The sequence below is a fragment of the Manihot esculenta genome, chromosome 8, assembly GCF_001659605.2.
Source record: "Manihot esculenta cultivar AM560-2 chromosome 8, M.esculenta_v8, whole genome shotgun sequence".
NCBI classification, from domain to species: domain Eukaryota; kingdom Viridiplantae; phylum Streptophyta; class Magnoliopsida; order Malpighiales; family Euphorbiaceae; genus Manihot; species Manihot esculenta.
In genome coordinates this window covers 33,675,368-33,747,456 of record NC_035168.2, presented here as the reverse complement: position 1 = coordinate 33,747,456, position 72,089 = coordinate 33,675,368, and the positions used below count along the sequence as shown (strand labels likewise).

Below are 72,089 nucleotides of genomic sequence, written 5' to 3'. Positions count from 1 at the left end.
TGAGCAACCATGTCTTCTGGCCATCCCTTAATTTGATAGACCCTCGGGTGATAAGCACAATTTGCAAGGTGATTGAATCCATCAAGCAGTCAAACTCATTCACTATCTGGACAGAGGAGGATCTTTTTGGGGCTTCTAAAAGACAAGTTCTTTGTAACGACCCGAAAATCGGACCGCTACCGGCGCTAGGATCCGGGTCGACTTAAGGCCGCCGGGACCCGTAGCAAGCCTGACATATAACCTGTAAACCTGTTTAATCCCATACATGATCAAGAAATACATAAAAATTTAAAACCTTTCTTTCAAACATCCAACTCAACCTGAACATATACTGTACATAGTCATAATCATGATCCTGATCCCTCTGTGGGATCTCAACAATGCCTCAATGGCAATTACATCATGAGATGAGTTGGCTTTCATAACATTATAAAACATTTTGATCATGTAATAAAAGGGATACCTCAATACATAATGTCAAGCACAATATCTAATCCTCAATATCATTACACATAACATAACTATCATAATACAACTGTCATGTCCACAAACTAACTATTACATACACTCTTCATATCTCTGGCTAACCTCCTGGTCTACCCTGTACCTGCACATCTGGGGTTAGGGGAGAGGGGTGAGCTACAAAGCCCAGTGAGCAGAATAGTGAAAACAGATATTTAAAATCTCATGCCATTATGTAATGCAACACATCACAACAAATCACAACTCGGATGGTATTGTCACCAATAGTCCTCTACATAGTCCAACTGTGCCGGGACGTAGAATGGGTACAACCGGTCTTTCTCTTAACATAACATATCATACAGTCCAACTGTGCCAGGGACGTAGAATGGGTACAACCTGGACTTCCTCTTACATCGTGCCAGGGACGTAGAATGGGTACAACCTGGACTTCCATACCATATCTCATGCCGTAGCATCATCATATCATATGAGGACTAAAGGGTCATCCAATAACCAGTCCACATCAACATCATAAATGCAATGCAACATATTCGTGAATACTAATGCAAGCAACCTACTATATCTCATGGCATTCATGATGCATGGATCATGCTCAAAATTCATATTTCATTTATTTTTAAAACTTAGAGTTTATTCCACTCACCTCTGGCTAGCTCTGACAAACTCTGTAGCAGCTGGCTCACTGCTGGGGTCCTCGGTTCCTCGGGTCCGAACCTACACAGGTGGACTCCAATGAGGGACCAAACATACATAAACATAACTCTAATATACTCCCCAAAAACCCCCTATAACATCATGAAATCATCACATGAAAACATGCAAGAAATGGCTGAACAGGGCACTTTCGGCGGCACCTTCGGCGGTCGAAACTCCCAGACAGAGGCGAAACTCATGCATGTTCGGCGGCACCTTCGGCGGCCGAAAGTCCCAGACAGAGACGAAAGTCTCTTTTCGGGGGCAACTTCGGCAGCCGAAAGGCCTGCCTCCCCAGCCATGTTCGGCGGCTGAAAGCTCCTTCGGCTGCCGAACCTGGTTTCTGCCAAAGGGCAGAAACTTGGCTCCTTTATGCACATTTGCCTCCTAACTCTCAAATCATGCATAAACTTGTTCTAAAACATGCATAAACACCATATATCACACCTAGGGGTCTCAAACTATCAAATACCCCAACTACAACACTTCAAACACACAAAATCTACACACATTGTTCATCAAAACATCAAAACCCATAAACTCATCAATATGCCTAAACATGCATCTCTACTCATAAAACGACTTACAACTTACTTAAAACATATAAGGAGCTTAAGATCGGCTCTTACCTCTTGAAGATCGAGAGGGAGACGACCTAAACTTGGAGATCCACGAAAATGAGCTCCTGAGTTCCCAAAGCTCCAAAACTTGTTTCAAAAGTTCAAAACCTTCAATGCAAGCTTAAAACTCAAGAAAAATGGTGGGGATTTGAAGGAAGAACACTAGATTTGGAAGAGGGAGGTCGGAAGCTAGCTGTGGCCGAAAATGGGAGAAAGCTCGCCCATTTCGGCTAAGTGCCCCTTTTATAGTGGCTGGCCAGACCACGTTCGGGGGCCGAACTTGCCTCCGCATGCATGCCATGTTCGGCGGCCGAACTTGACTTTCGGCGGCCGAACCTGAACTTCCCTCGCTCATGCTTTCGGGGGCCTAACGTGCCTCCAAAACACATGTATGTTCGGCGGCCGAACTTGACTTTCGGCGGCCGAACCTGAGTTTTCCTCCAAAGACTTTTCATGCAAAAACTCCTTAAATTTTCATACTTAAAACCATGAAATACTTTAAAACATTTTATGAAAACATGTTTCTACCCTACTAGAGGCTTTCGACATCCGAGATTCCACCGGACGGTAGGAATTCCGATACCGGAGTCTAGCCGGGTATTACATTCTCCCCCCCTTAAGAACATTCGTCCCCGAATGTACCTCAACTAGCACACATAGCATGGCATAAAACATAACATACATACATACATAGCACATAAACACAAAGAGATCTAACCTTAAAAGAGATGAGGGTACTGCTGGAGCATAGACTCCCGTGTCTCCCAAGTGCACTCTTCCATATTGTGGTGGTTCCATAGGACTTTCACCATCGGGATTTCCTTGTTTCTTAACTTTCTGATCTGGGTGTCTAGGATCCGTACTGGCTGTTCAACATAAGTGAGATCCTCTTGGACCTCCACATCAGGCTCACTAAGAACCTTGCTTGGATCTGACACAAATTTCCTCAACATAGAAACATGGAAAACCGGATGGATTCTTTCCATTGAAGCAGGTAGATCCAGCTTGTACGACACATTCCCAATCCTTTGCAAGATTTCAAAGGGTCCGATGTATCGTGGGGCTAGTTTACCTTTCTTCCCGAAGCGAACCACTCCCTTCATTGGAGACACCTTAAGCAATACCAGATCCCCCTCCTGAAACTCTAACTGTCTCCTGCGGACGTCTGCATAGCTCTTCTGTCTGCTGGCAGCAGTCTTGATCCTCTCTCTGATTATGGGTACCACCCTGCTGGTGATCTCTACTAGTTCAGGCCCTGCTAAGGCCTTTTCTCCAACTTCCTCCCAGCAAACAGGTGATCTGCACTTCCTTCCATACAAAGCTTCATATGGAGCCATCCCGATGCTAGCATGATGGCTGTTATTGTAGGCAAACTCCACCAAGGGTAGATGCTGCCTCCAAGAACCGCCAAAGTCCAGCACACACATTCTGAGCATATCTTCAATAGTCTGGATGGTCCTTTCTGACTGTCCATCAGTCTGGGGGTGGAAGGCAGTACTGAAATCCAACCTAGTACCCATGGCATTCTGCAGACTCCGCCAAAATCTGGAGGTGAACTGGGGCCCTCTATCTGACACTATTGAAACAGGAACCCCATGCAGCCTGACGATCTCATCCACATATACCTGCGCTAACTTGTCCACAGAGTAGCCACTCCTGACAGGAATGAAGTGAGCAGATTTGGTGAGTCTGTCCACAATCACCCATATGGAGTCCACTCTGTTGGACGCCGCCGGTAACCCCACTACGAAGTCCATAGCTATATTCTCCCATTTCCATTCTGGAATAGGTAGCGGGTTAAGCATTCCAGCCGGCTTCTGATGTTCCAGCTTTACCCTCTGACATACTTCGCAGGCGGACACAAACTGTGCCACTTCTTTCTTCATCGCTGGCCACCAATAAACTTTCTTCAAATCTTGATACATCTTGGTGGCTCTGGGGTGAATGCTGTATCTTGCATTATGAGCCTCTCTCATAATGTCTCCTTTTAGCCCAATGTCATCTGGTACACATAGTCTGCTCCCATAGCGGAGGATCCCCTTGCTGTCGAATCTGAACTCACTATCATTGCCTGACTGAACAGTCCTGGCAATCTTCACTAACTCCGGGTCCTCATGCTGTTTCTGAGCCACCTGCTCCAGAAACACGGGTGCCACTCTCATTTGGGCCACCAAGGCACCTGTACCAGATAACTCCATCTGTAGACCTTCCTCAATAAGCTTATAGAACTCCTTCACCACTGGCCTCCTCTCTGCCGATATGTGGGATAAACTGCCTAGTGACTTCCGGCTTAGGGCGTCTGCCACGACATTCGCCTTACCCGGATGATACTGAATCTTGCAATCGTAGTCACTCAGCAGTTCCACCCATCTCCTCTGTCTCAAATTCAAATCTCTTTGACTCAGGATGTACTGCAGGCTCTTATGATCTGTGAAGATCTCACATTTTACCCCATAGAGCTAGTGCCTCCACATCTTGAGTGCAAAGATTACTGCTGCCATCTCCAGGTCATGTGTGGGGTAATTCAACTCATGCTTCTTTAGCTGCCTAGAAGCATAAGCGATCACCCTCTCCTTCTGCATTAGTACACAACCCAATCCCACACGGGACGCATCACAAAAGACTGTAAAGTTCTCATCACTAGATGACAGAGCTAAAACTGGTGCTGAAGTCAACCTCTTCTTAAGCTCTTCAAAACTCTCCTCGCACTGGTCGGTCCACAGAAACTTCTGATTCTTCCTGGTTAGTCTGGTCAGAGGAGCTGCTATCCCTGAGAAGTTCTGAACGAACCTCCTGTAGTAACCTGCCAAACCCAAGAAACTCCTAATCTCTGTCACTGAAGTGGGTCTAGGCCAGTTAGCCACAGTTTCTGTCTTCTTGGGGTCCACCTCAATCCCATTCTCTGACACTACATGCCCCAAGAACGAAATGCTCCTCAGCCAAAACTCACACTTAGAGAACTTGGCATACAAGCCATGTTCCCTTAAGGTCTGCAAGACCAACCGCAGATGATGGGCATGCTCCTCTGCATTCCTGGAATACACTAAGATATCATCTATGAAGACAATAACAAAGTGATCCAGGTATTGACTAAACACTCTGTTCATGAGATCCATGAATGCTGCAGGGGCGTTGGTTAACCCGAGCGGCATCACAAGGAACTCAAAATGCCCATATTTGGTCCTGAAAGTTGTCTTCGGCACATCTTCATCTCTTATCCTTAGCTGATGGTACCCCGATCTCAGATCTATTTTGGAGAAACAGCTCGCTCCTGCTAGCTGGTCGAATAGATCATCGATCCTTGGCAAAGGGTACCTATTCTTGGTAGTGACTTTGTTCAACTGCCTGTAGTCGATACAAAGTCTGAGGGATCCATCCTTCTTCCTCACAAACAAGACCGGAGCACCCCAAGGTGAGGTACTCTGTCGAATGAAACCCTTTTCTACCAGCTCTTGCAATTGCTCTTTCAATTCTTTCAACTCAGCTGGAGCCATCCTGTAGGGAGGGATAGAGATCGGTCTAGTTCCAGGCACCAACTCTATCTCGAACTCTATCTCTCTAGCAGGTGGTAAACCTGGAAGCTCATCAGGAAAGACATCCTGAAACTCTCTGACAACTGGCACCGAGGCCGGCTCCCTGACCTGACTGTCTAGCTCTCTCACATGAGCTAAGTACCCCTGACATCCCTTCCTAAGCAACCTACGAGCCTGAAGAGCTGATATCAGACCTCTAGGTGTGCCCCTCTTGTCTCCTCTGAAGACGACCTCTGACCCGTTCTGATCTCTGAACCTGACTACCTTGTCCCTGCAGTCCAAGGTAGCACCATGGGTAGATAGCCAATCCATCCCTAGAATGACGTCAAAGTCTGTCAAATCTAGAACCACAAGGTCGGCGGAGAGGCATCTTCCCTCAATAAAAACTGGACTGTACTGGCAGACTGACACTGCCACTGACGGGTCACACTTGGGTCCACTGACCCATAGGGGACACTCTAACCCAGAGACTACCAGACCCAACCTCTCAACGGCTCTCGGAGCAATAAATGAATGAGATGCACCCGGGTCCATTAATGCATACACATCAGAACACCCAATGACGAGATTACCTGACACCACGGTGTTGGATGTGTTAGCCTCCTGCTGAGTCATGGTGAAGATCCTGGCTGGAGCTGATGGACCTTCACCTCGGGAACCAGAAGAAGAGGCTGCCCCTCTCCCTCTACCTCTGCCACTGCCCTGAGTCGTGGCTGGAACTGCTGGCTGTGCCACACTACCAGAAGCTGTCTGCTGGGGCTGGCCCATAAAAGGTGCTCTAGGACAATCCCGAGCCATGTGTCCCTCCTGTCCACATCTGAAACATGTATTAGTCCCAGCTCGACATACTCCCCTGTGTGGTCTTCCACATCTCTAACATTCTGTACCATCTGAGCCTGAGCTCGAGCCACCGCCAAATCCCAGACCGGATTTCAACTTGTTCCAAAACTTATTCTTCTTCGACTTCCTGGTGGTGTTATCCCACCTCTTCTTACCTGAGCTCTGAGAAGAGAACCCTGGTCCTCCTCTGCCTGGGGTCTTAACCCCTGAAGACTGGGTCACTGACTGCTTCACTGACCCCTCAACTATAGCACTCGCTTCCATTCTTCGAGCCATATCCACCACAGTGTGGAAACTTTCTCTCTCAGCTGACTGAACCAACGAGGAGTACCTGGAATGCAGCTTCATAACATATTTCTTGGCTTTCTTCGTATCTGTATCTAGAGCTTGCCCTGAAAAAGGCAATAGCTCCAAGAATTTATCCGTGAACTCCTCTACACCCATATGCTCTGACTGCCTTAGTTGCTCAAACTCAATCATCTTCAGTTCTCTAGAACTGTCTGGAAAAGCCCATCCAGCGAACTCATTCGCAAATTCTTCCCATGTCATACCGTCTAGTCTCGGGTCCACATAACATTTGAACCATTCCCGTGCCTTCTTGCACTTTAAAGTGAACCCTGCCATCTGAATGGCCCTGCTGTCACTTGCCCCTAGCTCATCAGTTATTGTCTTCACCACTCTCAGATACTCAAAGGGGTCATCCCCTGACTTGTATTTGGGAGCATCCAGCTTGAGGTAATCTGTCATCTTTACCTTGCTCCCATCAGCTGAGCTAGGTCTAGGAGGTTGAGTAACTGGGGCTGCTGGTTCTGTAGGTGGTGGAGGTGGAGGTGCAGCATTCCCCGAGGTGGGGTTTGCCGGGTTTGGATAGAAAGGTGAGGGTGGATAAGCTGGGTACTGTGTGTAAGGCGGATAGAAAGGTGGATAGGGCATGTAGGTAGGGTAGGGGTTAAAGCTGGAGTAATCCGATGTACCTCCCATCGGATACCCTGAACCCTGTGGGAAGGGTGGATAATGGGGTGGAAAACCATACCCCGAGGCCTGAACGCCTCCCTGAGATTCCCCTGTCCCTTCTTCCTGCATGCTCACATCCAGGTTCCCATCCCTCCTCTGATCCTCTTTCATAACTTCCCTCACATCTGAAGAACTTCCTCCTCTATCAGTCCCCCTTCTGCTAGCATCAAAAGACCTTCTAGGGTCCCTTGACACTCTTTCTCTGTTGGCTCTACAAGACATTGCTCTAGGCAATGTGGGAGGACGGGCGCTCGTGCCCTCATCCTCAGGTGGCACTTCAGTCAATCTTGCCGATCGACGAGTTCCCCTCATCCTATTTTTCTGAAAAACAGTACACATCAAGCAAGCATTAGCATCATATGGTTCATGTGGGCACACATGAACCCTCATCACATAAACATATCATAGCATATCATAACATCAATGCACATGTATAGAATCATGGCATTTCACATCATCATACAAGACAGGACTCCACATCCTATCCTAGTGGACATGACCTCCTATTGTGCTTGACCTTCTATAACCTCTATGAGCCCGACACTCTAGGTCCGATCCTATGAACCTAGGGCTCTGATACCATTCTGTAACGACCCAAAAATCGGACCGCTACCGGCGCTAGGATCCGGGTCGACTTAAGGCCGCCAGGACCCGTAGCAAGCCTGACATATAACCTGTAAACCTGTTTAATCCCATACATGATCAAGAAATACATAAAAATTTAAAACCTTTCTTTCAAACATCCAACTCAACCTGAACATATACTGTACATAGTCATAATCATGATCCTGATCCCTCTGTGGGATCTCAACAATGCCTCAATGGCAATTACATCATGAGATGAGTTGGCTTTCATAACATTATAAAACATTTTGATCATGTAATAAAAGGGATACCTCAATACATAATGTCAAGCACAATATCTAATCCTCAATATCATTACACATAACATTACTATCATAATACAACTGTCATGTCCACAAACTAACTATTACATACACTCTTCATATCTCTGGCTAACCTCCTGGTCTACCCTGTACCTGCACATCTGGGGTTAGGGGAGAGGGGTGAGCTACAAAGCCCAGTGACCAGAATAGTGAAAACAGATATTTAAAATCTCATGCCATTATGTAATGCAACACATCACAACAAATCACAACTCGGATGGTATTGTCACCAATAGTCCTCTACATAGTCCAACTGTGCCGGGACGTAGAATGGGTACAACCGGTCTTTCTCTTAACATAACATATCATACAGTCCAACTGTGCCAGGGACGTAGAATGGGTACAACCTGGACTTCCTCTTACATCGTGCCAGGGACGTAGAATGGGTACAACCTGGACTTCCATACCATATCTCATGCCGTAGCATCATCATATCATATGAGGACTAAAGGGTCATCCAATAACCAGTCCACATCAACATCATAAATGCAATGCAACATATTCGTGAATACTAATGCAAGCAACCTACTATATCTCATGGCATTCATGATGCATGGATCATGCTCAAAATTCATATTTCATTTATTTTTAAAACTTAGAGTTTATTCCACTCACCTCTGGCTAGCTCTGACAAACTCTGTAGTAGCTGGCTCACTGCTGGGGTCCTCGGTTCCTCGGGTCCGAACCTACACAGGTGGACTCCAATGAGGGACCAAACATACATAAACATAACTCTAATATACTCCCCAAAAACCCCCTATAACATCATGAAATCATCACATGAAAACATGCAAGAAATGGCTGAACAGAGCACTTTCGGCGGCACCTTCGGCGGCCGAAACTCCCAGACAGAGGCGAAACTCATGCATGTTCGGCGGCACCTTCGGCGGCCGAAAGTCCCAGACAGAGACGAAAGTCTCTTTTCGGGGGCAACTTCGGCAGCCGAAAGGCCTGCCTCCCCAGCCATGTTCGGCGGCCGAAAGCTCCTTCGGCTGCCGAACCTGGTTTCTGCCAAAGGGCAGAAACTTGGCTCCTTTATGCACATTTGCCTCCTAACTCTCAAATCATGCATAAACTTGTTCTAAAACATGCATAAACACCATATATCACACCTAGGGGTCTCAAACTATCAAATACCCCAACTACAACACTTCAAACACACAAAATCTACACACATTGTTCATCAAAACATCAAAACCCATAAACTCATCAATATGCCTAAACATGCATCTCTACTCATAAAACGACTTACAACTTACTTAAAACATATAAGGAGCTTAAGATCGGCTCTTACCTCTTGAAGATCGAGAGGGAGACGACCTAAACTTGGAGATCCACGAAAATGAGTTCCTGAGTTCCCAAAGCTCCAAAACTTGTTTCAAAAGTTCAAAACCTTCAATGCAAGCTTAAAACTCAAGAAAAATGGTGGGGATTTGAAGGAAGAACACTAGATTTGGAAGAGGGAGGTCGGAAGCTAGCTGTGGCCGAAAATGGGAGAAAGCTCGCCCATTTCGGCTAAGTGCCCCTTTTATAGTGGCTGGCCAGACCACGTTCGGGGGCCGAACTTGCCTCCGCATGCATGCCATGTTCGGCGGCCGAACTTGACTTTCGGCGGCCGAACCTGAACTTCCCTCGCTCATGCTTTCGGGGGCCTAACGTGCCTCCAAAACACATGTATGTTCGGCGGCCGAACTTGACTTTCGGCGGCCGAACCTGGGTTTTCCTCCAAAGACTTTTCATGCAAAAATTCCTTAAATTTTGATACTTAAAACCATGAAATACTTTAAAACATTTTATGAAAACATGTTTCTACCCTACTAGAGGCTTCCGACATCCGAGATTCCACCGGACGGTAGGAATTCCGATACCGGAGTCTAGCCGGGTATTACATTCTTCTCATAAATTTTCCTACTCTTTCTTTTGCTTTTTGAGTTTTCTGGTCATTTTCTGACATATTTGTTTGTTTTTGCAGCTTTTGGGTGCCTTGTCGAGAGGCTGCATTCCGAGATGTTAAGAAAGCTAAAGAAGAGGAGGTTGCTCAAGTAACTATTGCCTTAAAAAGCCAATATGAGGGGGAGATGAACCAACTGAAAGGGCTTCTTCGAGATAACCAAGCCCAGGGTGAGAATATACCTCTTTTGGAAATGCAAATTATTGAGGAGAGGTCCATCGCAGAAGCCCAGCTCGCTTAAGAGAAGGCTTCTGTGGGCAAGAGATAGTGAAGCCTTTTAGCCCGATCTGCCCAACTCGAGGGGGAGATGCAGAAGTTGTCTAAGGAGCTGGGGGAGGTCAAGTTGGATTTGAGTAAGGTTCAAGGGGACCTGAGTGCTTTTGAAGCTGTGAGGAGACAGCTTGAGGGTGAGGTCCGCGATCTTTCTGCACGATGCAAGGACTATGCGAAGCAAATTATGGATGCTAGGGAGAATGCTGAGTCGATTGTTCGAAGCCAGGTCAATATATATCTTAAGTCAAATGAGTTTAAGGGCAAGGTCTTTGAACACTCCATTCGCTTTTATGCGACGGACTTTAATGATGGCCTTTTAAAAGCTCGTGAGTCTCCGGCTGCTCCTCTTAGTGTTGTCCTAGCTATAGAATATGACTCCGATGGTGAAGAAGTGCAGTACGGCCATGACCACCGCGCTCTTCCCAAAGTGCGTCCTCCTCCTCCTCATAGGGCATTGGCCTGCTTGGCGGCTGAGTTCAATCAAGGTGCTAGTCAAGTTGGTGATTGTCCACCTGCGCTCGAGGCTATAAATGTCCCTACAGATCCTCCTTCAACAAGTGATATTATAGTGGTTTTGATTTTCGCGGATGCTGATGTTCCAGAGAATTGATAGAGCATAATTTAGACCATTTTATCATGATGATATTGATGTTAATTTACACTTTCTCTGCCTAATTTTGTGATTTTGACCTTATTCTGCAGAAAATGGTGTAAAGAGACAATTTGGTGAAAATGCTCCTAAAACTGCCTAAAATTGAGCAAAGGAGAGCAAGCATGCCAAGTGCAACTTGAAAGGAGCCAAATAAGGAAAGCAATTTGAAATTCAAATTTCAAATCCTTAAGAGAATTCAAAATCCAAAATCAAGATTCAGCTCATTAAGGAAAGTGCTAAATAAGAAAAGTGCTAAATAAGGAAAGTTGCAAACAAGGAAAGTGCAGAGCAGTTTGAAATTCAAATCTTCAAGAATCCCTTTTCCTTATTTAAGAAGCCAAATCTTTAGAAGATGCACATTCAAATTTAAAATTCAAATTCAGCTTGTCAAAGAAGCCAAAGAAGACACACATGCCACCTCAAGTCTTGCACATTCAAAATTCAAAATTCAAAAGGAGGTTCCACCTCATTAATGCAAGGATATGGGCAGCACTTGGGCAGCCAAGAATTCAACTTGGACAGCAAGTAAGGACCTAGGACAACACTTTCAACTATAAAAAGACACATAAGGAGCCTCTCCATGCTTTTTCTACACCCCGTTGGACACACCTACGGGATTGCAAGTGGCCACATCTCTTCTTCATTTCTTTCTTTATTTTTGGTTTTTGTTTCAACCATGAGTGGCTAAAACCTTTATTTCTAGTTGAAGATTGGTTGATACTTTAGTTGTTTTATGGATTGAGAGATCTGAACACACATTGTTTAACATTTTTTTTATTCAATATTTATGCAATTTCATGCTTGATTCCATTATTGCTTTGTTATTTTGATCAATATGGCCAATTGATTCTTGATTGCAAAGTAATATATTGTTAGTTTGAATAGTTTTAAGTCCGTAATTGCTTGAATTGTTCAAACACAAGAACACTTGATGTAAAAACTAAGAAAATTGCATGATCTAGTGATACCACCATGCGTTTGGGTAGCTAGAATTAGTTCTCTCTATTTTTTAATGCAATTGATAGTTGTTTTGATTCCTAAGGCCCAATGACGTTCCTTGACAACTTGTCGATTAGTAATTAATTAGAGGATGTTCCCTAATTGGTTTATGCTTAAGGAGAGACATGGTGGTGAGAAGCGTCTTCAATCTCCATAACTAATTTATTGAATCAATCAAAAGAACCTAAGTATCAATGATCAATCCCAACAACTGAAGTGGATCCAATTCTTCAACTAGATCTTTTCTCATATTTGAATTCTTTTATTTTATGGTTTGCTTTACTTTATTGCTTTTAGTAGTAGTTTAATTGCATCAATCTCAAAACTCCCTTTTTACTTTACTTGCAGTTTATTTTATTTCGCTTTCATTTTATTCCGCTTTCAGTTTATTCACTTTCAGTTTATTTTCTTGGTCTTGATAAGGAAGATAGGTAAGTTTTCAATTCCCTGTGGATTCGATCCTTTCACCACTATCTGCAGTTGTAAGATTGTTGATAACCAGAAAGGTTATTTTTGACCGGCTTCGACAACCACAGTAAAAAATTGGTGCCATTGCCAGGGAGTTGATTTAACTTATTTGTTTTTCTTTCATGAACAGATCTGAAGTCAAGAAACTGATTCATGGCTGAGGTAAGTACATCTACTATTTCCTCTAAGCTTTTTGAACTGACATCTATTGTGAAAAGTTATGTCATAGGTCGAGCTCAATAAGCTCAACAACTTCAACAATCCCAGCTATGTGGGATTTGCGCACATATAGGACACCCAACTGATCAATATCCTATACTTTATGAGGATGACCAACCAGTGCACGCATTTGGAGGATTCAATAGTCAACCTAGACATACATTTGGAGGATTCTATGAACAGGCAAGACATGATCCATACTATAGCACATACAATCCAAATTGGGGAGACCATCCGCACTTCAGCTATGCTAGGGACAATAACTACCAAAATTATCAAGGAAATCAAGTCCAACTAGCACCTCCAAACTCCAACCAGCACCTTGAGAAAATGATAGAGACATTGGCAATTTTTGTGCAAAGCCTCCAACAGCAGATAGGACAAATGGCCACCTCATTAAGTGCAACCATGTTAAGAAGTGAAGAAGAGCTTCAAGATGCCAAGGTTGATGATGAAAGTTCGCAAGTACAAGAACAAGCTGCTGAAGAAACACAGCCAGAAAACTGTTTGTCCAAACAAACTGGTCAAACAAAACCTATTGATAGTTTAGATATCATTGATTGTTTGAACCAAGAAGTTTTTGATATAAATCAATATGAAATGCTAAATAATGATTTTTGCAGGGTGGCTAGCCAAAAAGATGAAGAGAGCCAGAAAGAGCCAGAACTGAAAGAAACAGTCTGCAGTGTTCAGCAAATGGACTGTGTCCAAGCGTAGAAAGGAAAGGGACCCATCGCACCTCTTCAAATCAGTTCGCAGAAAAACCTTGCGCAGACAAAGGACATTCCAACCGAACCACCTCAGCTTGAACCGCAAGAAAGTCCTACGATACACCCCTTTCAGACAGGTCCTGCGCAGAAGGAAGAAGCTGAATCCAGTTCACCCATTCATCCAACGCAAACAGCCCATGCGCACAAGGAACAAGTGGAAGTCCAATCGCCCAAACCAAAGGAGCATGCGGATCAATGCCTGCCCAAACCACCGGATAAGGTAGAATTTGTTTTGCCTGAATTCAGTACCAAATTGCAGCCACCTATGGAAAAATATGAATTGAAGTCGAAGTGCTCAAAAACGCAAACATAAGGGCTAGAGGCACACATCATCTGAAAGAGGAGAGACTAATCATGTTACTTCATGAGTACATAAAAGAAATAGGATGGGTTATGACCAAATCAAAAGGAGTGCTACACTTTTTACTTAATGCAGTTGGGACCCTTTTTCCTCCCCCAATTACTTGAGCCTTAATCAAGTGGAGAAGATCTAGCCCGTGACCTTAAATAAAGGCGCACCACACAAACCACACTAGGGGAGTACTCAGTTCCTTTGAACTTTAATTTTTCCATACATTGAGGACAATGCATGAATTAGGTGTGGGGGTGCATATCTCTGAACTTTCATTTTTAGTCATTTTTGCTTTTAGTTTTAGTTTGAATAACCACAGTTTGATTTTTTTTTTATTTTTGTTATTTTTGCTTTCAATAACACACACATGTAGCCACAGTTTTCTTTTTGATTTGCTTTACTCAAATTCATAGGCTATGTTGGATGAGCTTTCTTTCCATGACCCCATTGATGTGATGACTCTTTAAACTTAAGTTGAATCAATTGCAGTGAGTTGTATTCATGTTTGGAAATTGCCTTTTGAATTGAATCTTTGAGCTTGCCATGGTGAAAAATATATATTGCTCATTAGAGAGAATGAATTGAAAGATGTGTGAATGAACTTAACATGACTTGTTTTAGCAATTGGTGATGGTTTGCCCAAATCCATTGAGATAGGAAATTCGGCAATGGCTTAGACTTCATGAGCACAAATTGAAAACTGTTCCAATGGTTGAAAGACTATGAACAGAGCTAGTAGCCACTTGGACAGGTGACCAACTGAAAATATAAACCTTCACATCAAAAGGTTGGTGACTTTTTCAAGCAAGATTTAAGTGCAAAAGGCTGAATGTAGTACTTCAAGGTAAGGGCAAATCACTCTGAAAGCTAGAAAGAGTCTTAATTGAACAAATAATATGTGCATGTGTAATCTCTCTCTTAAAGAAAACAAATACTAGCCATGGTAGGTGAAGGGAGACAAGGAAAGAAGGTGAATAACCTTGATGCATACATTCTTCACTACAATGATTCAAAGTAAGTATCTAGAGTAAGAGCTTAAGTGGAAATAAAGGATCAAGTAGCAAAGAGAGCTTGTTTAACTATGTTTATTTGCTTGAGGACAAGCAAAAAGCTAGGTATGGGGTATTTGATAGAGCATAATTTAGACCATTTTATCATGATGATATTGATGTTAATTTACACTTTCTCTGCCTAATTTTGTGATTGTGATCTTATTTTGCAGAAAATGGTGTAAAGAGACAATTTGGTGAAAATGCCCCTAAAACAGCCTAAAATGGAGCAAATGAGAGCAAGCATGCCAAGTGCAACTTGAAAGGAGCCAAATAAGGAAAGCAATTTGAAATTCAAATTTCAAATCCTTAAGAGAATTCAAAATCCAAAATCAAGATTCAGCTCATTAAGGAAAGTGCTAAATAAGGAAAGTTGCAAACAAGGAAAGTGCAGAGCAGTTTGAAATTCAAATCTTCAAGAATTCCTTTTCCTTATTTAAGAAGCTAAATCTTTAGAAGATGCATATTCAAATTTGAAATTCAAATTCAACTTGTCAAAGAAGACACACATGCCACCTCAAGTCTTGCACATTCAAAATTCAAAATTCAAATGGAGGCTCCACCTCATTAATGCAAGGATATGGGCAGTACTTGGGCAGCAAAGAATTCAACTTGGACAGCAAGTAAGGACCTAGGGTAATACTTTCAACTATAAAAAGACACATAAGGAGTCTCCCCATGCTTTTTCTATATCCCCTTGGACACACCTACGGGATTGCAAGTGGCCACATCTCTTCTTCATCTCTTTCTTTATTTTTGGCTTTTATTTCAGCCATGAGTGGCTGAAACCTTTATTTATAGTTGAAGATTAGTTGATACTTTAGTTGTTTTATGGATTGGGAGATCTGAACACACATTGTTTAACTTTTGTTTATTCAATATTTATGCAATTTCATGCTTGGTTCCATTATTGCTTTGTTATTTTGATCAATATGGCCAATTGATTCTTGATTGCAAAGTGATATATTGTTAGTTTGAATAGTTTTAAGTCCGTAATTGCTTGGATTGTTTAAACACAAGAACACTTGGTGTAAAAACTAAGAAAATTGCATGATCTAGCGATATCACCATGCGTTTGGGTAGCTAGAATTAGGTCTCTTTATTTCTTAATGTAATTGACAGTTGTTTTGATGCCTAAGGCCCAAGGACGTTCCTTGGCAACTTGTCGATTAGTAATTAATTAGAGGACGTTCCCTAATTGGTTTATGCTTAAGGAGAGACATGGTGGTGAGAAGCGTCTTCCATCTCCATAACTAATTTATTGAATCAATCAAAAGAACCTAAGTATCGATGATCAATCCCAACAACTGAAGTGGATCCAATTATTCAACTAGATCTTTTCTCATATTTGAATTCCTTTATTTTATGGTTTGCTTTACTTTATTGCTTTCAGTAGTAGTTTAATTGCATCAATCTCAAAACCCCCCTTTTACTTTACTTGCAGTTTATTTTATTCCGCTTTCAGTTTATTTCGCTTTCAGTTTATTCGCTTTCAATTTATTTTCTTGGTCTTGATAAGGAACATAGATAAGTTTTCAATTTCTTGTGGATTCGATCCTTTCACCACTATCTACAGTTGTAAGATTGTTGATAATCAGAAAGGTTATTTTTTACCGGCTTTGACAATCGCGAGTCAAGAATACTTTCGAAGTTGAGCCTGACTTGGCTGGAGAACTTGCCTCCTCTAGGGAGACTTGATGACCTTCTCCTTTTCCAAGAGTTTCTGCTTGTAAACATGTTGCTAGCTTGTTCTTTTGTGTTTTGGTTTCTTTGTAATATATTATTTTTATTTAAATGGAAAATTTCTGCTTTTGGTTGCAATTTTATTTTTGCTTCTCGGCTTAGATTCTAGTGGGGCATATTCAGCCTTGTTTTTTGTTGATATAAAATCTTAATGTTTTGTTATATGGGCAGGACATTTACAATTTGTCTTAACTTTGGCCTGCCAAAATAATTATACTTTAAGATTTATGTGAACAAAAGAAATAATAAATAAATTACTGAAAAAGGAAAAACTATTGTAAGCTATTTTTTTGCAAAAATCCTCAAAGGTTAGGATACACCTCGCCTTTTTATTTTATATTGTCACTCCATACCTCTTTTGAGGAGGATTTTGTGAACTTTTCCAGATGTGGCTTCATTTTTGTCTTCAAAGGTCCCCCGGGTACTTTAACCCTAAATTCGCTTCTAGGCTCTTGTGTCCTTAGTTTTCTTCTGAGCATTTTTCTCTTTTGTACCTTCTAGGCTCTTAGCCTTGAGTTCACTCCTGGGTTTTCTTGTCCTTAGTTTTGTTCCGAGCATTTTGCTCTTTCGCGCATTTCGGGCTCTTAGCCTTGAGTTCGCTTATAAGATTTTTGCTCTTAGCATTCTTTCATGTATTTTGCTCTTTTGCGCCTTCCTGCTACTTAGCCTTGAGATCACTTCTAGATTTTTTGCCCTTAGTCTTTCGAGTATTTTGCTCTTTCGCACCTTTCGGGCACTAAGCCTTGAGTTCACTTTCAGATATCTTGCCCTTAATCTTCTTTCTCAGCATTTTACTCTTTCGCGCCTTTCGGGCACTTAGCTTGAGTTTGCTTTTGCGTTTTTTTCCCTTAGTCATCTTTCTAAGCATTTTGCTATTTCGCACCTTCTGGGCACTTAGCTTTTGAGTTCGCTTCCGAGTTTTTTGCCTTTAGTCTGCTTCCGAGCATTTTGCTCTTTTGCGCCTTTCGAGTCCTAAGTTCGCATCTGGACTTTTTGCTCTTAGGGCAATTGAGCAACTCAAGCAAACCGCCCTACCTTACTACAACATAGGGACAAAAGGGAGAAGGTTGTGAAGTTGGCCTCATTATCCACACCTTCGGTTTGATGAATGGAGGACCGACCAACCCAGGTTTTCATGAGCGTTGGCAAGTTCTGGAGTACCTGTCAAGGGCGTTAGCGCATATCCTGGGGTGATCATCACCACTTGTACCTCACATCTCGACATAGTGGAATGTGTAACCTGCATGCTGTCTCATTCAATTACATTTGTTCCTGTCATCTATAGCCTAACAGAAGACAATAGCAAGGGACAACCCGCCCATACAGTCAGCGGGGAGGATGGCACTACTGGAAAAGACCATCTGGCGAAAACACTGCAGGTACGAAGCGTGATAGGCCTACAATAGGGAGGCATAGGAAGGAAAGGGAGCCCGGATGGTGGAAGAGCCAAGGGAGGCCAAGTCATTTGACGGAAATGGAAGGCTTTTCCCTTATTATAGAAGGCTCTATGAAGTAAAAGGAAGCGCATGAATTCTTAGAAAAAGAGAGAGTGGCCTATATAAAAATTGAATAAAGTTAATTCAATGAATAGAGATAGAGTCCACCATACGACGGATAGCGCTGCCTACACGCGAATTAGCTTCCGAAGTCGAGCAGTCTCAATTTTACTAAAGGATTTGCGAATGAATGTTGTGCTGAGCCACTTTGAATAGCGTGAGCCGCATACAAGGAGACCCGCACATACAGTTTTTATGAGATCTGGTCAAAAGACTGATCGACACTCACCCAACTAGAAGGATTAAGAAATTAATAGAGTACAAAATTTATCTTTAAGCTTTACCTTATTCTGATCGTTCAGAGAGCAATTGTAGAGTCATTGAATGAAGTCCTCCCTTTCTTTCGAAGATGCTAACTTGCAGCGAGGCAAAGATGATTAAGCGACATATGAAATATGGTGACGACAATAATATATTGTAGAAGGAGATAACAGGTGGAGCCAACTATTCACTAAGACTAAGATTATTAATTATTTTTATTAATTTGGATAAATAAATTTTAAACGAGAAGAAAAATAATAAGAAAAGTTTTCACGCTTTCTTAAAATAAAAAAGTAAAATTTTGGTAATTTGCTTACCTTCGATTAATTAAGATCCAAAAAGAGGCCTTAATTTATGAGAAAAAAAAAAAAGTAAAAAAGCAAGCAAGCAAGCAAAGGAAGGCTCACCGCATAGGTCCAATCATAAACAGTAGAATCTTAATGCCATTAGCTGGGCACTCATTGTACCATAAGGCATGAGGATTTTGAAATAATTACTCTTTATTTTATTATTTTTCTTATTGTCAGCTGTTTGCAGCTTGCAGGTTTTGTGGCTTCATGTGCAAAGAACCACCACCTCCCCTTAATTTTTTTTTTATTTTTTATTTTTCCTTTTCTAATCAAAATTCCTGCATGCTCATCGTTGAATATCCTTCCCTCAGTCCACCCATGACATACAAAGTGATGTAAACTGCCTTCATTCTATTATTTAACACAGTCCTGACTCTTTGAAATCAGACATATATATGTACTCTATTATTTTATCACTTATTTATTGCATTAATTGATTCTACAGCTTAAACAATGACTACATCCACATTATTTATTTATTTATTTTGGGTTTCAGAAGAAAAAAAGAAAAAGAAAAATTTGACATGATTTTTCATGATCATTGAAAGTGCAAATCCAATTAATTTCTGGGCCTTTTTTTTTTTTTCCATTCTTCCAACACCGACAAAACCCCAATACTCAGATCCCATGAACCAACCGAGACGATGCATTTGAACTCCTGCCTTGCAATTTTTTGGAATATAATTTGCCACATGTACCCTACAAGGTTCTGGTTGTATTGAAAAGGCTATGCACCATTGGGTATTTGTAGCACTTTAATTATTATTTTTTCCATTAAAAAACAAAATCTTTTACCTACATTCGAAGATAAATCCCTTCTAAGATCAGCCAAACTTGCCAATAAATACCTTCGCTCTAATCCCATTTTCCCTCTTCTAGCGTACGCCCTTTTATTTTCCCTCTGAATTCCGAAGAAAAATTTTTCCAGTAATAGTACTTCTTCGATCTGGCTCTTGATGCCCCCGAGTCTTCTGCTTCAAGCTATAGCTAGTGAGGCGTGTTTCGTACAATTAAGACTATTTGCTATATAATAATTCTTATTCTCCGAAGGTGGATCGACGGCATGGAAAGAGGCCACTTCCATCGGAAGCACCAGAGGAGAAAGAGAAAGAACACGATGACTTCCCTTCTTATTCATCTTCTTGGTCTGAAACAGACATGTCTGCCATGGTTTCAGCTCTCTCTCAAGTCATCGCTACAACCACCGGAGATAACCCAAATATGGTGGTGCAACCAAACCCACTAGCTGCAGAGCAATCCATTGTCAAAGAGGAACCTGATCAGTCTCAACCAACCCAAGATCAAGGTAATGGATTTTAATACATGGTCTTGATTTTTTTTCTCTTTTATCCATGAAAACATAACCCTTTTACCTTGAGACCATAATAATACAGCGGTTTAAAGCTGAGAGTTTACCGGCTTGGCTTGTGTTCTTATAAGGAACACTTAGAAGTTAGAAATCAGTTTGTTTTTAGTTGGGTTTATCATTTATAGCTTAAATTTTTATAATTTTGGAATTTTTGAGCCTAACATTAATCTCGTCAAGGTTGTCGTGATCTATCTATTCTTCTTTCTGCTTTTCTTGATTGTATCCTTGTTGAAAGAAAACGATTTGCCAGCCTAACCTAGCCTCTTCTAGTAGTCTATTTCTTCTTTCTTGTTTATTTATTTATTTTTGGTTAGGGTTTTGTCAAGTTCATTGTATCTTACTTTCCGTAAAGAACTCTTCCTCTATCTCTCTGTTAAAAGCAAAGGCCGTACCTTAATACCTGGAGACACTCTTGATTGCTTTTTACCAATTTTCGCAAGACAATACATGTAGTGATGTCAAAGGTTGTAGTCGTTTTGCATGTGCTCATGTTTCTGCAGATAAGCATTATTATAGCTAGCTTCTTCTTCTAGCTTCTTCTTCTTCTTACATATATATTCCTCGTATGAAAAGAGAGAGAGAGAGAGAGAGAGAGAGAGAGAGAAAGAGAGAGAGAGAGAGAGCCAGTTCCGTAAATCAATAGAATTCCTTTATGTTAAAGACATTGACCTCTAAGGCCTTATCCTTTGATTTTCATTTCTTGTTCATTGCTTTAACGTTGCCTAATCTTAGAAAGTGACATCTTCTTTGTTGCTACATTACCAGATTGGTGGGAACCCCTTAAATAATTTATAACGTTTGAGTCTCTTTTGAGAGTTTGAATACAAATTTTCATTTGCTTTTCAAGATCAAACACCTTTAGCAACTTTATTTTTTTTCCTAGTAAAATTTAAAATGAGACCAAAATATAAGAATCCAACTAATCATTGTTTTCAAAAATAGCATGCATCTTCACTTTGCTTCTATCATCTACTTCATTTTCTTTAATTATTAATGAAAACTTCTTGAACTGAAATTGCAATTTCTTATTATATATATACTTACACTTCAGAGTAACCATACAGTGCTTAATGCAGTAGCCACATTTTGACGCTTATATTAATTTGGAAAATTATAGTGCAATTTGCCGTCAAATTAGGAGAGTAATTTAAGGAAGTTATGCTATAAAAATAAAATATAAGGAAGTTTTGTCTGAAAGGACATTTGGATTATTGCAAGCTCATCCATAAGTCCTTATGGTAATAAGATGAAACAAGTGCTCTAAATAATATATATAAGGAAAAGAAAATCTTTTGAGTCGCGAATATTCAAATTTAATTTAATGATATTTAAATTATCTTTAAAATTATAATTCAATATGAACCAATCGAATAAAAAGTTTTTTTATAAATAAATAGATAAAAGTGGCATGAGAGACTATAATTCGATAAATTATATAACAAATTATATCATAGATTTAGTATCCTCATAAAAATTAAAATTTTTCATGAATTATGGAGAGTAAACTTAATATCAATGATTCTTTAATCTAACTTAATTATTATTTTTCTTGTATTATCAATTGAGACATATGTGTTTATATTTCTTTGAATTTAAATATGACGTACATTTCAAGTTAACATGTTAATTTTGTGAAGATAATACAAGGAGAAGACACTATAGAGGAGTAAGACAAAGACCTTGGGGCAAATGGGCAGCAGAAATACGTGATCCTAAGAAGGCAGCACGAGTCTGGCTCGGTACTTTCGACACCGCCGAGGACGCAGCACTTGCATATGACAAAGCAGCTCTCAAGTTCAAAGGCACCAAAGCCAAGCTTAATTTTCCTGAAAGAGTTCAAGGGAAACCCGAGTTTAGCTTCTTCACTACTTCTGGCGGTTCAAGTGTTTCTCGTGAACAAAGTCAAATGCCAGCGGCCATGCCAGCTCCTTCTCATCTTCCTCCTCCTCATCCTCCATCATTTCCACAAGAAACTTATCCAGACTTGCTTCAATATGCACAAATTCTTTCCAGCAACGATGCAAATTTACCTTATTACACTTCAAATCTCTTTAATCAGCAGCCTTATGTTCCGTATTATCCATCAAGTTTTTCATCACAGCAGCAGCAGCAACAGCAACAGCAACAACAACAGTATCATCAGTTTCAACAGCAAGATCAGATGACATTCTCGCCGTGGTTCGATAGCTCGTCTGGTTCCAATTATCAAGACTATGATCCTTCTAGTAAACCTAGCGAGTAGTATATCTCTGGCTTCCTCATTACCATATAAGAAAAAATATATATCTGTATCCACCCATTAGTTAGCTAATCTGATCAGTGGGATTCCATAAACAAGAGCTTCTAAGGATTTTTGCAATGTTTTTGAAGCTCTTTGCATTTACCCATTTTTAGATGCTTGGGATGACGATGATATTAGTCACCCCAATGATCTCCTTCCAGTCTGCATGGTGTGGAAGCTCGAGGGCTGCGAGAGATTTTGGCTAGTGTTCCTTTTTTTTCTTCCCTAAAAGTCTATTTGCTTTGGCTATCCAATGCCAAAGTAGAAAAACGCTTTTGAATTTTTTACTGAAGTAATGATGTTTGTATGTGACAACTATCGGCAAAGTTGAATGAATTGGGAGTTGGTTTATTTTATATATTCAATACTCACTTGCCAACCTATTTTACTCTACCATTCAAAAATCAACACTCTATAGGTCTTTAGAATATTTTAATTCCATTTGTAGAAATGTTTGAAAAATGGCAAAAGCAATAGATCGATGTATGTTGTCCAACGTGAGAGCCAAAGTGGTTGACATTCTCACCATTAATGTCTCATACACGACCTCAATATTCAATACTAAGTCTTTTTGGGTGTTACATCCACCAAATTACAAATACTGAAATCACGATAGATTTTATCTATTAAAAATGTATTTAGTGATTGAGAGATTTATAATTTAGTTCTTAAATATCGTCATTATTAATAAGTCAGTCTCTTCATTTTCAGAAATCTATTAAAATATTTTTATGTTTTTCTCTCCGTCAACGAAATAATCTTACTTTTTATTTATGCCGTTAAAAATATAGTAAAGCACCAAATTACCCTCCCTCTTCTCCTCCTTCTCCTTCTCCTTCTCCTTCTCCTTCTTCTTCAATTCTTCCTCTTCTTCTTCGATTCTTCTTTTTCATTTTCTTTTTTAAAGAGGAGGAGAAAGAGGCGATTTTTCTTCATTATCATCTTATTCTTCTCCTTCTTCTTTCTCTTCTTCTTCTTTTTTTTTTTTCTTCTTTTTCTTCTTCATCATCATCATTTTCTTTTTCTTCTTCTTTTTTGACGAGGAGGAGGAGGAGAAGGAGGAGAAAGAACTATTTCATTGACGAGAAGAAACGATAAGGACGATCTGAAAAAAGATAAGAATGTTTTAATAGATTTCTGAAAATGTAGGGACTAACTTGTTAATAACGATAATATCCAGAGACTAAATAAAGGGTTTTTATTTAAGGGAAAAATTGAATTTTAAAATTTTTTCTCTTTCATCCCTTTATTTTTAATGGAAAAGATAACAGAAAAATTATTTTATTGATGGAGAAAAAAGATAAAATTTCTAAAAATATAGGAACTGAATTATTAATAATAACAATACGAGAGACTAAATAGTAAATATTCCTCAGTGATTTTCCATTAATTAAGTGTATAAACATTTTAGTGTGAATAACAGTACCATATAATCTTATACAATAGGTGTACATCGTGAGTGAATTTCATATAATTAATAGTTAAAATCTATTTTTTTTTATATATATTTATGTCAAATTATTGTATGCCCCTGTTTTATCAACTCATCACTCTAAGCCAATCATAATAAAAAAAAAATTGTAAAATATAAATATTTGATAATTTCAATTTTAATTTTAACTTTCATATAAATATAAATATTAGTGGGTGGATTTAATGGATAATTATAATTTATTTAATGATGTGTTATAATATTATATATTGATCTAGTGTAGGACCTACACATGCATCACAAACTGATATTCCATGAACATCAAATAATTTCTTTAATATTTACACTTGAAGTGAGTTTCGCAATCCAACTTTCTAATTGCTTGGAATTAAAGTTTCAAGAAAAATATTTTTTTGTCGCCTAAACTTGCTTTTATGCTTTTTTGAGTTTAAATAAATCTGTAATATAAAATTATAATACACTCGCATAAAATTTTATATATTTATTTTATGAATTTATATAAATATAAAATATTATAAAAATCTCTTAATATGCAATAAAATTTAATATCTATAAAATGAGTATAATTAAAAAGTTAATAAAAAATATCAAATAATTCGTCTCATTTATAATTCTAATAATTTATAATTAAAAAATAATTTTTAAAATTAAAAAATTTTAAAAAAACAAGCATATTCATAAATTGACTAATAAATCAATAAATAAATAAACTCTTAAGACTCACAATAGCTAAATATTCTATTGTAAACTTGAGTCTAATTTATTTATTAAATAAATTTAAAAATTAAATTTAAATTTGATTTATTTTATTAAATCTAAGTGAAATTAAATTTTTATAAAATTATCTCGAATAACTTGATTTCTTTACGGGTTTTTATGATTCTGAACAGATGATTTATTAACTTGACAACATTCGCATAATTTGTTAATTTTATTTAGTATATGGAAAGCATGTAAGCACAAAAATGATGATTTCCCATAATGTGTCATCATCAATCCAGGCAACAACTTTGGACAAGGTTAAAAGAGGAAAGCACTAAAGCACAGCAATTAAGAGACAAAATATGAAGTTATAGCATAAAACAAAAGAGATATTGAAGCCCTCAAACGTGCTTATAAGCATGGCTCCACCTACCTTGTGTGCATGATGACTGACGTAACATCCCATTCTTGTTTCTTATATATGTATATATGCACATAAATCTTTCTTTCAATCTTCTTTTTTACTATACTCATAATAAAAAAATAAAAGAGAATATTATTATATTAGTTCAATGTCCAATGATAGAAGTTGAACGGCTAGAAAATATTTTGGACTATACTTTAATAAAGCAAAATCTAGAGTGTACTGTTACGCATGCACGGGCCTCGCCCACTTGCTGCTGTGAAAAGTAGCGGGCCAGAAGAGATCGTCGAAAGCCCAAAAATGGGAGGTGTTAGTGTTAGTGTTAAAAATCATATCATAAAACGACATTGATAAAAGAAAAATATAATAAAACGACAAAAGATGAGAGAAACTTCTTTTCACTTATGATTAAGAGGCCACGTAAGCCGCGTGAAAACTGACGTTGGCACTCTGCCCCAAGTTCCCAAATGGAAGCATGAATTGGTGAAGAGGACGTCGGGGACCAGTTTCGGGGATGCTTTCGGCTTACATGTCAAATTTTGCGGCTCTTTAATCAATCTCTTAAGTCTCAAGTACAATTATGATATGATCAGGCTTCAGAAAAAATCATTCTTTTTTGAATTCTGTGGAAAAATTAATATTTAAATTTATTTTAAATTTAATTAAAAATTAATTTAAACTATTTAAATTTAAATAATTTAATTTTATATATTTTAATTAATAATTTATATAAAAAATTTTATTAATAATTTTTATTTAAAAAATTTAATATTTTTAAAACATATTTTAATTTTAATTTTTTAAATAAAAATATATAAAAAATTATAAATATTATTATAAAATATATTTTTTAAATTAAATTAATTATTTATATAAACGATAAATAAATACTTTGAATATAATATTTAAATTTATTTTAAATCTAATTATTACTAATTAGACTCATTCTATTAAAATTGAATTGAATTCAATTTTTGAACCCTCGCCGCCCCTAAAAATAATGCTTCTACTGTAACCATGCACATGGAGGAGCTTCCCTTTTCAAACCATTTTCTTTTTTCAGTGCATTAGGATTTTAGGATGCGACACCCTAAGTGACTTTGGAATAAGAAAGGTAATGGATCAATTATTTTTAACTATTTTTTTATTAAAATTTAATATAATGGAATTTAAGTAGTTATAATTAAATTTAAGATAAATTTAAATTATGTATATAAATAATTAATTTAATATAAATTATATTTTACAATAATATTATTAATAAAAACTTTTATATATGTTTATTTAAAACTTAAATATTTTTTAGAAATATTGAAATTTTGAAATGAAAATTATTAATAAAAAATATTTATATATATAAATTATTAATTAAATATGTAAAATTCAATAAATTTAAATTTTATTCAAATAATAATAATTGAATTTAAAATAAATTTAAAAAATTTAAAATAATTTTTAATTAAATTTAAAATAAATTCATATATTGATAATAATAACCGACTTTGAATTCAAATTCAAATACTGCGATTGACATAGACAGAGCTTTCTTTTTCCAATGTATCTTTCACTTTGAAAATCATAACAATTTATTTATTCAATTGATATTTTTAAATATAAAAATAACTTTCATTAATTTCGAACGAAAATACAGACAACAAACAATACAATCTCTCGAAAGTAATAATACTTAATTAAAATATTAAGTAATTAAAATATTTAATAAAATACAATTAAAATTAATAATATTATAATAAATAATTAATTTAATATAAAAATATATATTAACCCATAATACTTCGACTTTAAGAACATCATCCAAAACACCTCATCTATTATACAGAACTGTATATTTTTCTTAAAAAAAAAGAGACAAGGGTGTAAATATCCCTAATTCTGGGTTCTGCTCTAAATCATTCAATAAATCCACAGCCAGCCCATTCCCTTTTCACACGCTCCATCGAGAACCACAACTGGTGCATCGTCTTATTGCTCGCCACTATTGAGTGCCACCCTTAGATTCAACCCTGGCCTATAACCACCGCAAATCGTGATTACCTCCAGCCCCTGAGTGCCACCCTTTAGATTCAGCCTGGCCCATAACCAGCGAAATCGGGCTTGTCTCCGTCGCCTTATTACGGTCATTATAAAATAGGTATTATAAAAAAGTATATGAAAGTTTCTAATAAATCTTAGGTAATTGTTATTTTGTACTATTATAATATTATAATAAAAGAACAATAATTTATATGAAAAAATAAATAGAATAAAATTTTCTTATGATATATTCATTATAATGAGATTGTATTTTATTAAATATCATGCTGGTGGATAAATTAAAATTCTTTAAAAAAATCATTGAAAAACTAAAAGATAATAATAACAATAATAATTAATGTAGATTTAATAACTAAATAGTTAAATAATAAAAATAATTAAAATGTGAGTGAAACAAAATAAACGGTAAAAATTAGTTGAATTACCGTGTAAATAATTTAGTGATTAAAATTGAAAATAAATTAAATAAATTTTAAAAATTAATTGATGACATTACATTAATCTATTATAAAAATTAATTAAAGTGAAAAGAAAAAAAACAAAAATCAAAATTATTTCACTAAAAAAATAATAATAAATTTAAATTTGATAACTAAATACTTAAATATTTAAACAATTTAAAAGACTCAAAATAAAATATTATTGCAAAAAATGAGTATAAGTTGAGTTTGCTAAAAAAAATAGTTAGAAACAAATAATTATTATTGTGAGAATAAAATTATGTAGTATCTGATATTATGTAGTTGCAATGAATTTCTAATAATTCTTATTTTGAAATTTAATTTTATTAATTTTTATATAATATTTTAATTTTTCTTAACAAACTTTAATATTAATTTAAATAAATAAACTCATCATCTAGTTTAAAAATATTTTAATTTTAAAAATTATAATCTTATTATATTTTTAAATATTCTTTGAGATTTTATAAATATTTTTAAAAATAATTTGAATAATAGAATTATCATTCATTTTAAAATTAAAATTTAAATGATAAAATTATTAAATACTATTGTAAATGATCGTTTATATCATTTTTAAAATTATTTAAAATATTTAATTTTAATTTTAATTTAACTATTAATAATTAAAAAAATCATTTATTATCTATTAATTTTATAATATCTAATTTATTGTTTTATATTTTTAAGAATTATTTAATGTTTAAATGTATTATTTTAATAATCTCCATCTCAAAATTTTAATTTTTTAGTATTTACCTATATACTAAAATTCAAATTTTTTTTATTACTTTTAAAGTAATTAAATAATAAAACTATTATTTTCATTAAAAATTTATTATCAAAATTATTGTGCTATATTATTTTTAGAATTATTTAATGTTTAAATGTATTATTTTAGCAATTTTATTCTTAAATTTTCTTTTTTTAAGATAAATTATATTTTAATCTTTAAATTTGAGTGTATTTAATGAATCAGTTTTTTTATTTTTAAAATTAAATATTTAAATTCTCTTATATTTTTATTTTATCCTGAAAATCACTAAAGCAAAGGAAAGCTCACTTGTATTGATCTCGATTTATGCTAATGGGAATGTCCACATCGTTCGGAGGTTGCGTGGCAAAGGTTAGGCCCTTCCTGTGAACAATACCCTCAGCAACATGCACGATCTCTGCACGATGTCCAGCACCAAGACTTGATGAGAAACATGGAGGTTAAGTTAATGACGTTGCATGAGAAGAGGAAACCCTACTGCTTCAACGACTAGACTGAACAAAATGTCCTCAAATGAAAAAGCAACATTGCAATAGACAAGCCCTCAACCTTGGATTATAAGGGTGCTAATTAAATATTTAGGTTTTGATGTTCTAAAATCTAGAGAATAGGCTTTACAATATTTGTGTAAACTTAGATAGAGAGGAAGGTGATTCTTTCTTTTTATTTATTTCCTTTTGTCTGCTAGTGACGCGTAACAGCCTCTCTGTTACAGTGTTACCTGCCTCTATCATGTAGGTTCGTACTTACGAAAACGCCTCTTTGCTACAGTGCTACCTGCCTCTATCATGTAGGTCCGTACTTACGAAAACGTCAGACGTTCTCTCCACGCCAGGCGGCCATTTAATTCACCCGGCACGCGTGAGGGCAGAGCTGCAAAGTGACTGGGCTTATTATACCTCTCACGTCACATCACCGGACTGAGCCTGTAACGAGTGGGTCTGGGTTTGTGAGTGACCCGGTCTGCTCTACGGGCCTGAATCAGGGCTTTGGGTCTAGACTGCCTTTGGAGGCCTGGCCTCATACTGAGGTGATGAAATCCAGTGGTCATCAATTGTCCCTTTACCTTCTCAGCAGTTATTGCATGAGTGATAAGGGGGTAAATTCCTAGAACTCTTTATGACCGCGCGGCTCAAGGACGGTTCACATCAAAACGTCTCTTCCTTGCTTTACTGTTTTCAAAATTCAAAAAATCCCTAAATTTTTACAGAACTCTTCTTCTCCACTTGCTCTCTGTGCACCTCGTTTCTTCACGTTTTCTTGCGAAATCATCTTCAAGGTACGTACTTTGTTCTGTCATGGAAGGTCCTAAACTTCCTGATATACTGGACCTAGAGTCTAATGTCACCACTTCCTCCCTTGTGACCCTCTTTTCTCCAGAGTATTTGGATACCTCCCTGTTTCGGATTAGGGCTCCTCATCATAATAAGAGGATCGTTCTCCCCGATCCTCCTCCTTCCTCTGGTCTCATTGATCCTCAAAGGGACCGCAGTCTAGTTTTCTTTGTCAAACAGCGTGAGTTTGGCTTAACCTTTCCTTTCTCTACGTTCTTTATTGAGGTTTTTCGGTATTTCAGAATAACTCCCTGTATGCTTGCCCCCAACTCGATTCTCTTCATGTGTTCTTTCGAGTCTGTCTGTCTGAGCTGGGGTTTCACCCTCACAGCTCGTCTGTTTTCCATCTTTTTTTGTTTGGTCCGTGCGAGCTAGTGTTTTTATTATTTTGCTCCCCGATGAGGATTGTCTATCTTTTCGGGACATAAGGATTCCATCAAGGCCTGGATAGAGGGATTCGCTGTGGTAGAGCTGAAGGGAGGTCTGGGGCTGTCTTGGCAGGTGGATCTCCCTTGGAGGGATGTGCCCTCGGCCTGTAATGACCTTCCTCAGCTGACCCACTCTGAGCATATCGGCCTTCTCAGACTGACTTCTATGGAACGAAAGTATGACGTTGAGAAGTGCATGTTTGTGTCTAGTCTCCAGGACTACAAGGATGCTGGTATTTGCTTTGTTGATGTGTTGTTTTCCCTTATTTCCACTTTTTATTGGGTATGCCGCTAACTCATTCAATTTTTGTTTCTTTGTAGCTTCCAAACTCCCCATGGAGAAGATCAAGCCCCTAAAGAATTTTGTTTTGTCTCGGGAGATCATGAGGGCTGCTCTGGACGCCTTCCTAGCTGAATTGTCGATGGTTGATACGACTCGAGAGGTCACTGAGATCATCTCTCCCCGGTCTACTGGTCGAGCCATTCCTCCTGCTCCGACCTCTTCCCATTCTTTGGCACCGGGCTCCTAAGGTCGTCATTCGGGAGCTTCTAAGGCCTCTGGTCGCAGTCGGTCCCACTCTTCTTCCAGGTCTCCTAGGGCTCCAAAGTCCAAGCCAGCCTCAGTCCCGACCTCCCGAGAGCTGGCTGTTGTCGAGGAATCCTCTGAGGATGCCTTGCGGGGGAAGGATGAAGTCGCTCTTACTATTGGGGGCATTCCTTAAGAAAGTACCGAGATCCCCCCATCTATCGAAGACGCTCCTAAGGGTGTGGTTGAGGTCGTCCCCGCTAGCCAGAATGTCTCTAAGGACCTAACAAAGGCCAAAGCCGTTTCAGCTGCTTCTCATTCGAAGAAGACCTCGGCTGTCAGTAATATCGTTGTTAAGGAGGTCATAGGCAAGCGAGCTCCTCCTTCAGAGGTTCCTGCCGCAGCTCCAGCCCCAAAGAAGGCTCACTCCTCCAAGTAGCCTGCCCCAACTCTTGCTCCTGCCGAGAAGAAAAAGGCGTCTGTGGAGCCGTTATACTCTGCCCCGGACAATGAGATCTTGAATGCCGAGGAAATCACTTCCCAATCTCCTGCGAGCATTGTGGCCGAGCTGTTACGGGAGAGGATGTTTGGTGGGGTCACTAATGCCTCAGACCCATGCTTGCTGGCTCTCACCGGACTCCTAGCCTATTCTACTCGGGAGCAGGTGGCTTTTCGCTCTCAGACTCGAGGGGAGTTGGGGGACACAATCAGGGAGATGCTCCTCATGGTGAGTTGTTTCCTTTACTTTGGGTTGTTCCTTGTTCCCATCGTTTTCTAATTTTGTTGCCTCTTTTTCCTGCCAGGTGATGGGCGTCTTTATGGAGATCGACGCTCGTGACCAGTCTCTTCAAAGCTCGGTGGACCGCCATGAGGAGAATCTTGTGGCTACGGGTGATGTCCGGGGCCAGCTCGCTGCGGCTTAGGGTCGCTTGAGGGACCTTGAGGATGAGCTAACTTGGATGCGGGATGCTGGTAAGAGGGTTGACGGGAAGGCAGCTGCCACGGAGTCTCGTTGTGATGAATTCGGCTCAGCTGTCCTCTCTGGAGGAAGCCCCGCGAGAGAGGGATGAAGCTGTGGCTCAAAGAGAAGAGGCCTAGCGCGAATGTGAGGCAGTCAGAGCAGATCGTGACAATGCCCAGACCCATTTTGAGATGGTAAAATCCAGAGGGAAGAGGCCCTAGCTCGGGTTGTTGTTCTTGAGTAGGAGCTCAACAAACGCACCAAGGATCTGAAGGGTCTGACTTTGGCTGCAGAGGAATTAAAACTTCAAAATCAGCAGCTCCGTCAAAAGGTTAAGGTCCTTGAGGGGAGGTATTCTGCTCTGCTCGAGGACGCCAAACTAACTGAAGACAAGGTCTGTTTGGCCTATGAGGAGTGTCTGCAAGAGTACAAGGGCTCTGTTGAGCCAAAAGCTGAGATCGACTAGGCTTGTCACAGGTGCCTGCAGGAGTACAAGGACTCTTCGGAGTTACAAACTGAGATCAGGCAAGCCTATGAAGATCATCTCCAACGTTATAAAGATTCCCCTGAGCTGAAAGCCAAGATTGAGGAGGCCTGTGAGGCACAACTTGTGGAGTTCAAAGCTTCTAATACAATGAAAAATGAGATCTGGCACAGAGCTTTCCCATATTCGCCTCTGGATTTAACTAGGGTCTAAAAGAGGCTAGGGATGCCCCCTCCACCCCATTAGCCCAGCTCCGAGCCCCTGAAGTAAATTCCGATGGGGAGGAGGTGCGCTATGGGGAGGATGATAATCCCTTACCTAAGGGCACTCCTTCTTTGCCAACTGGACCTCGAGAAGAGGGTGATAGGCCACAGGGGTCTCAGGTTGAGGGCGATGATGACGAGGTGCTTGCAGAGGATGCCGGACTCCCAGAGGGCGGCAACATACTTAGTATAGATGACAATGTAATTACTGAGATTGAGCTTCTTAGTATTATTTTGCCGGATGTAATTACTGATGAATGAATAAATAAAGACTATGATTTCTTTTTCATGCTTGTGTTGTCTTTCTCTTTTTTACTCTCTGAACTTTTATGATGTTCTGAGAACATGCGTTTTGGGGGTAGATAAAATTTATCTGTGGCTCATACTTTTATTTATACCTAGATTGTTTTTATTCAAATTGCTTTATTAGCTTTGCTGATCTACCTATATCTCTTTGAGGTCAGCGCCTTTTCCTCTACTATACTTATGAAGTTTCCCTAACTCCTATCTGTAAAGAAGACTTTAATTAATACGTGCTCTCAACACACCTTTAACTTGCTTAACTCTGAGTAACTGGTTAAACTTATTCTTTCATGATTTTGTTAATTGGACTAGCCTATTCTGGGGCTTATCATCGAGCTGAGCTCGGCTATATATAACCTTTAGAGAGATAAGCTGGTTAAGACAGGTTTCATACCTTAGGCAGCTTAAGTCTTTACCTCTGTTGTGGATTCGGAGCATCTAACCCTTTTTCTATGCCCCCTTCTAGTGATCATCCAGGTCTGAACCACAGACTCAACTGTTGCCTTTTGTACATTGTGTGAGTACTTCGCTTATTATGGGGTGGTCCAAGCTGAATGGCAAGTTCGTCTACTTAGCTGAGCCAAGAGGTGTGTGATTTTTGTTTCTTGAAGTGTCTCATCTCGCGAGGTCGGGCTGGCTCTTTTTCGTGCTGAGGCCAATTTGGCCTTCATTGTTTTTATTAGCCGACCTCTGTTTTCTTTTTAGCTTGACCTTTTCTGAGTTTATTTTTTGAGACCGGTCACCTACCTTATTGAGGCCTTGTGGAAGATTCAGGCTCTTTGGTCTTACTGTCGCTTCATCATCTCAGTGGGTTTTGTGGTGCCGGGGGTCATTTTCCGAGACCGGTCACCTACCTCATTGAAGTCTTGCGCAAGATTCAGGTTCTTTGGCCTTACTGTCGCTTCATCATCTCAGCCGGTTTTGTGTTGCCGGGGGTTATTTTTTGAGACTAGTCACCTACCTTAATGAGGTCTTGTACAAGATTCAGGCTCTTTGGCCTTACTATCGCTTCATCATCTTAGCCGGTTTTGTGGTGCCGAGGGTCATTTTCTGAGACCGGTCACCTATCTCACTGAGGTCTTGTGCAAGATTCATGCTCTTTGGCCTTACTGTCACTTCATCATCTCAGCTGGTTTTGTGGTGCCGGGGGTCATTTTCCGAGATCGGTCACCTACCTCACTGAGGTCTTGAGCAAGATTCAGGCTCTTTGGCCTTATTGTCGCTTCATCATCTCAGCCGGTTTTGTGGTGCTGGGGGTCATTTTCTGAGACCGGTCACCTACCTCATTGAGGTCTTGCGCAAAATTCAGGCTTTTTAGCCTTACTGTCGCTTCATCATCTCAGCCGGTTTTGTGGTGCCAAGGGTCATTTTTCAAAACCGGTCACCTACCTCACTGAGGTCTTGCTCATGTAACGACCCGGAGACCGGACCGCTACCGGCGCTAAGATCCAGATCGGCTTAAGGCAGCCGGGACCCGTAGCAAGCCTACTATGCATTCCGGAGACCGGGCCACTACCGGCACTAGGATCTAGATTGGCTTAAAGCCGCTGGGACTCGTAGCAAGCCTACTATGCATTCTGTAAACCTGGTAAATCTCATACATGATCAACAATTTCCATAAAAAATTTGAAACTTTACATCTACCAAGCTTAACCTGTGCATGCACACTATCTCTGTAAACATAAAACCCCATACTAGAGCCCTCTTCAAATGCTCTAGTTGGGTCATCATTTCATATCTTAAGCTTGGTCCTCAACATATATCATTATAAAACATAATAATATACAGATCATGTACAAAAAGGGATCAACCAACTCTAGGGCCAAGCACAATTCTATCAATATACATTACATGACTTTACATCTGTGTACAATATATGTCCACTACTGAAACTATTACATAAACTTTTCTTTTCTGCCTCTATCCCATGCTATCTCTGGCCCTACAAACCTGGGGTTTAGGGAGAGGGGTGAGCTACTAGAGCCCAGTGAGTAGAGCACTAATAAAAACATTTAATAAAACATGCTTCCATGAAATGCATCACATCACAAGCAATTACCATTCCGGATGGACTTGTCACCAATAACTCTCTACAGATCATAACATAACCATAGTGCCAGGGGCGATTAGGCCACACCTGGTCTTCTTACTCTGTGCCAGGGGCGATTAGGCCGTACCTGGTCTTCTTACTCTGTGCCAGGGGCGATTAGGCCACACCTGGTCTTCTTAATTTGTGCCAGGGGCGATTAGGCCACACCTGATCTTTCCATCTCATATCATATCGAGGGTTAAAGGATCCTCCAATATCCATCCACATCAACAACGTATTATGCAATGCATCATATTCGTGAATACTAATGCAAACATCCTAACATATATACATGGCATTAATGATGCATGAGTCATGCATACTAAGGCAAACAACCTAACATATACATGGCATTGATGATGCATGAGTCATGCTAAAACCTTTCATTTAATTGAAAACATAGTTCAGTTCTACTCACCTCTAGTAGACACTAGAATACCTCTGAACCAGCTAACACTGAGGGCCTCCTTGGCTCCTCGGGTCCGATCCTACACAGGTGGACTCAAATGAGGTACCGACATATTCTATCATAACTCTAAACATTCCCCCAAAAATCCCCTTAAACATCTCAAACATGCATGGAAAAACAAGCAAAGGAAGGCTGGACAGGGGACTTTCAGCGGCAGGTTCGGCGGCCGAAGGTCCCTCCAGAGCCGAAAGTCAAGCACTTTCGGAGGCAGGGTTCAACAGCCGTGTAAGCTTAGATGGAGAGGAATGAGTTTCTTTCTTTTTATTTCTTTCCTTTTGTCTACTAGTGACGCGTAATGGCCTCCCAGCTACAGTGCCACTTGCCTCTGTCATGTAGGTCCGTACGTACGAAAACGTCAAACGTCCTCTCCACGCCAGACGACCATTTAATTCCTCCCGGTGCGCGTGAGAGCAGAGCTACGAAGTGACTGAGCTTACTGTACCTCTCACATCACATCACCGGGCTGAGCCTGCAGTGGGTGGGTCTGAGTTTGTGAGTGATCCGATCTGCTCTACGGGCCCGAATCATGGTTTTGGGCCTGGACTGCCTTTGGAGGTCCGACCTCATACTGAGGTGATGAAGCCCAACGGTCATTAGATTTTATCAAATATTAATTAAGTCTTTGATATATTATTTAATTGTTAGTTTAGTTAGCATATTATCAAATTATCAAAATTTTAATTATATATATATATTATTTAGTATTTTTATCAAATAAATTAATTCACTTTTCTCGATATAAATCTAACGCACAATTTATATAAAACGAATTAATTCATATTTAACAATATTATTGTTAAGCTGAATAAAATAAAAACCGTCAGTAACGATGCAAAATCTTAATGGCATGGATTTTTTAGTAGAATTTTTAAATTTACAATGACTAGTTAATATTTAAAAGGATAATCATATGATTTAATATATTTTTAAATAGGATTTATATTTTAATTTATAATAAAAAATATTTTATATTTTTACGGCGTTAATAAAATGAGATTTGTGATAAATTATAATTTATTTTCTAATATTTAATAAAAACTATATTTTAGTGTATATATTTTTAAATTTAATTATTAATAATTTTTTTAATTTAAACTTTATATTTTTAATTGAAATTAATCCTTATATTTTTATAAATTAATACTTAAATATTATAATTACTAATAAATCTTTATATTTATAAATTAATCTATTTGTTTATTAAATTTTAATATTTTACATATATAAAAAATAATAAAATAAAAATAAAATAACAAAATTTAATATTTCATTTTTATTCTAACTAATAAAAAAATCATTAAAAAGTGACAAGTTAAATGATAAAGAAAATTTTGAATTTTAATTTAGATGTATATTACATCAAGATTTTTTTATTTAAAATTTATTTTATTAATATAAAATATTAAATTTAATAAATATGTGAGATTAATTTTAGAAAAATATAAACACTTATTTTTAAATAATTATAATATTTAAGAATTAATTTATAAAAATATAGGGATGAATACTTTATAATTAAATTTATAAATATTTAAACTAACTTATATATTTTATAAAATTTTAAAAATTAAAATATAATTTATTATAATTAAAAATTATTATTAACTAATTTTTAAATATTATATCAGTATTTATTAAGTGGTATATAAAAAAGTCTTTTTTTTTATTATAAATTAAATTAGAAAATACTACTTCAGAAAGACACCAGATCACGCAGTAAATTTTATAACTACTCTTTTTTAAAATGTGAGAACTAGTTAGTTTTGTCATGGATTAAACAGTAATTTTGAAAAAATACACTTCAGTAGCAAAATGAAACGATGCCGTGTCACATAAAGTTGCAGGCTTCCACGTGTAAGACTGGGTCCATTTAACTGATAAGCAGAGCATGTCGACCAATGGATATTACACTGAAGATTCTCGATCCTTTTGGCTATTTACACTTTACAGCCGTGATATTTAGATATTCTTATTTGAAAAAAAATAATAAAGAAAAAGAAAATTTATTATCAAGATACCAAAAGAGGCAAGGCGGGGGAGGTCGTTAGTTATGGCGTTGCTCGCGCTATCCGCGTCGTTAATCTCTCCTTCAGGACTCACCAATTGGCGGGAAAAATCCGCAGTGAAATCCAGGATCTCGGTGCCGTCGTTTAAGCTTGGAAATGGATGGATAAAGTGCAAGGCTGTTGGTGATAGCCCTAAGCCTTCGTTCCAACCAACGGTTTACAAAGGCGTTTATGGTAGCTGGACAGTTGAACCATCGGACGTTCGAGAGGTACTTTGATTCTGATTATGCTTAAGATTATTTCTTTTGATCTTGTCGCTGTTGATTGGAGCTCAAATCTTTTGCTTTTGAGCGATGGATGCTCTGAATTCTTCTACCGGGGATACCTATTGGAAGGCGAAACTGGTGAACAAAACAACCTGAGGGTTTTAGGGAAAAATTTTAAAACGACGTTGTTTGGTGTCTATAAGCCTAATTAATAGAGCATAAGTCCTCGAAGTATCGTTTGCCGTTTGGTATGAGGTTCAAAGAAGGGATTAAAATTTACATTATCTACATCAAGAATAAATTATATCAGACTAAATGAGTTAAGTTTTAATCCCTCAATTTCTTTTATTTCTTATTTTCTTATACCAAATATGAGAAAAATTAATAGATTATTATTTAACATCATTCTCTATTGAACCAAATATAATGAAAGAAACTTTTTTAGAGTTAATTATTATTCCATTAAAAAATGCACCATTAACTATTAACTTTATTCTGTTAACCCGCAAACTTGGATAATATTGTTGCAGGTGATTTTGTATAGATCGGGGCTGGTTACTGCCGCTTCTGCATTTGTAATTGCCGCGTCAGATGCGTTTTTACCCGATGATTCTATTTTGGGAGAAGTTATTAAGCAAAATTTTGATCTATTATACACTCTTGGAGCTGGTGGACTGGGGCTATCGTTATTTTTGATTCACATCTATGTAACAGAGATTAAACGCACCCTTCAAGCTTTATGGGCACTTGGGGTTGTTGGGTCTTTTGCAACATACACAACCCTTGCTAGACCGGCTGGCGAGAACTTGGTACAATATGTGGTTGATAATCCGATAGCTGTCTGGTTTGTTGGTCCTTTGTTTGCAGCACTGACAGGACTTGTCTTCAAAGAAGGTAATAATGTCGTTATCACATTCTACTTGTTAACTGCCACTTGTATTTATCTTATGAATTTATTTTCTTTTTGGGCATTCTAGCGTTTCATTTTTCTAGTCTTTTGAAATGCTAACTAGTATGGTAGTATGGTTATTCAACGTGGTTCAAATTTCATACTTTCCCAAATGCATACTTAGTGGTTGTCTGAATATGTAGCAATATCAGTGGAACCTGCCCCGTATGCAACTTTAACCAGATGCACTACTCTCTGGAGACAAGCTGCTTAACAGCGGCCACCAAAGCCATTCTTTGTTCTGGAGAAACAACTTACTTATCGTCTACGCACTAAAAAGATTTTGATTAAATGTGTCAAAAGTTGCATGGTCTATTTTCCATGTTCATTAGATTGCATGGTGTGGTTCTATGATCTCAACTGTGTAATGTGAATGCATCAGTCTGACTTCTTATATATATAATTGGTATGGTGGAAAAATAGTATCAATTTTTTCTAGAGTTATTTCATTAGGATGTGTTTCGTCAAGATTCTATATGCAATGACTCACTCATTTGTTGAATTGAAAAGTAAATAATTGCTAAAAAATAAAACTAGCATTTGCTTTTGAAAAGTAAAGAATTGTATTTGACAATTAAAAAGATTGCACTTGAGAATTAAAGGGATCATGTTATAGGTTTGGTTTATGGGCTATGCTGCCATTGGCTCTCTAGAGATTTAAATTAGTTTTAACATTAAAACCTATTAGGCATGTTTGGTTGGGGGTATTTCAGCTATGGAACTTTTAAGGTTTTAGAAGTGCTAAAGTTTTGCTAGTTTGGTTAATCTATGCTTTAACTTCCCAAAAAGTCAAGACTCTTGCTTTCTTGACCATAAGGGGTTAACTTGTTTATCATAACCTATTAAGTTACTTTTTGAAAAGTGAACTTCTAGTTGACTATTTGAACCAAACAAGACCTTATCAATATATCTACCTGTTAGCATTATAGTCCTTCCATTTTCAAGATTATGCCATGGGAAAACTTGTGCCAGGGATCTCAGGAGGTAAAGAGGTTTGAAAGACAGAGTGATAAATGAAAGAATCCGGGCCACTTATTTGTTTAATGTGAAAATTTAATTTATAATATATCTCCATTTTTGTTTTTAATCTTTTCTTCAAGAAACAGGGTTGTAGTTTGATATGCTTTAGAACTTGTTTCTTAATCATTTCAAGAAATTGTTTTTAGCAGCTCAGAAATTGTTTAATAGCAAACACTTTCCTTCTTTTACATACTTCATAGCAGGACTCAAAAGGTGACCATAACCCATAACCTTTTAGTATAAAACTGTAGTTTACAAACAGAACATCGGGGTATTTGCTATAGCCTACAGCTTCTAGTCATTTATTCCAGTCAAATAAACATAGCAATTAGCAATGTCTCTGATTCACTTTAAACTGTTCTATTTTTTAAACAGGACTTTGCTATGGGAAGCTGGAGGCTGGTATCCTTACATTCATTATACCTGCAGTTCTTCTTGGGCACCTGGTACTCTTCTTGCAACTTGTTCAAAACATCACATTTATCTTTCTTCTGTTTATAATGTCATCAGATAGCAATGTATCCACGCATTATGAAGCTTCTTTTTTTTTTTTTGCTTAGAAAAATCCTAGCTAGGGTATCCTCAAACAATTTCTTGTGCTGTTCTTTTTGTTGTTTTTCCCCCTTGACTACTGCAAAAAACGAAGAGGTTAGAAATGGCTGCCTATCTTTGTACTATGATTTGTGAATTAGATTTTCTTGATGTGGGAGTTTGGGGGGATTACCGTTTCTGTGATTGTCTATCCACATCTGTTATCTTATCTATATTTCAATTATGGTTGTCATGAAAAAATCTGTACACAAGGTTGATTTTTTGTCTTGTACTTTTGTGTAGTATTGTACAGAATAACATCTATTTCTAGATTGTGTTAATGACAGAAATTCAAATTCAAATCTTTAGCTCAAATTGCATTTGCAGCATTCAGTTTTAGTTTTATAATTATATAGAAACTTTTTGTATTGTCTTCAAGCGTAGTTAAAATTGGAATAGTGTGGGCCGACTACCAGATTACTGAACTGGCATATGTTTTATTTATAATTCATGGAAGTAAATTTAATGGAAAAGATCATAATCTTTATCTGACCTTTTATTTTAAAGTTTTGAATAATAATAATGTTTGAAAATATAATCAACAATTTTTATGTGTCTTACACCTAAATATATCATGCCATGTGCTAACGCAGATTTAGGAGTTTTAGCATATATCTTGAAATTTGTTACAATTCATATCAACATGAAAACTTTTCACTTGAAATATTCAGACAGGTTTAATGGATGATGGAGTAAAGCTTGCTCTACTGGGTTTATGGATGGCGCTCTTTGTGATATTTGCTGGAAGGAAGTTCACTCAGCCCATTAAGGTAATTTACCTGAACAGATATTGGTCTTGGTTTTTCTTCTGGCTACTTGAATTTATTGTAACAGAACAATTTTTTTATAAAAATTTAAAGATGGCATTTCTGATGATTTTTATTTACTTTCAAGGATGACATTGGTGATAAATCTGTGTTCATGTTCAATTCTCTCCCAGAAGATGAAAAGAAGGCCTTGGTAGAGAAACTTGAGCAACAAAAGTTCAGCCAGGATCGGAGTTAGTACTGTGAGCCGAACTGTACACCTTTGTTTATGTAGAAAAAAGGTTCACATACAATTTTGACTGACCATCACTTGTGATATACTTTCATTAGCATATAAATAACATTTGGATGTATATTATTTGCGAGTTAACTTCCCACAAGAGCAAGTTAATCTCTAATTTAATTATCGTTTAGGCAACTCAAATATAATTTTATATAAAAACAGAGCAAAGGAGCATGCCCTCCCAAGATCCGAGGGGCCCTTCAGACTAGAAGAATCTTTGAAAATGATGAAGCACTGGCCAGAATAAAGCATTTATCATAAATTGATAACCTTAGACATCCTTATTTTCCCCTCAGATGTTTCGGGTATGGTTATTAACACTTCACAGTAAAACTAGTTCTGTATGTTTGGCTATGAGCTGTGAAAATACACAGGTATAAGGCTCTGATAAAACTAACTACCCATTACAACACATAAAAGGTTACGACCAACTACCTATCATACCAACCACACATGAGATATACGCAGGAGGCCATGGTCATGCAAATTTAATCATTGTATGACCCAGAAGGAGCATCTCTTCATTGCTCCATTGTTAATTTAGCCTTCTTGCTCCCGTCCTGAACTCCAGCAAGGTGGCTTCCTTCGTCGGCAGTTCTCTTGTGGGTCTGCTCAACTGTGGCAGTAGTTTGTTCACTACCGTCAGCCATTTCGGAGTTGCTAGTATTAATTTCAATTTCAACGTTCAAATTATCAGGCTGCTCAAGCAATGTCGCTTCCTTCTGCCCAGTGCTCGACTTGTCATTTCCATCACTTGCCTCCTCTTTGTATGCTTGCTGGGGATCAGTTTCTGTTTGATGCATGAAATTTTTAGCTTTGTCTTCTTCCTGAATTTCACTGTTTGTATTGCGAATTTCTATGTCAGCAATAGCCTGTGTTTTCTCATTTGAGATATCATTTTCTTCTGTAGAATCATCAACATTGTCACACTCTGAATTTCTGCGTTGCAGGGATTCAATTACACCCATCAACTCTCTATTCACCTGACATAAAAGCTTAGAAGTCATTGAAGGAGACTTTGAGACTCCAGAATATTTTACCACAATCTCATCACCACAACTGTCAAAATGACAGTATATACAACGTAAATGCTCTAACATTGTGACATGAATATTGTGTTGTAAATCATAAAGAATGTAACTGTAACTAACTGAGTTGCAGTACCTGTGGATTTTGGAGAAAGTCGGCTATGTCATTTGTGCAAGCTGGACATTTCATAACATTTTTCTGCACTCTTAATGTCCGTCTGCCTTCACATGTCCTCTGCCTCACGAAACTTTGACCAGCAAAAAAATCCTCTAGGCATGCTTTGCAAAAATTGTGCGCACAAGGGGTTGTAAGAGGGTTAGTCATCACTTGCCGACAAATTTGACAGCTTAACTCTGCATCATGAATGAAACAGAAGCAAACATTTATTCCTGAATCTATTAGTGGTAGCCTAATCATAGTCAGAGAGCATGCCACAGCGGCTACATGAGCAAAAATGAAGAAAAATGAAGTTGTTAATATAGATTTGATAAAAGACTGCACCTTTCAGAAGCTTTTGTCTCACAAGCACATTCTGTCCTTGCCGCCTAACTTTCTTCATTTTTGTACCATCATCTTGATTTCCACCATTGACCTGTTTTCTACTGTTTGGTTGAGGTTTCTTCCACATCCAACAACCTTTGTCCTCCTGAGGAACATAAATAACATATTTCAAAATAAGTATTTGATCTCCTGAGGAACAGAAATAACATCTTTCAAAATAAATATCTGATTATCAGGCTCATTTTAACCATTATACCTAGAAGGGAAAGCTCAGAAAAACAATAACTACATGGCTATAGAATTTTGGGCACTTCATAAACTCTATCAATGGACATGTATAGGTTGGCAAAATAAAACTGGCACAAGTAACTCTATAAGTATGTGTCTCTTGGATTGTATAAAGTGAAACTGCATAAACTCACATCGTAGTCCCAGGATGGAGTTCCCCTCCGTTCAGTTATATCAATTGCATTTTCTATCTCCTTGATGAATGGCAGAGGCCTTGGACGATCCCCAAGATTATCACTGCATGTTCATTTGGAAAAGATTATGATCTTGAGAAAGATAGGTAGATAGAGAGAGAGAGAAGCAGACACACCTTGTCCACGGTGCAGGTTCATTGTCACATCTGACAAAAAGATATCTACAAACCTTGTACCCCTAATTGGAAACAGAAACAAAAAAAAAAAATCAGAAAACACATTTTGCAGTGAGGAGATCTGGTTGATTCCCTCAATAAATACAATGATCATAAAAATTTTACCTGCATTCCCTTCTTACGCCAGCACTTCTCAATCCTATAAATACCATCATAACGAACACCCTTTTCTGGGGCATAAGAAGAACGTTTCTCTTTATGAGACCTGCCCATGTTGACATTAAACTCAAAATAGAAGAACATTCATCTGGAAAAATAAATACTTACTAGAATATACTTGTTTCTAGATGCAGAATTACTCATATGGGAAGATGATATATTAGTTAAAGGAACAAACATCAAACCCTTAAATTGAACTATGGCATCTCAGAGCTATTGACTAAGAGGGAAGGGCATTAGAGAGAACCATCAAATACAATATAATATAATAATGATTAGATTAAAGAAGAAGAAGAAGAAAGAGAAGTTCCTTTTGCAGATAATCTTCCCTAATTAAAGAATCAACAATCTTCACTGCTGCTACAAGTTTAACCATCTTCATGATATTAACGAATGCTAACAATTGGATGAAATCTAGGGCAACCTTTTACACAGGAAAATATGGAGCTTTTTTTCAATTCATGCATAATAAAGAAATTATTTATCAATTCACGCAGAATCCGAAAATATTTTCGGATTCTGTATGTCAAAGGAGCGTGTTCGGCAATCATACTGCCGAACACGCTTGTTCGACACCCATGGTGTCGAAGAATGGGTAGTTCGACACCATGGGTGTCGATCTGCCACTAAGTAGCTTGTCCGACACCCAACATACCTGTCCAACACTTAAAGTGCTAGACAGGCCATCTTCGTCAGGGTGCAGAGATGAGGCAGGTCCACCAACTCGCTTGTCACACAGCTACTTCCACTCAGCTGAGCCACCATCTGCTCTGGCTCCAATTCTAGAAACGTCTCTAGGCTTGAGATTTGTTCTTTCAGCTCACATTCACTGCCCAATTCTTTTTGATACCTGATGCCAACACCCATGTATGGTGGCGGTGCTGGCACGGTGCAGTTTTGTAAGCCAGCAGGAGTCATCTCAGAAGCGATAAGACACCGCTTCTTTGATGGTGGTGGTATTGTCGGAGATGCACTTGTAGCTTGAGGTGGTGGTGGGGATGCTGACTGCCCAAAATTGAGCTTAGCCTTCTCGCCACGGATGTGCTTGGCTGCCTCATCGTCCGCTCGGGCGGCTTCTTTAGCTGTATTATAAGTCCCGGGACTTGTACAGGGCACCCTAGGTGCCGAACATGCCAAGGGTGCATGCCATGAGAGCATTTCAGAATGCTCCCGTGGCATGGAGCAGCAGTTCGACACCTATGGTGTCAAACTACCCATTCTTCGACACCATGGGTGTCGAACAAGCGTGTTCGATAGTATGACTGCCGAACACGCTCTTTTGACACACAGAATCCGAAAATATTTTCGAATTTTGCATGATTTCATAAATACTTTCTTTATTATGCATGAAACGAAAAAAAGCTCAAAAATATTGTCATTTTCAAATTAACTCATACCCTAGAAAGACACCATTTTTCTCATGTATAGTGGCAGCATATTTTCCTATATTTGGCAGTTGTGCTAACTGCAATCAATTATTTTGGTTTAACATGGAAACCAAAGATACAGCTGGAATTTTCTATGTTGGAACCTATTTCAAATGCACTGCATATGATATCTCAAATTGCAGGGCTAATGTATTTGTTCTTTCTTGTTATCCACAAATAAAAGAAATTCTGATGTAGAATTCAAGCCACATTTAAATAATTTTCAACTCTCAAGAAATATTCATTGGCATTTTGAAAAAGAAGCATTTAAAAGTTAGATCCCAGGTACACTTAAGATAATAAGCAACAATCACTTCTTTATCACAACTCACCGCACTACCCTTACAGGATATCCTTCGCGGCAACTTACTCGTAAAGCCTCATTCAACTTTTCAAATTTCTGGTCGAAGGACTGGGCCTTGTTTGTGCGTTTATTGCCGCTCAGGTCCCTTCCTCCACTGTACACCACAAATTGCTAAATCAAGCACATACGAATTTGAGTAAAAATGAAAATAACAATAATAAAAATAATAATAAAAGGAACACAAAATTGCAGCCAACCACCAAAACCCAAAGTGTTGATTTTAGCGCTAATAACAGTTCAAATTGTGCACTAAGCAAGTGACAGGAAATTCATTCAATATATCCAGTTTAGCAAAGATGACGTGCTGCAGTAGGGACTATATATTTTAATAACGGTTATGACTATTTGGGGCGAGTTACCATTACATCCCACATACGGTTAACAATTTTCTTTGTTGCAAGAGTAACGGCCGTTATTTTGGTCGTAAACCATAGGCAGTTTTTTCTCTGCCAAAGGTAGGAATACACGTCTCCAACCCTTCTAGCAGCTTCTGGTCTCTATTTGGAACTTTTTCAAAAATCTCATGGCTTCATTCACTTGGAATTAGTGCTTGATTTTACTGTCTAATGACGCAACAATAACTGAGGGAGGAATATTCTTCATGCTTCCTTGAAAGAGAAGGGGTAGAAAATGCCTCGAGCCAAGGGTTGCAAGTTTTTTCTACAATTGGGGCCCTCCCTTCACCATCTCCCTAAGCATAAGGGACATGATGACTTGACGTCATCCTCACCTTCATCTGATGATCTTCATTTCTTGTGCAAATTTGTTAAGACATGTGGTTTGGTCTATATTATAATGAATATGTAATATCATGCACTAATTTGCAAATTCTACAATTTCTACAAAAATTTTAAGATACTTGCGTCATTTTTTCCATAATTTACATATATACTTGAAATTTAACCATAAATTAGAAGCTTAACTTGAATGAAAACTCTCGAACTCAAAGATAAGATACTCAAGACCCTCCTAGACACTCTTTTGGTGGTAATAAGGTTAGATCTTTATCCTTTAATTGGTTTTGCACTAGTTACTTGAGTTGATTATTAATAATGAATACAAACCATGGATTTGATGTATTTATACTCATTAGCTAACTTCTTAATTTTAGCCAACTCTTTTAATATTTATTAGTATATACATTTTGCATTCTTTATAACAAATATTTGTGTAGCAATTAAGCCATTTCCATTTTGTTCTACAATTTTTAGAAAAATTTTAAGATATTTGCATAATTTTTTTTTCCATAATTTACATATATACTTGAAATTTAACCATAAATCTGAAGCTTAACTCGAGCTAAAACTCTCAAACTCAAAGCTAAGATACTCAAGACCCTCCAATACACTCTTTTGGTGGTAATAAGGTTAGATCTTTATCCTTTAGTTGGTTTTCACTAGTTACTTGAGTTGAATTGATAATGACTATAAACTATGGATTTTATGTATTTATACTCATTAGTTAACTTCTTAATTTTAGCCAACTCTTTTAACATTTATTAGTTTATATGTTTTGCAATCTTTACGACAAATATTTGCATAGCAATAGGCCATTGCCGTTGCGTTCTACAATTTTTAGAAAAATTTTAAGACATTTGCATAATTTTTTTTTCCATAATTTACATATATACTTGAAATTTAACCATAATTTAGAAGCTTAACTTGAGCTAAAACTCTCAAACTCAAAGCTTAGATACTCAAGACCCTCCTAGACACTCTTTTGGTGGTAATAAGGTTAGATCTTTATCCTTTAGTTGGTTTTCACTAGTTACTTGAGTTGAATTGATAATGAATATAAACTATGGATTTGATGTATTTATACTCATTAGTTAACTTCTTAATTTTAGCCAACTCTTTTAACATTTATTAGTTTATATGTTTTGCATTCTTCATGACAAATATTTGCGTAGCAATAGGCCGTTGCCGTTGCGTTCTACAATTTTTAGAAAAATTTTAAGACATTTGCATAATTTTTTTCCATAATTTACATATATACTTGAAATTTAACCATAAATCAGAAGCTTAACTCGAGCTAAAACTCTCAAGCTCAAAGATAAGATACTCAAGACCCTCCTAGACACTCTTTTGGTGGTAATAAGGTTAGATCTTTATCCTTTAGTTGGTTTTCACTAGTTACTTGAGTTGAATTGATAATGAATATAGACTATGGATTTGATGCATTTATACTCATTAGTTAACTTCTTAATTTTAGCCAACTCTTTTAATATTTATTAGTTTATATGTTTTGCATTCTTTACAACAAATATTTGCGTAGCAATAGGCCATCGCCATTGTGTTCAAACTGTGATGGACAGTCAGAACCATAATCATGACTGTCATCTTGACTCTGATTAAAATGTCTGGTAGAAATAGATTGAAAGAGGGATTAGGACTGAAGGGTCCGTGGGACTTCAAAGTGTCCTACCTAATAGTTTATAATTTCTTAGAGTTATAATGCACAACATTTGCCTCCCAAGAAGAATGAAAACAGTTTGTCCCTCATAGACATAAAAAAAAAAAGACCCATTCCTGCACTCTAGCTCATGAAAATAGCAAACCAATGACACAGTAAAACCATAACTTTGAAATAACACAAATGCAGCAATACATACAACAATATACCTCCCAGTGTAAAGGAACCAGTCACCATGGTCCTCATCATCTATATAACCTCCAGAGAGGGCCACTGATTGAGCACCATGAGTTGACTGACCAGCAATACCCGCTACATGGGGAAGGTGGGCACCCCATTGTCTGCATTCCAGCCTATCTTCCCACAACTCTCCAACCAAAACACCCTGATTTCTCACTGGATCATTCTCAGCGAGAATTGGCCCAAAGTGATCAGGGGGAACAGTGACAAAGATCTTTCCACTGCAAGCATTAGCCTTTCCAGCTTTCTTTGCTCTCTCAGTTGTAAATGCTTTGTCTGGCCTGTTCTGGTTGTGGACAAAATGATATACCTTAGGAGTTCCCCCAGCAGTACTTGATTTTGACATCTTTGCCATGCGGATGGCAACAACAAGTGCAGAATTGATTCGAGGTTGGCTTGCCATCTTGTGGGGGATTTGACTGCGACAATTTGCACATGTACGCTTTCCTTGTCCAATCCATCTCTGGAAGCACTTGAGGCAAAAATTATGACCACATGGTGTCTGAAACATGGGGGCAAAAGAATGTGATGAACATGTGTCAATTAAGAATATTCACAACAAAATTCCTTTTTTATTTGATTTCATAAATAACAGGGTAGACATGAAGACAAGTATTGAGTTGAGTGCCTTGGGTTTGAGACTGTAGTACAGCCCTGTGTTTTAAGTGTGAATCAGAACACAAGCTGCAATGCACCGCAGCGCAGCTGTGGTTCAGATGCACTGCTATAATACATGCACAGACATAACAATGCCTGCTCCAACATAGTTTCCCCAAGGCATTTTCATAGGCAAACAAATAAGGGAAGAAAAAAAGTACAAGGGAGAAATGAGAATCCTTCAGGCTCACCAAAAAGGTAAGTCAATGCCTTACCATCACCTACTACATGAAGAGAAGCTGATAAATGAAAGTACTGGTTTTGACACTTTGTACCTACTTGTAAACATTCAGATTAAAGCTGACTTGCAAAAACAGCACAATCTATCCAAACAGACCAAAACACTGTGGAAAATGTGAAGAATGTGAAGAAACAGTTTACCAAAAGTTACCAGTCAATCTACACAAAGGCAGTAAACCGGAGAATATGTTTAAAAAAAAAAAAAGAAGATAAATTATATTCGCCGCGGGGTGGGGTGGGGGGCCGCAGTGGGGTTTGGTGTGGGGTTGTTCCTGCGCCAAAGCTATCGCAATCTTTTCTGGGACACCGCCGAAACCGACCCTAAAAAGGTAAATGCATCATAGTTGGTTACAGGTAGAATCCAAGAACCAGCGGTTCTCCCTGCACAGTCGCTCACTTTAATTAACTCAGGCTTTGTGAAAAACAAGCCCATAGAAACTGCAGCGTTCTCCCTGTGTTTCGTCCTTTTTCCGCAAACAAGAGAAAAAAGAAAAAGAAAGCTATACAGGGTTGAAATTTTGTGAAAATTGCAATGAAATTCAATACTATAAGCTATTCTCTGATCAGACAAAAACCAAACACGGAAAGAGTAGCAAAAAATGCACAATCAGTTATTCAATTCATTATTATCTTTTAAAACAATATAAACTCGACTCAAGTCAGAGTGAGAGGATATATACTCCAATCTTTATTTCCATTTCCATAAAAGAAAATGTGGATAGAGAAGAAGATTGATAGATATACGCACCGTAACTGGCCTATCAGGTAACTGCATGCAAAACGAACAGTTAAATCCACCATCGAGAAAATCAGCTATATCATTATCACCGTTGATCCTCCCCTTATCGGAAGTAGAATCCGCAGCTTCAGAAGACGACACGCTTCCGCTCATTAACTGCTGCCGTCTCTTGGCCTTCTCCAACTCAGAAAGCGAATCATCAGACTCGATCGCCCGAATCGCAGCAATCAAGCCAGACGAGCTACTCTGAGATCCTCCAGCGGTGGTCAGATTGAGCAAAGAACAGTCAGGGCACTCCCAGTGAAGAGTATCGGCTAAAATCTGTGGGCGAGAGGAGAGGCAAGTAACATGCCATGGAGTAATACATGTTGTGCAAGTTAGAGTCTCTTCGGGTAATGGCTCGTTGTGGCAAATCATGCAAATGCCATCACCGTCGCAGGGAAGTTGAGCAGAATGAGCCATTAGAGCTGAAGAACCAGCAGGCCGCAGAAAGAGGTGACAGAGGAGCAGGTCTTCGTCAGGTATGCTGTTTGGATGTCGTTTTTAGCTGGTCAAAGGAGCAAGTGAGGGTAGACTAGACAATATTATCTCATACGATGTACATTTGATTTTTCATTTTTGGGCTAATCATGATGTTCAATTTTTGCAAAATTCGCTCTTCTGACTTAGAGCGCTGTAATGGGAAATTTTCTATTTTCTGTATTCCCGTGCCAAACACAGCCTTTTGTTGGCAATTGCCTTATATGGCACATCGCATTTAAGTTTTTAATCTGCCAGATTCATTCCAAAATCTACGTGCACATAGTTTTTATTAAACTTTTAATTTAATTATACTATATTTTATTATATATTCTCTTTTTAAAAGATAATTTATTTATTAGCTTTCTCAACATATTCCTAATTAATATATATAGAATAAAAAAATTATTAATTGTAATAATAATTTAATTACAGGAAAATATGAGTAGAAGATATATTAAATTTAATATGAAATTTATTATTTTAGTGATAGTAATTATATTTTTTAATTGATGTAAAAAAGTATAAATTTAGTTGAAAATTTAAAAAAATCCATAGTTATTATAATTATTAAAAATTTTGTATATATTTTAAAAAATAATTAATACGTCTCTAAAGTTTATTTTATTAAATATTTTAATCTTTTTGTAAACCTTTTAAGTATATTCCAACAGATTTTATTATTCAAATTTCAAATAAATAACGCTTTAGTCTTTGTATTTTATTATTAATATTTTTCAATTATTAATATAAGGATAAAATTGTTGATAATCGTATTTTTTTTATTTTGTAATTTTTCTATTTTTTATGGAGTAATATATTATAGATTGATTATCATAATCAATAAAATTAAAATATTTATTATTTTATTATTAAAATATATTAAATAAATAAAAACATGGATGAACCGTATTATATTAATTATTATTAAAAAAATTTAACAATATAATTTAATTAATTTAATTAATTAATCATAATTATTATACTATAAATATATTAATCACTTTATAAGTGAATCACATATTAATAATATATTATATCTTTATATATTAATTACACATATTTTTTATATTAAAATATATAATTAATAATTATATATAAAATAATATAATATTTTATTAAAAATTATATAGAATATATATTAATATTGATTTTATTATTGTTTAAATATGTATATTATTATTTTTATTATTATTTCAATATTAGTTATTTATTATTTTAAAATACATGTAATAATATTATAATTTTATTTGTAAAAATTAAAATTAAAATTAAAGATAAAAAAATTAAAATTAAAAATTAAAATGGTTTGGAAATTATTTAAAATCGTATCAAAACTGTACTGAAATTATATTTTAAATATAATTTCTAAACATAAAAAATTAAAAATTTAATTTCAATTTTAATTCTTAGCAAAATTGGTATCAAAATTAAAATTGAATAATCTTACTATAAAAATATCATAACATAATCAATATTAAAATATTTCAATCGAATAATAGTAAAAATAAAATATAAAATAATAAAAAATTATAAAAGAATTTAATCGATTAATTAAATTAATAAAATTAATTTATTTAATTATTATAAATATTAAAATTTTTAATTTATTTAATTTAATTTTAAATTGAATGGATAGAATACACAAACCAAATAAAAATATTTATCAACTCATTACAACAGTTACATTAATATAATTAGTGAGAGTATATGTCGTCATATCACGTGCTACTCCTTTATTATAATTTTCCTATATTGTATTCCAGTCTGTTATGCAATGAATGCCATGCCGGTGGTCTGTTTTGGCAACCGTTTCGTTCTTGATTTCGAGACAACGGATCCGCGGCATGGTGGACACTTGCACTTCTCACTCTTTGCCCATAAGGCTGGCAGGCTACACCAAGCATGCACTGATTTGCCCAACTAAACCGTAACGTCCACCAATTTACATAAATACGTAACCAACATAAATAAATAAATATAAAACTTTTATTATTTTCTATCTAAAAAATATAGGCAGTTATATAATTTTTATTTATTTTATTTTTTATATATTAAAAAAATAAATTTTATTAAATATTAAAAAATATTTTTTAAAAAAATATAAAAATAAATAAAATTATAATAATCAATTTATATAGTAATATATTATAAAAAAATAAATAATAATAATAAAATAAATATAAATATAAATTATAAGAGGAATATAAAATTATAAATAAATAAACACAGCAATCCTAATGATAGCCACTGAATCCTAATGATAGCCACCGAAGACTCTGGACACCCTTCGCTCCAATCACGTCGATTTCATATTAGAAAACCAAAATTACCGAGCGCCTAAAACGCTCAATTAAGGACACGTATCAAAAATTCAAAAAAAAAAGTCAAAATTATATAAAAAAGAATACCAGCAATGATGAGGATGTTTATCAATATCTCAATCTTATATAGCTTAAAATTATTCAAATTGTAAAAAAAATGTGGTAAATAAATTGCTAAAGCAAATCTTCAGTAAATGATAACATCTTTATGGAACACTATTGTGAAAAGAAAAAAAAAACAAAAATCAAGCGAACCAAATAAATACAAAAAATTCAAAAAAGCAAATAAAAAAGTAATGAAAAATGATAAAAAGCTAGACAAGCTATGGTCAAAAATAAACCTTCTCAATGTAAAAGGACAAAAAAAAAATAAAAAGCAAACCAAAATCAAAGTAAAACAGCGAAAGCTGAAGTTATTCGCTTTTTCACTGAAGCTATTTTTGGCACAAAGTAAAGGTTAATTAGAGCAATTTGCATTCTCCTTTTTTTTCTTTTTTTCTTTTTTTGGGTTTCATTTCTCTTAATTTCACTTTGTGTCATATAAGATTATGAATTTATAGTAAGTGGCAATTTATAGAAAATTATTATCCATTTAATTATAGCACGTATATTTATAATCCTTGTTTGATAGGCAATATTTTTAAAAAAAAAATAAATTTCATTAATAGAATTTAATTCATTTTCATTAATAAAATAATTTATTTATTTGGAATTAATTTACATATAATAGAATTTAATTAAATTATTTTATATTAGAAAAATTAATAATAAAATTTAGATTTATTTAATTTATTCATCATTTTATTATTTTTAAACAAAATATAAATATTTGTTCTTATAAATAACAATCATTTTTATCACATTTATGGAAAAATTATTATTAATATTTTTGTAATATTTAAAATCTGAATTTTATATTATTTTTTATTATTAAAAATATAAAAATTATTTTTTAAAATTAATAAAATAATATAATATTTTTTAATATTAATTATAAATACATTAAATATTAATAATTAGTATTAAATTAAAATAATTTTTATAAAGAATAATTATTAATTAAAAATAAGAAATAAATTTAAAATTAAAAGTAAAAGAAAAAAATAAAAAAAATTTCCGATAATTAATTAAGTAATTTTAATGTAAATAACTTTAAGTGAAATATTTTTTATAAAATTCTAATAATTTTAACAAAATTTACCTTTAATTCAAAATCAATTCTCACGAGAAAATTGAATTTTTATATTATTAATTTTGTCAAATTTGAGAAAAAATTTATTTTTTTTAAATTTTTTCAAAATTTGATATTTCAAATAAGGGTATAATATATTTATTTATTAATACTTATAATTTTTTGGGATGATGAAAAGTAATTATAAGTAATTAAGTCTATCATAAAAATCTTTGGAAATTTCTTAACTATTACAAATAAATAAGCATAACTAATAACATTAAAAATTTAAATAAGAATAGGTAAATTAACTATTTAATCTTCGTAATATGGTAAAATTCACTGGTTGATAATTTTTCTATTTTGAAAAATACATTAAAATATTTTTGACATTTTAAAAAATTTATTAATTAGACTCTCTATTAATTTTAGTCTTTAAATATTACAAAAAATTTTAAAATACCTTTGATACTCATCGATTAATTAGTAGATTTTTTAAAAATCTGAAAGAATAATTTTTTTAAAAAATATAGAGATTAAACAATAAAATATTTAACGGCTAAAATTAATGAAGAAATTAATTAGTAGACTTTTTAAAATATCAAAAATATTGCTCAGATTAGATTGATGACACGACCAGAATATAATTACTTTGTGATTGATTATGACCTATAAGGGAAAGAATGCGAGGTGGTGGTGGGTATCCACGGCAGTCACTCCGATACTTAAGTCTGTATATCAAAATGCAGGAGAATGCAATGAATTGCTTAGAGTTTTTTTGTGTTAGAGAATAGCTATCTTTACTTATAAAATCATTCTCCTTTTCGATTATAAGTGAGTGGAAATAAATATGGTATTTTCCGGTATTTTGGCGGTGATGTGATTGGCTGCTTGATATGGGGTATCGCCAGCTAATGGATTGATAATCCCGCTATTACAAGTGTAATGGGGATATGCTAGGATATGTCTGATAATGGTAACTTCATGTCAAGACTCGCCCTATCAAAGGAATGGCAGATCTTTGATGATGAACCGGATATTAAGGTGTTCGAGTTTTTCTTTTCTCGGGTGGGACTGCATCTTGATTTAACAGATCATTGCCACATAGCCCTGTCTTATGGTAACAACTCACTGCTTACTTTGGGCAATTATTATGTAGCATCAGAGATCCCCCGCTGGTCTTCAATTATTTAGATTCGAAGAAGATGGCTATTCTCGAGGTTTGGGGCACGTGGCCTCCTGAAATTGATTTTTTGCTCCTCACACCATTTCGCCTATCTGGTTTTTCCATGATGAATGCACAGCTTATCATGTATTTAAAGCCAGCCATCAAAATTGTCTTTCAAAAGCCCTTCGTTTTCCTCCAACTCTATTTTTGCTATCTCTTGTGTTCCTTTGCTTTAAGAGAAAACTTGTTTGCAACTTCTTTTCCGTTTTTACTCCTTACGAGCTTATACTCCTTATGATAATTTTTGTTTTCCTTTTCTTCAATATGAATAGAAATACTTCTTCTTCCTCTAGCGAGGGTTCTTCCTCTAGCGAGGGTTCTTCCTCTAGCGAGGGTTCTTCCTCTAGCTCTTCCTCTAAGGGCTCCATCAGAGCATCGACCCCCATCGTTTCGTTAAGGGAGGCTTCAAAAAATGAAGGTGGCTTGCTCAGCGAGACCCTCTCTATCCTGTCAGAGTGTGATGTAGACCGTCTCTATGATGCTTACCAAATTTCTCGGGAGTCTTTTCATATCTTTGCTCTTTCTCCACACGTTCGCGTGAGTGACTTGATTCCTACTGAGCATACTAACATAACTTGATTCCTGTTGAGCATACTATCATTGTCTTTGAGGAGCAATTGAAGGCGTATCTTCGATTTCCTTTGGATCCATTTTTGTGGATGTCCTCTAGTTTCATAAGCTTTCGGTTGCCCAGCTTCATCCTAATAGTTGGAGAATTCTAGTGGCTTTCTAGTTCGTCTGTTTCAATAATCACATCAATCCGAGTGTAGCGCTTTTCTCCCAGTTATACTAGCTGGATACCCGCAAGAACTAGAAGTCTTAGTACTTCAGCGGTCGAAAACACTTAATCATGTTTGACTAGATACATTCCTCCTTGAAGCGGTAAAAAAATAAAGTTTTTGTCTTTCGTCACTAGACACCAGGGAGTTTTGGGCGTCTTCAAACAAGCTGGTACTATTGGAAGGAACTGAAAAAGGATAGGGTTCGTCTGAGGAGGGAGGAGAACGAAGCTTTAACATTTCTCTTAACGATGGCTAAATTCTCAAAGAAAATGGACATCACTTAGGTGGTGAGGAACATCATTTTGTCTTGGCAGGTCATTTGTAAGCAAACCAGATTCAGAGTCCTCACCTTCCCAACCTTGTGAAAGGCACTTCCTTGACTTGATATTAGGGTACTTCTCTTTCTACTTTTTTAATATTTCGAACTATTTTGCTTACTTACTTTTTCTTTTTTTTTTTTTAATTTTTTTGCAGATATGGCTGGATTTTGAAGAAAATTTGCTGAAGCGGCACGTTCTACCTGCAAAGGTAAGGCTGTCACCGGAACTACTAGCCCCCTGCTGCTAAGCGTGCTTGCCCCGCAGAAGTGGTGATCATGCTTCCTCTTTCCCCGCCTCCACCTGCAGTAGAAGAGTTGACCCACTTTCAGCCTGAATCTTCTTGTCTTGACACTTTAACTTCTGCCCTAGCTTCTGAGAAATTTAAAGAAAAATTATAAAAATAAATAAAAAATAAAAAAAATGATAAAAAGCTAAACAAGCAATGGTGAGAGAACTATAGCAGAAAAACTACGTCAAAAATAGACCTTCTCCGTGTCAAAAGGACAGAAAAAAAGCAAAGCAAACCAAAATCAAAGTAAAACAGCGAAAGCCGAAGTTAATCGCTTTTTCACTGAAGATATTTTTAGCACAAAGTAAAGGTTAATTAGAACAATTTGCATTCTCCTCTTTTCTTTTTTTCCATTTCATTTCTCTTAATTTCACTTTGTGTCATATAAGATTATGAATTTATAGTAAGTGGTAATTTATTAAAAATTATTATTCATTTAATTGTAGTACGTATATTTATAATCCTTATTTGATATGCAATATTTTTAAGAAAAGAATTGAATTCTATTCCTTTCTATTAATAAAATAATTCATTTATTTGAAATTAATTTACATATAATAGAATTTAATTAAATTTTTTTATATTATATAAATTAATAATAAATTTTAAATTTATTTAATTTATTCATCATTTTATTATTTTTAAACAAAATATAAATATTTTTTTTATAAATAATAATCATTTTTATCACATTCATTGAAAAATCATTATTAATATTTTTATAATATTTAAAATCTAAATTTTATATTATTTTTTATTATTAAAAATATAAAAATTATTTTTTTAAAATTAATAAAATAATATAATAATTTTTTAATATTAATTATAAATACATTAAATATTAATAATTAGTATTAAATTAAAATAATTTTTATAAAGAATAATTATTAATTAAAAACAAGAAATAAATTTAAAATTGAAGGTAAAAGAAAAAAATAAAAAAAAAATTGATAATTAATTTAGTAATTTTGATGTAAATAACCTTAAATGAAACCATTTCTTATAAAATTCTAATAATTTTAACAAGATTTACTTTTAATTTAAAATCAATTTTCACCAGGGAATTGAATTTTTATATTATTGATTTTATCAAACATAAAAATTTGAAAAAAAATTTTTTTTTTCAAATTTTGACATTTCAAATAAGGGTATAATATATTTATTTATTAATACTTATAATTTTTTATGATGATGAAAAGTAATTATAAGTAATTAAGTCTATCATAAAAATCTTTGGAAATTTCTTAACTTTTACAAATTTAAATAAGCATAACTAATAACATTAAAAATTTAAATAAGAATAGATAAGTTAACTATTTAATCTTCGTAATATGGTAAAATTTATTGGTCGATAATTTCTCTATTTTAAAAAATATATTAAAATGTTCTTAATATTTTAAAAAGTTTATTAATTAGACTCTTTATTAATTTTAGTTTTTAAGTATTATAAAAAATTTTAAAATTCCCTTGATACTCATCGATTAATTAGTAGATTTTTTAAAAATATGAAAGAATAACTAATGATTTTTTCAAAAAATATAGAGATTAAACAATAAAATACTTAACGGCTAAAATTAACGAAGAGATTAATTAGTAGACTTCTTAAAATATCAAAAATATTTTAATGTATTTTTTAAAATAATGAGACCAACTAGTAGTTTTATGGAATTAAGTAGTATTTTTCCATAAAAATAGAATATAATAAGTTAATTAATAACACCAAAGTCTATATTAAAAAATGTGTAGTGTTTGCAATTATTTAAAAATCATTGTTATTGATATTGCTCATATTAGATTGATGACGTGACCAGAATGTAGTTACTCTGTGATTGGTTAGGACCTATAAGGGAAAGAATGTGAGGTGGTTGTGGGTGCCCACGACAGCCACTCCGATATTTAAGCCCGTATATCAAAGTGTAGGAGAATGTAATGAATTGTTTAGAGTTTTTTTATATGTAAGAGAATAGCGTATCTTTACTTTTGAAATCATTTTCCTTTTATATTATAAGTGAGTGGAAATAAATATGATATTTTTCGGTATTTTGGCAATGATGTGGCCGGCTGCTTGATATGGGGCATCGCCAGCTAATGGGTTGATAATCCCACTATTACAAGTGTAATGGGGATATGTTGAGATATGTCTGATAATGGTAACTTCGTGTCAAGACTCGCCTTGTTGAAGGAAGAGCGGGTCTTTGATGATGAACCGGATATTAAGGTGTTCGAGTCTTTCTTTTCTCGGGTGGGACTACATCTTGGTTTAATAGATCCTTGCCACATAGTCCTGTCTTATGGTGACTGCTCACTACCTACTTTGAGTGATTGTTATGTAGCATTAAAGGTCCCCAGCTGGTCTTCAATTATTCAGATTCGAAGAAGATGGCTATTCTCGAGGTTTGGGGCATGTGGTCTCCTGAAATTGATTTTTTTCTCCTCACACCATTTCGCCTACCTGGTTTTTCCATGATGAATGCACGGCTTATCGTGTCGCATTTAAAGCCAGCCATCAAAATTGTCTTTTAAAAGCCCTTCATTTTCCTCCAACTCCATTTTTGCTATCTCTTGTAATCCTTTGCTTTAAGAGAAAACTTGTTTGCAACTTCTTTTCTGTTTTTACTTCTTACGAGCTTATACTCCTTATGATAATTTTTGTTTTCCTTTTCTTCAATATGAACAAAAATATTTCTTCTTCCTCTAGTGAGGGTTCTTCCTCCAGCTCCTCCTCTAAGGGCCCCATCTGAGTATCGGCACCCATCGTTCCGTTAAGGGAGGCTCTGAAAAATGAAGGTGGCTTGCTCAGCGAGACCCTCTCTATCTTGTCGAAGTGTGATGTAGACCGTCTCTATGATGCTTACCAAATTTCTTAGGAGTCTTTCCATATCTTTGCTCCTTCTCCACACGTTCGTGTGAGTGACTTGATTTCTGTTGAGCATACTAACATGACTTGATTCCTGCTAAGCATACTATCATTGTCTTTGAGGAGCAATTGAAGGCGTATCTTCAATTTCCTTGGATCCATTTTTGTGGATGTTCTCTAGTTTCACAAGCTTTCGGTTGCTCAGCTTCATCCTATTAGCTGGAGAATTCTAGTGGTTTTCTAGTTCGTTTATTTCAATAATCACATCAATCCAAGTGTAGCGTTTTTCTCTCAGTTATACTAGTTGGATACTCGCAAGAACAAAAAGTCTTAGTACTTCAGCGGTCGAAAACACTTAATCCTGTTTGACTAGATACCTTCCTCCTTGAAGCGGTAAAAAATAAACTTTTTATCCTTTGTCACTGGACGCCGGGGAGTTTTGGCGTCTTTAAACAAGTTGGCACTATTGGATTGAATTGAAGAAGGATGGGGATCGTCCGAGGAGGGAGGAGGACGAAGCCTTAGCCTTTCTCTTAACGATGGCTAAATTCTCAAAGAAAATGGACATCACCTAGGTGGTGAGGAACATCATTTTGTCTTGGCAGAGTCATTTGCAAGCAAGCCAGATTCAGGGTCCTCACCCGCCAATCCTTTCCAGCCTTGGGGAAGGCACTTCCCTGGCTTGAGATTAGGGTACTTCTCTTTCTACTTTTTTTATATTTCAAATTATTTTGCTTACTTTTTCCTTTTTTGCAGATATGGCTGGATCTCAAAGCAAATTTGTTGAAGCGGCACGTGCTACCCGCAAAGGTAAGGCTGTCGCCAGAGCTACTAGTCCCCTGCTGCTAAGCGTGCTCGTCCCGCATAAGAGGTGATCATGCTTCCTCCTCCCCCGCCTCCACCTGCAGTAGAAGAGTTGACCCACCTTCCGCCTGAATCTTCTCCCCTGGGCGCTTCTGCTTCTGCCCCAGCTTCTGAGCTTCCTACTGATGTCCCCTCTCTCTCTGCACCTGCTCCTATGAGCGTGGGGGTCAAATCTTCCTAGCCCCCGAGCATCCAACGCTTGGTCTTGGTGCTAAACCGAGCACCCTCGCTCCTTGACGATCCCACTATAGGCCTCTTATTAATCAAAAGTGCCCTGAGGCTTATAGATTGTCGCCACCTGAATGAGCTTGAGGCTGAATAGCTTTTTGATAATGCCATACACTCTGCCCTGAAAGGTGCCCTTTGCACCTAGGCGCCTAAGGAGCGGCACAAAATCTTGAGGCGGCAGTTTGGTGCAAACGAGAAAAACATGAGGCTCCTACTTGAGGAATGTTTGAGGTTAAAGGCTCAGGTCAATGAAGATGAGGGTACCATGACAGAGATCCTAGAGTCGGTGGATAGGCTTCAGGTTCATCTGGATGAGCCTAATACTTTCGAGTTGAGGCTTGAGAATCGGGCAAAATCTACTGAGGACCAGATGGCCCTGTTGCATCGCTAAGTCTTGGAACTACAGACTCAAGCTGAAGGGGCCCAGGCTGCTTTAACCAAGGTTGCTGAGCTAGAGGCGCAATTGCAGGAGACAATAGCCTAGGGTGGAGAGATGTTTGTTCAAGGGCAGGATTCAGTATGGAAAGAGCTGGTAAAGCGGTTTCCTTTCGAGGATTTTTTATGGATAGATGGCATCTTCCCTGAGGAGGGGGACACGATTGAAGAGGAGGAGGGGCGTGTTGAGGAAACTCCCAACGACCAAGTTTCTGTGGATAATATAATAGATGAAATACTAATATAATGGAGACTTGGGCGGAGGAACTTGAGGACCCTTCTCCTATATAATCTTTCATGATTTTAATGAAAATATCTTGTCAATATAACCATTAGATGTTTATATGCTCTGCACTCATTCATAACCACCGTCAAATGAGATTTAAATAATCTCTTTAAAAGATTATTAAGGGGTTAACACCCGACCATGATGCCCATACATGTGTCTAGTGGATATTCGTCCTGTGGCTTGAGCATGAACTACCTTAGAATATTTATTTTAAATGTGGGGCTAACGCCTGGTCATTAGGCCTAGCGGATACCCGCCTTGTGGCCTAGTATAAAATGTCTTAGTTAACAGGACTAACACTTAGTTTTGTGGCCTAGCAGATACCCGCCTTGTGGCTATGGAATAAATAACTTGGAAATAATAAACTGAACTTATCACTGAGACATGATAATGACTTAAGGGCTTGATTACTTGGGACTGACACCAGGTCTTTGGCCTGGCGAATATCTGCCCTGTAGCTTAGGCATAAACTACCTTTGCAATTTTTATGAATCGTGACTGATGCCCGGTTATGAGCCTGGTGGATACCTATCTTATGGCCCGAGCAACGAATGCCTTGTTTAGCGGGACTAACACCCAGATTAGGTGGCTTAAAAAAATTCGCATTGTGGCCTTGTTTAGTGGGACCAGCGCTCGGATGGTCTGGCAGAACCTGCCTTGTGACTTGGCCTGATAGAACCCGCCTTGTGGTCTTGTTTAGTGGGACCACCGCTTGAATGGTCTGGCAGAACTCGCCTTGCGACCTGGCTTGCCAGAACCCGCTTGTAGCCTTGTTTAGTGGGACCAATGCCCGGTGGTCTGGTAGAAACCGCCTTATGACATGGCCTGGCAAAACTCGCCTTATAGCCTTATTTAGTGGGACCAATGCCTAAATGGTCTGGCGGAACCGCCTTGCGACTTAGATTGGCAGAATTCACCTTGTGGCCTTGTTTAGTGGGACCACCGTCCATATGGTCTGGCGGAACTTGCCTTGCGACCTAGCCTGGCGAAACCTGCCTACTGACCTTGTTTAGTGGGACCAATGCCTGGATGGTCTGGCGAAACCTGCCTTATGGCCTTGTTTAATAGGACCAACACCTAGATGGTTTGACCCTCCTTACAACCTGGCCTAGCGGAAACCACCTTGTGGCCTCTTCTCGTTTTCTTAATCCCATTCCTTATTACTAAAGAACACAACAAGTGAAAATACCTCATTAGCTTTTTATTGAAAGAATTTTCATACGTTACAAATATATCGGGAGTGGGAAATCTCTCGGCTTTCCAACTTAGCTAGCTTATAAAATTTTTTGGATGAATGACCTTGGGGACTTTAGAAGATCTTTTTTCAACTTAGCGGACCGGTAATTACATCTGTAGTATGATTACTTTCCCTTATCATCCCTCGGTCCTTCCGCTATTACATGTATGACCCCTATTAGCTCTCGATCAGGGGTAGTTTTTGCAGTTGTTTCTTCGGACTCAAGTCTCCTCTCTTCTTTGCCCTTTCTAGTGAATTTTTAAAGAGTTCCAAGACCGGTAATTACATTTTTAGTATGATTACTTTCCCTTATCATCCCCAGGTCTTTCCACTATTACATGTATGACCCCTACTGGCTCTCGATCAGGGGTAATTTCGACAGTTGTTTCTTCGGACTTACATCTCCTCTCTTCTTTGTCCTTTCTAACAAATTTTTAGAGAATCCTAGACCGGTAATTACATCTATATTATGATTACTTTCCATTATCATCCCTGGGTCCTTCCGCTATTACATATATGACCCCTACTGACTCTTGATCAGGGGTAGTTTCGGCAGTTGTTTCTTTGGGCTCAGGTATTCTCTCTTCTTTGCTCTTTCTAGTGAATTTTCAAAGAGTTTCATCCCTGATTAGCCTCTTGATCTTATCCTTTAATTGATGACATTTTTCTGTTTTTACGTTCATGATCTTCGTGGAAATGGCAGTACTTTGTCTTATCTCATTGCTCTGCTTTTTCGGGGTTGAGCTTAGATGGCCAACGAATTTATTTATCATTTTTCCTGATCTACATCAAAATACGAGTGTGTGAGTCATTCAACGGATTGTAATTCTTATCTTTACTTTGATCATCTCTCATTCGAGAGATGGGGTAACTCCTGTTATCCCTTCATGTCCTCACCTCTCAGGCTTTTGACTTTGCTTTTGACTCACCCTTTTATCCTCTTTTAACGCTTGGACTTCATCATCCAGCCTGATATGTTTCTGAGCTTCGTCTATTAACTATTGTTAAAATTGGGTCAGGCCTAACTCACCCCAAAAGCTAGCTCTTGGGGTGAGTTAGGTCTGGTCCAAATTTAACATGGTATCAGAGCCTCTCCATCCGATGTTGGGCCTCCCATAAATGTGTCACACACCAGTAAAAATTCTGAGCGTGAGGGGGGGGTGTGTTGAATCCCACATCAGTTGTGGAAAGGGGTAATGTGCCCTTTATATGGGCCATAGGCACTCCTCCCCTTTGAGCTAGCTTTTGGGGTGAGTTAGACCTGATCCAAATTTAACAACTGTTGATACGTTGCAGCTGAATTTTTAATTAAAAAATCCATAAACTTGACGTTGCGAGTTTCTTTCTTCAACGCTTCACACGCTATCTCATAATTTAATTCTTCCACCTGTATAGTTTCAGCATTGAATCGTGAAATAAAATTCCTTAAAGACTCGCCTTCTGCTTGGCAGATTTTCTGCAAGTTAAAGTAGAATTTTTTAGGAGGTACGTAAGTAATAAATCTAGATTTAAGTATCATAGCAAACAGTGTAAACTTTTGAATTAAACATAGGCTCAGATGTTGGTACCATTTTTGAGCCAAACCCATGAGTGTTGATGGAAATACTCAGCATAATACAAAGTCGTTGACATTTTGAAGTTGCATGATCATCTTGAAGATTGCCAGGTGGCTTCTAGAATCTACTGTTCCATTATACTTATCTAAGTTAGGCAGTTTGAACTTGGCTGGGAAGGTTTCTTCTAGAATTTCTTTCAATAGAGGTGAGGCTCCATCTAAGCCCAAATCCTCCTCCTATTCCTTTTGGTACCTTTGCATAACACACACTACTTTCCAATCTATTCCTTTCAGAATTTCATCTGATTCATCTTTAAACTCGGTCTTTCCTTTAGACTGCCTTTCGGCCGCTTTTGTTTAAGCCTTTGGGGTGCCTACAGAGACTTCCTCTCTTCTTCTAAGAGCCATGTTTGGTGCCTCCTCCTGAGTCTTATGCTATCCAAGAATGGCCTACAACCTTTGGGTTTACTGGAATATTTTATTCATCGTTTAAATTATTGAGGTTTACTTCATTGACCACTAGGGGCGTGTTTTCTCTATTGTCAGGGGCAGAAAAAACAATGACATCCTCGTTTGTAGCAATATTAGCAGCTTGCGAACTACCAACCATTTGGAGAGAAAAAGAAGAAAGAAATATTTCTCTTGGAGAGAATGAGTAGAAGACCGGACGTAATCCAAATGAATAGAGAGGATTTAATGGATTTCTCGGCAACGGAACTAAATGATGTCGCTGAGATTAGATTGATGACGTGGCCGAAATGGAGCTGCACTGTAATTAGTTAGGACTTGTAAGGGAAAGAATGTGAGGTGGTGGTGGATGCCCACGGCAGCCACTTCGAAGAGTAGAGAGAATACAATGAATTACTTAGAGTTTTTTGTGTAAGAGAATAGCGTACCTTTAGTTTTGGATCCTTCTCATTTTATACTGTAAGTGAGTGAAAATTGATATGCTATTTTCCGATAATCCAGTGGCGCTGTGACCGACTGTTTGATATGGGGTATCACTAGCTAATGGATTGATAATCCCGCTATTACAGGTAATGGGAAATGTGCTGGACTATATCTGATAGTGGTAATTTTGTGCCGAGACTCGTCTTGGCGAAGGAAGTGCGGGTCTTTGACGATGAACTAGGTGTTAAGGTGTTTGGTATTTCTTTTCTCGGGTGTGACTTTAATCACTGTTTATTTTAAATAATTATTATGTAGTATCAATTATTTTGAATAACATTAAAAAAGTATTTTTTATATTAAAAAAATTAAATAAACGCATGCAAACCTGGGATAATCTACCGTCATAAGTAAGATAATTTTTAAATATTTGATTTAACAATTAGACGCAGTTATAACAACTAAATTAAATATTTAGTAAACTTTCAAAAAGTTAAAAGATGGCTAATAGATAGTTTTTCTGAGGCCTATCAGTTTCATATCAGCTTTAATTTTAAAATTGTTTTCGGTTAAATATTTTAATTTTATTTTTTATTTAGAGCTCGCTCCTACTATTTATTAACTATAATTTTTAAATTAAAATTTATAATAATAAATTATTTAAAATTACAACACATAATATATAAATTAAAATATTATAAATAATAACTAAACTAGTTGTAATATTTATTATTATATCATAAAAAATATACATATGAATAAAAAAATTATATCTTAAAATTTTATTTTAATTATTATATATAATACATTAATATTTTCATATTTATTTCACCAACATAATAAATTAATGTATGTCTTTATTAGTCATTTTGATGCTAACATAACAATTCAATCAGTAATCAGTTACTCCTTATAATTAAATACTTACAATTAATTATATTCAACAGTAAAACTAAATATCACTCTACTCAGGCAGTACCTCTTGAAACTAACTTTTATAAATTTTTGCACAATTATATATTCATTGTCATATCTTAAAATAGTCAATTATGCCCCTCGCGAAATTTTGGACTACATTTTGATTACAAGAAAAATCTAGCCAAGGTTCATATAATAATTAAATCACCTGTCAAAAAAAAAGATAACTGTTAACAGATCTTGATACTCGCCGATTAAGGATAGCTTGATTAATGGTAAAAAATTTTCACATGAATTTGATTAAATTCAATTATTTTTAAAAAAATATTTTTTTAAATTTAATTCTTTTAAAAAAAATTATTTTTTAAATTTATAATATATTTCATTAAAAAAATAAAAATAAATTTTACCAAAGTTGATTTTAATTTTGTAAAATAAATTATACAAAACGGAGAATACATGTAAAGAGTTTGAGAAATAATAATAAGATCCGTATGTTTTATTACTTGAAGATGAGGCGGCTAGAGGAGAATTCTCCATCTCACCCATCGTTGGAAGCAAAGAAGACATCAAAAGCACAAAACTGAGGGAATTTCTCTGATTGGGCCAAGGAGAAAACCTCTAGAAACAATAAGGGAGGGAGAGAGCACCAAACACCAACCCATCGATGCTTCTCCACTATCAAACCTTATGGCTCAAATCTAGAGGTGTCAATAAGAAAAATAATACAAACAACCCAACGGCAGAAAACAAAACCTCTCTCTCATATAAGTACGCCTGCTGATAAAGTCAAACAAAAAACTATCTATATTTTCACTCGGAGGGGAGGAAGAAGAAATTCACCATTCGAGTGAAGTGGAGGAGCCACTTCCAGACAGGGGCAGCTGCGATTCCAACACAAGAAGAGACCTACTGTCAGAAGAAGAGAAAACCATAAGGAGAAAAAATACAGAGCCACTTAATACCTATATATTTCACTTTGATGGTTGTAGATGCCATGATAGATTATAAAATGGCCTTCTAACTAAGAATTTGTTAGTCTATACTGCTAAAACAGTGATTGAAAATAAAAACACATTTTCTTAAAAATATTGTTTAGAAAATATTAAAAAATTAATTTAAAATTATTTTTAACATAATTTAATTTAAAAAATAAAAAATAACTGTTTCAAAATTATTATTTTTAACAGCATTTAAAATAAACAAACACTTTTAATATTCAAACTCAATGTAAAATATGTTTTGAATATCTTTCGATAACCGCGACACATTTGATGTTATAGAAATTGAGTATACATCACTCTTTTTTATTATAGATTACAGAAATATTTGAAATACCCGTAATTTGTATATCATTATTCAAAATTTTAATATGTAACAAAAAAGATTTTTTAAAAATTTATTGAATATTGCTAATAGTGATTTTTTAATAAATTGTGAAACTAAAAAAATTGTTGTATATAAACTTTTGTATTATTAATTTAGCTCTTACATTATTATTTATATTTGCACTTTATTATTTAAAATTTTAGTATGTAAACAATGAGATAAGTTTTTTTTAAAATTTTTTTAATATATGTTAATAGTAATTTTTAAATAAACTGTGAAACCAGAAATTTTTGTTGCATATAAATTTTTGTGCCATAATTGAGCTCTTACATTATTATTATTATTTGAAATTGTAATAATAATAATAATAATAATAATAATAATAATAATAATAATAATAATAATAATAAGTTATAAACCGTTACCACCATACAGGCACACGTGACATGGATCTGATAAGTGAAAAATGCAGTCCAACTCAAAAAAAGAAAGATCTAGACACCTTAATCCTAGTGCTTATCACCGAAATTCGCTCTCTCCTTGATAGAGTGAGACTTGGTACGTAGTTACCGTTATCACACATAATCCATTGTATTCCCGTTACGCCTATAATCGCGGGATCACCAAATTATTAGCTGTCGACATCCTTTATCAAACAGCTAGAAACATCACTGCCGAATTATCGAAAAATACCATATCCATTTCACTCACAGTATAAAAGGAGAAGAATCACAGAGGTAAAGATACATTATTTTCTTATATAAAAACTCTAAGCAATTCATTACATTCTCATTACTCTTCAATATATTGATTTGAGCGTTGGAGTGGCTGCCGTGGACACCCACCACCACCTCACATTCTTTCCTTTACAGGTCCTAGTCAATCACAGTATAACTCCATTCTAACTACGTCATTAATCTAATCTCAGTTACATCATTTGGTTCTGCTGCTGGAGATCCATTGAATCCTCTCTATTCATTTAGATTATGTCCGGTCTTCTACTCATTCTCTCTAAGAGAAATATCTCCCTCTCCTTTTGCTCTCCAAATGGTCGGTAGTTCACAAGCTGCTAATATTGCTACAAACAAGGGTATCATCGCTTCTTCCACCCCAACAATAGAGAAAACACGCCCCCGGTGGTCAATGAAGCATACATCAATAATTTAAATAATGAACAAATATTTTAGTATAGCCAAAGGTTGCAGGCCATTCTCCGACAGCATAAGACTCGGGAGGAGGCATCAAACATGGCTCCCAGATGGAGGGAGGGAGTCTCCATAAACACCCTAAAGGCTTGAATAGAAGCGGCCTAAAGGAAAGACCGAGTCCGAAGATGAATCAAACGAAGCTTTGAAAGGCATAGATTGGAAACTAGTGCGAGCTGTGCAAAGATACTAAAAGGAACAAGAGGAGGATTTTGGCTTAGATAGAGCCTCGCCTTTACCGGAAGAAATTTTAGTAGAAACCTTCCTAACCAAGTTCAAACTGCCTAGTTTTGACAAATATGATAGAACAACAGATCCCAGAAGTCACCTAGTAATCTTCAGGACGACATGCAGCTTCAGGATGTCAACAAATTTATATTGTGCCTAGTTTTTCTATCAACACTCACAGATTTGGCTTAGAAATGGTATCAACATTTGAGCCCATGTTTAATTCAAAACTTTACACAGTTTGCTACAGTATTTAAATCCAACTTTATTACTTGTATACCTCCTAAAATACTTTTCGCGATTTAATACTAAAGTCATATAGGTAGAAGAGTTAAATCATGAGATAGCGTGTGAAGTGTTGAAAAAAGAAACTTGCAACGTCAAATTCATAGATTTCTTAATTAAAAATCCAGCAACGTATCAACAGTTGATAGATAAAGGTCAGAAATATATTAGGTTGGATGATGAAGTCCAAGCGTTAAAAGAGGACAAAAGGGCGAGTCAAAAGCAAAGTCAAAAGCCGGAGAGGTGAGGGTATGAAGGGGATCACAGGAGTTACCCCATCTCTTGAAGGAGAGATGATCAAAGTAAGTATAAGAATTATACTCTGTTAAATGACTTACGAACTTATATTTTGATATGGATCAAGAAAAATGATGAAGAAATCTGGTGGTCGCCCAAGCTCAATCCTGAAAAAGTAGAGAAACGAGACAGGACAAAGTACTGTCGTTTCCACAAAGATCATAGACACACAATAAAAGAATATTGACAACTAAAAGATGAGATTGAGAGGCTAATCAAGGATGACACTCTCCAAAAATTCACTAGAAAGGGCAGGGAAGAATACCTAAGCTTAAAGAAACAACTCTCGAAACTACCCCTAATTGAGAGCCTGTAGGAGTCATACATGTAATAGCTGTAATACCCGGCTAGACCCGGTATCGGAATTCCTACCTTCCGGCGGAATCTCCATTGGAATCCGGAATTTCTCGGATGTCGGAGCCTTCTTGAAGGGTAAAATAAAGGTTTTCTAAAATATTTTTATATGTTTTTATGGTTTTAATGAAGAAAGAAATTGAGTTTTGAAAGAAAATGCCTTGGAGGAGAAACCCAGGTTTTCGGCCGCCGAACATGGTGGAGTTGCGGAGGCACTTTAGGCCCCTGAAGGTGGTCTGGCCAACCACCTATAAAAGGCCCCCTATCCAAAAATGGGCAAATTTTCTCTCTCCATTTCCGGGTAAGGTGAGTCTCCGCCACCCCCTTGATGATCTTGTGTTTTCTCCTTAAATCCTTCAAGTTTTTGATAAGTTTTTATCTTGTTTTGAAGATTTTTAAGCTTAGATCAAAGTTTTGGAGTTTGGAGACCTTCGGAGCTCGTTTTCTCCTCATCTCCAAGTTGGGTCACGCCTACCTTCGATCTTCAAGAGGTAAGTGTAGATCCTCATCTTTTTATATGTTTTAAGTAAGTTTTAAAAAGGGTCAAGGGTATATGATGCATGTTTTAGAGTAGATCTAAAATGTTAGGGTTTATGTTAGCTTTATGATAAATGTATGATAAATGTGATGTTTGTTGGGGTATAGGCTAGTTTTATGCCCCTATATACTTGAAAATGTGTTTATGCATGTTTTAGAATAGATGGATGTGTGTTGGGAAGTTTGGATGGCTGAATGTGGGGTGGCAGAATCGGGTTCTGCCACCCAGGAGGATCCAAGTTCGGCCGCCGAACCTGCCAGAGGAGGTAGTTTTGGCCACCTAAGCTCGCTCCCGAAAGTTTGGACTTTCGGCTCTAGAGGGGGGTTTCGGCCGCCGAACCTGCCCCCGAAAGTGCCTGACTTTCGGATCTGTAGGGACCTTCGGCCGCTGAACCTGCCGCCGAAAGTCTCCTAACCAGCCTTCCTTTGCCTGTTTTCAATGCATGTTTTATGATGTTTAAGGGGGTTTTTAGGGAGATGTTTAGAGTCATGATTAGAGTATGTTTGGTCCCTCATTTGAGTCCACCTATATAGGATCGGACCCGAGAGACCGAGGAGGCCAGCAGTGAGTTAGCTGCTACAGAGTCAGTAAAGCGTCAGCCAGAGGTGAGTAGAACACAACTCTATTTTATTTCAAAGCAACTAATTTTTAAGCATGTTCATGCATCACGATTGCCATGTTTATAGGTTGTTGCATTAGAATTCATGAATATGACGCATTGCATTATTTATTGTTGATATGGATGGATATTGGTAGGGGTGAGCAGTATTCGGTTTAAACCGAAAAAACCGACCGAACCGAACCGATTTGAAAATTTGGTTCAGTTTTTTATATATTTCGGTTCGGTTCGGTTTTCAATTTCAAAAATTTCGGTTATTTCGGTTCGGTTCGGTTTTGATCAGAAAAAACCGAAAAAACCGAACCGAACCGATTAGTAATAATAATATGTTTTTTCAATAATATATAGAAATTAAATCATATTAAAATTAAAATATTTTAATTAAATTTTAAAATATTAAAAATAAAGTGCAAAAAATAAAAAAAATTATTAAAAATCGAAACCGATCAAACCGAACCGAACCGAACCGAATCAGACCGGTTCGGTTCGATTCGGTTTCTGACCAAAATCGGTTCGGTTCAGTTTTCATAAACACTCAAATTTCGGTTTTCGGTTTATTCGGTTCGGTTCGATTTTGAACCGAACCGACCGAATGCTCACCCCTAGATATTGGATGATCCATTAGCCCTCGATATGATATGATATGATATGAGATGGAAAGACCAGGTGTGACCTGAACTACGCCCCTAGTAATATGTAAGAGAAGACCAGGTGGCCTGTACTACTCCCCTGGCACAGTTGGATATGTTATGATATGTTATATGTAAGAGAAGACCAGGTGGCCTGCACTACGCCCCTGGCACAGTTGGACATGTTATGATATGTTAAGCAAAAGTCCTAAGGAGCCCCATTGTGGTCCAGGCATTGGATATGTAGAGGGTTACTGGTGACAAGTCCATCATGATGTGAATTGTTTGTGATATGATGCATTTCATGAAAGCATATATTTATTAACTGTTTTTACTGTTCTGCTCACTGGGCATTAGTAGCTCACCCCTTCCCCTAACCTCCAGGTTTGCAGGGTCAGAGATAGCAGGAAGTCAGTAAAGGTAATGGCTATGTCATGTAATAGAGTAGTAGCGGACATGTGATGTAATGTAATGTATTGAGGATTAGTATAGCGCTTGGCCCTAATGTTTATTGTAAATCCCTGTTGTATATGATCTTTATGTAAAAAGTTTTAATGATGAGATATGTTGAACCAGGCTTGACATATGAGATGTTAACCCAACTGGAGCATTTGATGAGGGCTCCAGTAAGGGGTTTTATGTATACTGTTATGAGGCATGCACAGGTCAAGCTTGGTAAATGAAAAGTTAAAGTTTTTATGAAAATGTATGATCATGTATGGCATTTTATCAGATGTACAGGATGTATGTTAGGCTTGCTATGGGTTCCGGCGACCTTAAGTCGATCTGAATCCTAGTGCCGGTAGCGGTCCGTGTAATGACCCGAAAATCGGACCGCTACCGGCGCTAGGATCCAGATCGGCATAAGGCCACCGGGACCCGTAGCAAGCCAAACATACATCCTGTAAACCTGTTTAATCCCATACATGATCAACAACATACATAAGAATTTAAATTTTTCTTTTCTTTTACCAAGCTCAACCTGTGCATGCACATAAGCATATACATAAGCATAAACATAAACCCCACACTGGAGCTCTCAACAAATGCTCCAATGGGCATCTCATCATACACAAGCTTGGTAGAACATAGGCATCATAAAACATAGATCATGTTTACAAAAGGGATTACTATACAAACTCGGTCAAGCACAATTTCTAAACCTCAATCTCAAAATCAACATTTACATTACATAACTATTCATAACTTTACATCATTTTACAATTTATCATGTCCACAC

General features: G+C 36.5%; 3 protein-coding genes across 4 annotated transcripts; 2 read left to right on the top strand and 1 right to left on the bottom strand.

Moving 5' to 3' along the window:
- The first annotated feature begins 19,596 nt into the window (after positions 1-19,596).
- Positions 19,597-22,791, top strand: LOC110621346 (ethylene-responsive transcription factor ERF113). The gene is made up of 2 exons (XM_021765601.2): positions 19,597-20,082; positions 21,783-22,791. The coding sequence occupies exons 1-2, from the start codon at positions 19,935-19,937 to the stop codon at positions 22,385-22,387; spliced, it is 753 nt and encodes a 250-aa protein (XP_021621293.1). The 5' UTR covers positions 19,597-19,934; the 3' UTR covers positions 22,388-22,791.
- Positions 22,792-37,123: 14,332 nt separating this feature from the next.
- On the top strand, positions 37,124-41,126 carry LOC110620813. 2 transcript variants are annotated; one of them, XM_021764703.2, is made up of 5 exons: positions 37,124-37,428; positions 37,956-38,319; positions 39,770-39,840; positions 40,657-40,755; positions 40,926-41,126. In XM_021764703.2, the coding sequence occupies exons 1-5, from the start codon at positions 37,204-37,206 to the stop codon at positions 40,947-40,949; spliced, it is 783 nt and encodes a 260-aa protein (XP_021620395.1). In that variant the 5' UTR covers positions 37,124-37,203; the 3' UTR covers positions 40,950-41,126. The 2 variants fall into 2 exon arrangements, with proteins under 2 accessions (XP_021620395.1, XP_021620394.1); XM_021764702.2 differs by having other exon boundaries at positions 40,880-41,126.
- A 144-nt stretch (positions 41,127-41,270) lies between these two features.
- Positions 41,271-50,157, bottom strand: LOC110620812 (E3 ubiquitin-protein ligase ORTHRUS 2). Its single transcript, XM_021764701.2, has 9 exons — positions 49,471-50,157; positions 47,795-48,327; positions 45,142-45,267; positions 43,329-43,428; positions 43,164-43,225; positions 42,988-43,090; positions 42,566-42,710; positions 42,200-42,417; positions 41,271-42,018 (listed from the first exon to the last, which is right to left on the bottom strand). The coding sequence occupies exons 1-9, from the start codon at positions 49,921-49,923 to the stop codon at positions 41,557-41,559; spliced, it is 2,202 nt and encodes a 733-aa protein (XP_021620393.1). The 5' UTR covers positions 49,924-50,157; the 3' UTR covers positions 41,271-41,556.
- Positions 50,158-72,089: the final 21,932 nt, after the last annotated feature.

What these genes read in the sequence shown, in the direction of transcription:
- LOC110621346 (XM_021765601.2), top strand. Translation starts at nt 19,935, where the DNA reads ATGTCTGCCATGGTTTCAGCTCTCTCTCAAGTCATCGCTACAACCACC. An exon ending in TCAACCAACCCAAGATCAAG is followed by an intron (nt 20,083 to 21,782) that starts GTAATGGATTTT and finishes AATTTTGTGAAG; the next exon opens with ATAATACAAGGAGAAGACAC.
- LOC110620812 (XM_021764701.2), bottom strand. Translation starts at nt 49,923, where the DNA reads ATGGCTCATTCTGCTCAACTTCCCTGCGACGGTGATGGCATTTGCATG. An exon ending in TACCTGATAGGCCAGTTACG is followed by an intron (nt 48,328 to 49,470) that starts GTGCGTATATCT and finishes CCCATGTTTCAG; the next exon opens with ACACCATGTGGTCATAATTT. An exon ending in GGCGTAAGAAGGGAATGCAG is followed by an intron (nt 43,226 to 43,328) that starts GTAAAATTTTTA and finishes GTTTCCAATTAG; the next exon opens with GGGTACAAGGTTTGTAGATA.
- LOC110620813 (XM_021764702.2), top strand. Translation starts at nt 37,204, where the DNA reads ATGGCGTTGCTCGCGCTATCCGCGTCGTTAATCTCTCCTTCAGGACTC. An exon ending in AGGACTTGTCTTCAAAGAAG is followed by an intron (nt 38,320 to 39,769) that starts GTAATAATGTCG and finishes TTTTTTAAACAG; the next exon opens with GACTTTGCTATGGGAAGCTG. An exon ending in AGTTCACTCAGCCCATTAAG is followed by an intron (nt 40,756 to 40,879) that starts GTAATTTACCTG and finishes TTTACTTTCAAG; the next exon opens with GATGACATTGGTGATAAATC.